The 72089-nt window shown below is 35.2% G+C and overlaps 2 protein-coding genes across 10 annotated transcripts in view; one reads left to right on the top strand and one right to left on the bottom strand.

Annotated features, from left to right (window-relative positions):
* The window catches only part of LOC149789580 (uncharacterized), a 14901-nt gene extending 11189 nt beyond the window's left edge, over positions 1-3712 (bottom strand). For 2 of the 3 annotated variants that reach the window (XM_089973326.1, XM_089973328.1), the window contains exon 1: positions 3588-3712. The gene's annotated coding sequence lies outside the window, so the exon portion shown is untranslated. Of the gene's footprint in view, positions 1-2874; positions 2895-3587 lie in introns of those variants that run through there. The other variant, XM_089973327.1, reaches the window with a different exon arrangement.
* Positions 3713-11733: 8021 nt separating this feature from the next.
* LOC149789579 (uncharacterized) lies at positions 11734-70897 on the top strand. Of its 7 annotated transcripts, XM_089971596.1 has the most exons (11): positions 11734-11872; positions 26512-26600; positions 36592-36678; positions 41763-41814; positions 45375-45686; positions 51289-51630; positions 53404-53754; positions 54604-54729; positions 55218-55236; positions 56376-56522; positions 66987-70897. In XM_089971596.1, exons 7-11 carry the CDS (start codon positions 53457-53459, stop codon positions 67027-67029), a joined length of 633 nt encoding a protein of 210 aa, XP_089827722.1. In that variant the 5' UTR covers positions 11734-11872; positions 26512-26600; positions 36592-36678; positions 41763-41814; positions 45375-45686; positions 51289-51630; positions 53404-53456; the 3' UTR covers positions 67030-70897. The 7 variants fall into 7 exon arrangements, with proteins under 7 accessions (XP_089827722.1, XP_089827721.1, XP_089827725.1 ...); XM_089971595.1 differs by lacking the exon at positions 26512-26600 and having other exon boundaries at positions 11740-11872; XM_089971599.1 differs by lacking the exons at positions 11734-11872; positions 26512-26600 and adding an exon at positions 49721-49806 and having other exon boundaries at positions 36464-36678; positions 45375-45682.
* The last annotated feature ends 1192 nt before the right edge of the window (positions 70898-72089 follow it).

Raw genomic sequence — 72089 nt, 5'->3', positions numbered from 1 at the left:
CTAATAAGCATAATATCCCAACTGAACCACGTTGAATTTCTCGGGTATTATTATAAGCTCACACTGCGCTGTTATGCAATCAACATAAAATTCTGCAATCAGAAGTTAACTTTACTTATGAAACATCGGTGCTTAAAACATCATCGAGACTCAACACCTTCCTGACTGGCCATTGTTAATAAGGGTAGATGCAGACATCAACGTATAAATGTTGCTCCTCGGTTGATGTTTGGGGATAGATTCATGAAAAAGTGACGAAGACAGTTACCTTTTTCACAGTAAATCTCTTCGTTTATTGCATGAACAGCCACTGACACAGAGCAGACTCCAATGCTTTGTAGACGAATTGGCGCAATAAAAAATTATACTCTCAAATAATTTCCAAGTTTCTGATTCGACTGATAAAGGTATTTGTATAATGCAAAGTTTAGGTGTTCATAAAGACCCTTAGACTTTTCTTTATAAATTGAAGTTAAAAGGTTAGTCTCTAATTGGGAAAATAAACAACCGTTTTATTCAGCGCCAGATACGGTCAAGTATTGGTGGTGGTGTTGGGTGTCCAAAATTTCAAATGCGACTAGACTAGGGCACTAAAGCAAAAGTCTATTGACTCGAATGTGCATAATACCCAATAAACGTGTACAAGGTTGAAACAATGGTCAAATTTATGTAGAACAGTATATTTATGTAAACTGTAGCTAGACAATTTCTTGTTATGTGCGCTATAAAATGGACAGGATAGGAAGATAAAAGTGAAATTTAGAACCTCATTTTTCTGCGGTACATGCGTTCGTCTTTATGTTTCCCTAGCTTGGCCACTGATAAATATAACAAGAAATGTTAACACTGTTGAGTTTATACAGATACAGATTTGAAATTGACATCTGCCGTGGTCGTGTTTCTCTGTCGGTTTGTTTTAGCGTGTCTTCTCGCGGAGAGAATACAATAGAATCAGTGACAGGTGCGATAAAACCCACGACAGCTTCAGTGAATCCATTACGGACTTCTACTAGATAGAGTTGGTTTGCACTAAAGTCGTGGCAAATCCACCACACTGAGTGGACATCCACTACCCATAGTGGGCACTTAATTCACTGCTTCTATTTCCACGTCCACCGGAATGAATGGGCGATGCTTGTACATTAACGCATACGTACAATGTCATGTCCAGACAAAAAGTGAAATGAATAATAATTATCTGAAAGCCGATAATGATGACATACAATAATTGCTAGTTGTTAAATACATGAAAAGTTTCTATTAGGATAGCTTAGCGTGACCAATATTCGGGATCATTGATAAGCATATCTGTTCATTTATTTGGATTTTTATTTTAAAACTGGCATTGTCGTTTTATAATTCATTTGGAACTGTGAAAATATTGCCTCCAAATCATAAAGGTGTATACATTTACAATAATTACCAAACGCTACCATTTTGCTTGCCAACGCAGTATTCGATTGGTCCCTCTAAACACCGCGTTAAGTCATATAAACATGCGATCTATCACCATTTAAGGAATTCATTGATCGTTGGAAGATGTTAAACAGATAATCAAGAGATACTCTTGGGAGTCTGTTTAATTCCTTCATAGAATTAATTATAATAAGAAGTCATGTTTGTCTACATCGGTGTCTTTGTATATGAAGGTGTCGAGTGTAATCATACATCCCAAAAGTTATTTTGGATTCAGAAGAGCGCTTTGCTGTATCGTAGGTGTACATATACAAATTTACAGTTATAATTTAGTGTATATACGTTGTACTTCTAAATAGAATACAGTTGATTTGGGCACATAACTGAGTCTTAAATTTAGCTTTCTAATGAATAAGTTTTTGGGCCCATCATTAGACCTACTTTCATCAATTATCGAAAATAATCGCATCGCCGAGTGGTTGAAAGCGCTAGCGTAAGAGAGATAATCGATATGTGCCTGTATATATGCGTAGAACGGATGTCGACTCTCCTTCCCACCTGTTAGATTATTTGCTTCGAGCTCTCTCTAATAATAATAATAATAACAGCCCTGTTACAATGTGCGTCTATTACTTGGAAATCGATACAAAATATAAACTGTTATATTTATCGAATTTGTTATTTGCAAGTTCGATTGTAAGTGTAAATTTCGGTCATAGCAGAATTAGAAATTAGCAATGCACATCACTGTAGGCTAATGCATAAACTATATAAAATAATTTAGCATCTCGTGCAACCGTAGGTAATAAATTCATAGTCAATGATTTATACCTTTCTCAATTGTCACGCGTCATCTGATCGTCTGAGAATCAAATCGCTTTAGTAGAAGGAAAAAGATTGTCATAACTCGTCTTTTCTGCATAAGCTTTACTAGCTTTGTCTTCTATTTTTCCTCAACACGTTTATGTGTGATTGTCTCTGTAGCAGTTTTTAATATTATGCTTAATTACATATGTATATACTGTATAATTTATTCAATATACTCTGCGGTAGATAAACATGTTGCATGTATTAATTAAGCTCAAAATTATCGAATGGAAAGTGTAGCCAATGTCCTATTAAACACTTAATAGCTAACCGAATGGGTGACAGCTCCTGTGGTCAGTGGTTAGAACATCCGTCACGGATGCGGGAGAACGTGGATTAGAACCTCGGCCGAGTCATACCAAAGACTTATAAAACTGTTACAATTAGCTGCCTCGCTGGCGCTCAGCGTTAAGAAGTTAGAATTAGGACTTATCGGCCTAGTGTCAAGATAATGTAGCTGGGTGGTACGTCATACTAAGTGTATGTGGCATGATGCCCTAGTGCTAGACATCGCAATAAACTGCAGACATCGTAGCGATATGAATGAAAATTGTTCAAAACATGTCAAAAATCCAAATCTCATACACATACTTTCACTTACCTGCTGGTCCTAAGCTGCCAATCTAGCAACAACGAATAGAATAATTGTTGATAAGATGCATTGTATTACCTACTACTGATATTTGTATGTCATTTCGTGTTATGTATACCTCAAGGTAATATATACTCATGAACTATTAAAGGCCGTTTCAGCGGTCTTGTTCGAGGCCAGCCCAGATTTGTTTATTATAGTATTAGATACTTTGCTGACATAAGTTTTGAAATATTAAATAGCAAATAAACAGAACTTAGAAATATTTATGTCCAGTACAGTGAATTGTTCTAAATTTAAATACAGATCAGAGCACTTGATCCACAATATCATTCGCTCAAAAACATACGAAGGAAATGAGCATAGAAGTTTGAGATATTTCGCCATTCCTCAAACGTTTGGTCGGTCTAAGGCTCTAGGAATCACGCGAGAGTCTAGTGGAATGACAACTGCATGCTGGATACACACACGGAAAGTCATCCAGGTCAAACAAACAAGATACATGAATCTAATACCTATTTTATGAGAGGACTAAACCATACTATATATTGCAATACATGCTGAAAAGTAGGCTTGTGAAGTAGCACACACCTCGTGGCAGCAGTAAATGTCTGTCTCAACGGAAGAATTAAATGTTACATTTTGAAAGTTAAAAGAAATTCGCAGATATTGTTTTTGCATTGAGATCTAAAGATATAAAAAATTGCAATACCTTATAAAACAGTATGGACGCTGTGAATGGGATGCTTTGCTAACAACTGGCTACCAACTGCACACTAGCACCTTCAATTCAGCTTAAGATGGACTTTACTCTGTCGCGCCCATCTTTAATCAAACATGACTGATAACATGACGCAGATAAAGGATGTCTTTATGACTCAAGTCAGATGTTTACTACTGTAGGTATCCATATAACGCAGGATTGAATTGGCAGAATTAAAATAGACATCATGTGTGCAGTGTCCCTTGGACACTTTTTAAACGTAATAAAGTATGTACCACCCATATTGCATTGTAACGTACGTGGATATCTACATCCGTCAATTGTTATATGCATCCAAGCGTATTTCTATGAACACATTCATACATACCTGTATACATTCTTACATGCATACATACATACATACATTCATACATACATACATACCACCCATATTGCATTGTAACGTACGTGGATATCTACATCCGTCAATTGTTATATGCATCCAAGCGTATTTCTATGAACACATTCATACATACCTGTATACATTCTTACATACATACATACATACATACATATGCATAAATACATGCTACAATGCATTTTGCTTGAGCTTTATTTTTCATACTTTTTTATCCTCGCATGACAGTGATATAGCGACATTTTGAAAATGATGGATAACTAGTCCGTTCATAAGTGTTTATTAAAACCGAAATTAAATGACAATTGTTATGTATATTTAATTTGCTTTGTTTCTGAGTTTTATTTTATATTATTTCATTACATCCAATTGTAACATGTATGTTGGATTTGATCTTGTCTAAAACTGAGTTCATTTCTGCTTGACCCAAATTGACCTTTTTGTTTTATTGATTGTAAACAACCAATACATAACTAAATTATTCTCTATATGTATGTATGGGTTTAAAATCCGTATTATTATTAAATGAAGAAGTAAATTGGTTTATTTTCGTCTATGTTTTGGAATTTCCTAATTCTTATTATGTCCCATGAAATTCCTTTAGCTGGTCATTTAGGAATTAACGAGACTTATCTCAAGATGTTGAGTCACTTCAATTGGCCAAAAATTAAAAGTGATGCTTGTAAATACTTCAGATCTTGTCACACTTATAAATGGTAGAAAAGCTCAACCTTAAAATACCTAAGGCTAATCTGTAACCTATTCCAGCATATGACGAACCATCTAGCAGAATAATGGTAGATTGTGTCGGTCCCTTATATAAGACCAAGTCAGGTAACCAATACTTGTTGACCGTAATGTGTGCGTCAACAAGATTCCCAGAGGCAATTCCTTTGATGAATATTAAAACTGAAGCAATAATAAAAGCTTTGATAACGATGTTATGCTCAGTTCGGCCTTCCCAAATCTGTCCGATGTCATCAAGGGTAAAATTTTATGTCTGGAATTTTCAAGCAATCTAGTCTTAAATTAGAATTTGAGCAATTCAAGTCCAAAGTGAAATTAGTGTTTGACAGAGCTGCAATGGAGAGAAATTTTCAGACTGAAGTTCTGTCTTACTTGCTCATTCTCCCAAATTTTCTTCAGATTAGGTATGATGGTCCTTACAAATTCAAGAAGAAAATAAATGAGTTAAATTACAGTAATAGTACTTATGGGATGTAAAAACATTAAAGGGGTACCCGTATGTGGATAGAGATAACCAGGTTAACCATGCCATTAATTCAGTTGAACCTGTCTCACACTCTGAGGATTTAAGCGATGGAATGCAATCGGACTGTATTGATTTTATAGTGACAAATCTTCGAAATTCAGAAATTGTAAACAATCCGGATCAGAAACGCTCACATGTGCATCAAGAAGAAAATAATGAAGTTAAACAGTTATTTCTTGAATATGAGCACTTATTTCCAGATGTTCATACAAGTACAAGTAAAATGTACCATGAAGTTAAATTTGTAAATTCTACAGCTTTGAAATAACACCAGTTCAAGATGAACCCTCTTAAACAAGAATGGTTATTTGCTGAAGAAAGATTTCAAAGGGTCGATTAAAAGTGACTGGAGTTCACCATGTATACTTGTTCCGAAACCAGATAATACTTTCGCATGTGCACTGATTATAGAAAGGTGAACAGTATGACTAAAGCAAATTCATTTACATCACCAAGAATCGATGACTGCAGTGATAAAATTGGAAATGCAAAGTATGTCACCAAATGTGACCTTCTGAAATGATTTTGTCAAATTCCACTGACGAAATGGGCAAAGGAAATTTCGGCATCCGTGACTCCAGATGGGCTTTATCCATATAAAGCGATGAAGTTTGGAATGAAATGTTCGCCTAGTAGATTTCAACGTTTAATGAACATGATTACCTCTTGTCAATATAAATGTGATGCTTACATCGATGATGTCATCATCTTCAACGACACCTGGAAGGATCTTTTAGTGACAATTCGGAAATTCTTTGACGGACTCACTGATGGACATTTGACACTTAATATATCCAAAAATGAGTTTTGCCGTGCTTGAGTAACAATTCTAGGACATAACGTCTGATATGGACAAGTTAAACCTTTATATGCTAATGTCAAAGCTCTCTCTGAATTCCCTTTGCTTATCAGTAAAAATCAACTGATTCGATGTTTGGGCATGGCTGGATAGTATCGGACATTTTGTTCCAATTTTTTCCAGAATTGCTGAAAACCTGACAAATCTATTAAGCAAGAAAACCATGTTTCATATGTTTGAAAAATGTCAGGAGGCTTTTGATAAGTTAAAGGCCATAATTAAAAGTGCACCAGTTCTTACAGCTCCAAATTTCATTCAGTTATTTAAACTGTTTGTTGATGAAAGTGATGTTAGGGTTGGATCAGTATTGATTCAAGAAGACACAAATGGTGTAGATCATCCAGTGTGCTATTTCGCTAAGAAGTTTCATAAGCACCAGAGAAGTCATTTCACAATCGAGAACGAACGTTTGGCTTTGATACTGACAGAACAACACTTTGAAGTCTATATTATTTTAACTCCTCCGATTATTGTGTTTAGTGGTCCTAACCCTTTTACTTCATCGGCAAGATGAGCAACAAATATCAGATATTATTAAGGTGGAATTTTGTTTTGCAGGGATATAATATTGATATTAGGTATATCAGGAAAAAGACGATTTAATAGCAGATGCTCTTTCTCGCGTATATAAATATATTTGTTCATGTCTACTTTGTGTCATGCATAAAATTTGACTATATGTATTTCTTTACCTCACGTATATTTGACTTATAGTGAAAAGAAAACTTTATTGCATAAGTCTTTCTTTATGAGGGTAAATGTATGATATTTATTTTGCTTTGTTTGTTAGTCTTTTCTTAATTTAATTTAATTACATGTTATTGTAATGTAACATTTTATGTTGGACATAACCTTGTCTTAAATTGAATTCATTTCTGCTTGACCCAAATTGACTATTATATTTTTATTCATTGTAAACATCTAATAGATAGCTAAATTATTATCTGCATGTATGGGTATAAAATCAATATTATTATTAATAGAAGAAGTTAATTTGTTTATTTGGGTCTAGGTTTTGCTATGTAAATTATACATAATCCAGATTATTGTTTTGTAAATATCAGAATCAATCTAGAATGCTATTTTCTATTAGGTAAAGTTGTTTTCTTTAGAAAATGCTAATTATGACCTGATGTCAAGTAGAAAACTATATATAGTGTAACTGAGAGGATTTTATCCGTTGCTTTAAGATCTAGCACATTGAAATTGGATGTTATGTTGTGTCTAGTTGGGCAGTGTTTTAGTTCCTAAAAGTATTGATTTCAAGTTTGGCTGTAAATACAAACGTGTTCTGATACAATTCTTGAATAGGGACATTCACGGGAATTTATAATGTATTCAAACGTGGGGTTATATTTCTTTGATTCAACAACAGACTGTTGCCATCAGCACGCTAGGAGCTATAACAGACACATTATCGCCGTCAGTTTTTCGATTTATTCTTGACTTGTACTGAGATGTATTCAGGACTTAAATTATTAGGACTTGAGTTTGTAATTCTTGGTTAATTTGGGATACATCTCGCATTAACGTAAGTTCCTTTATATTTTTACTTTATATTATAGGAAAATACATTATTTGTTAAATTTTACAAAGCTCGTTGTCTTTCACTCTCTTGTGTTACTTGTTTTCGGAACATAGACTCGTAATAGCATCAACGCACAACATCAACTGTCTTACTTTTAACGATAATGCTATCAGAAAAAGGAAATCGGTATTCGTCAAAATCCTGGCAGGCAAACATTAGAGGCATCAAAGATCAGATTTTTCAATTCATGGTTTTGATCCTATTATTTTAGAACACGTTCTCAGGATTTCTTTTAACATCAGTTCAAAATTTAGGATATTCCTTTGTAGCAGAATTGTATAAATCCTTTCATTTATTAAATACATTTACTCGGGTTTGCGTCGTTTGTGTACAACGATAGCAGAGGGTGATTTATATATATTGTTAAATATTTCGAAATAGTGAGTTCGGTTCATCCAATGCCGCAGGTGTGAGTGCTTACAATGGGAAAAACCGAATGCTTCAAGCACACAGACAATGTATGACGACTTCTTATGTGTTTACATGCCTCACCGTAAGATTAAATCTTTATATTACGAACGTCTTGTAAGTGAGCGGTATACTTTAAGTACTTGCACATCTTCAGCTGTAGAGGTAGGTGAATTATTAATTTCTTTTATATAACTTATTATTGTTGTACTACCACGTTTATTTTTGTATGTTTGTTATGTAGCTTCGGTTTACGCAGTATAATGCTAATATTTTCTATTCTTGTTTGTGACTGAGTTCGGGATTTATATTGGCAATATAAAGCTGCATTTTTAAGAAACGTTTTGTACCGTAGGATTCTTGTCCGGCACGGTTAGGTTTACTTCTGAACCTGTTTGTTCTTTTGCAATTGTGCCGATAATGTAATCTGTATAACTTATCGCATATAACGTCATTACGTTTTACCGTATATGCCCATGTCATGTATAGTACACGGTGTTAGATGTATTTTCAGCTGACCCGAGTGACCGGAGCCATCTGATTTATCTTCGTTATCGGAGTCGACGTGGTGCCAGCTGAGCAGCTTACCATAGAAGTCGACCATAGCAGCTGTGAAGCTGAACCATAGCATCAGTATGACTGAATAAACAGTGTCGCTGGTCGAGTAGCAGGTGATCGGGCGTTGCTGACTGGTGGGTGCTGACTGCTTGTTTGATCAACATGGAATACTAACGTCGTTATTGGCCAGTGTGACTGATAGCCGAGTGTGCTGGTGACGGAGTGCGTAATTCCATACGTGTAGTCTCCTAGCCGTGGGCTAATTTTGGGGGTTTGTAAAACCCAGTGTGTTTTTGGGAAGGTAAAACTAAATTGTATATCTTTCCTTTTTGTTTACAGAGTTTCACTATTTGAATGAATACATTTTACAATATGAATAAAATACTACATTTGATTTACTATTTGAGTAAAACACATTAATCTTTTTGCTGTGAAATTACTTTGATCATTCACCCCTTGTCCTTGTACTGTGTAAGGTTGTTTATTTTGTTTGCATGTTCATTATTAAGTCTGTGCGTTTTATGTTAATTGATCCAATATTTGGATCATATACAAACACATATTAATCATAATTATTTGCTAATTCACGTCGTTCATTATTAAACATTGTATTTGTATCACCATCAATAGTGTTCTGTTATAAATCCGAAATCCGACCCGGTTATCTTTTTACATCCTCTATTAACTACCTAAGCTGATTTAAACAACACAGAATGCCTGTGTAACCGTTTAGAGAAGCATTTACACAGAACCCTTCAATCATAGCGAAATGTATGCTGTTTCAAAGGGGTATTTTTACAGAAATGGAAAATAAAAGATTGTCATAGTGTTTCCATCTATATGTACACACACAAGGGACATCTCCATAACCCATTATCATAAGAGAAAATATTTAATGTTTAATGCTAGGCGAGGTATCGACAACAAAACAACAGACCGCTCGTGGTTAAACAACCATACTTGAAACGAATCACGCAGTTTTTCCACACCAGCAACAATAGGTATTGGCCTATTCATCTCTATACGTCAACACGTGCTATACCATGTACATATCTAGCAGGAAGTTTGGGGAAATCGAGTGTGTGAATAAGGGTTTATCAACATGTCTTAAATCCTGTATCAAAACGACAGTTTATCAACACTAGGTAAATCTTGTGTCAGAATAATAGTTTAGCAGTACTAGGTAAACCATTTGCCAGAAGTCTTCAAATAAATGACACAGTGAGCTCTAGTTAATATTTTGAAAATTCGTGTGATATAAGAAGATTCATAGAAAACCTTATATATATATATATATATATATATATATATATATATATATATATATATATATATATATATATATATATATATGCCAGAAGTCTTCAAATAAATGACATATATATCATTAAGGTAAATGCAATAAACTGACAACGAACAGTGCAAAACTAGTATCTACGTTGGCTGAACGCTTTGACTCTTAATGAGTCTTTTTCAAAGGCAAATACAAATATAGGCATGACAAACAAATAAAACAGAAAAACCGTTGTGTTTTGCAAAACTTTACATGGCTATGACTTGTTGCGCAACAGGTCATAGTCAAGTAAAGTTTTGCAAGTGCAACGGTGCATTATGATAATACTTCGTAGAATGCAGTTTGTTTATTTACTGTCTATAAAGTCGGGTCTAAATGCAATCTGCATCAACTTAGATCTGTCGTTGCATCATGAGCGGCAGATATTTGTCTATTTTGTTTGCAAGGAGTAATCCTTAGAACAAACAAGAAAGAAGTTGATCTGCTTGTACATTATACGACGGCATGTTGTAGTCTATGTTACTAACGGTGGGAATTAACTCATAACTGAGTGTATGCGGTATGAGGTTTTAAAACATTCTGTTCCATTTCATTTTTATTTCATTTTCTTTTATTTATCAAACATATAAAAATAATTTTAAAATAATGAAGACGTATTTGCTTCATTATGTAGTTCGTTATGTCATAAGCCTGATAGAAAATTTTGCTTTGGGGCTCAAACTTTCATTGTAAATATCTAATTCAAGCACTTTATGATGTTTGTGTATCACTCCATGCCAGACCAAAACCTTATCTGCAGTTAACAATTTAATGTCGTGCCTTCTCCCCTTATCGTTGTATAATCTTCAGTTGCTGAACCACACAGCAAATATCACGCAAAGAGATTTGCGTAAACTGTACCATTAGTCCGCGGACAGCTTCTGCCACGATACATTTCCTGTTATAAACCTCCAGTTCCTGAATCACCCGGTACATAACTCACAGAACGCGATATCTAAATTCGTGTAATATATGTTTTATTTTATTTTAATTTTGTTTTGTTTTAATAGTTAGTATCATGTTTGAAAACGTATCATCGTATGAATCCAAGTTACGGTAAAAGTAGTTCCCTGCACATTATTTATAGAAATAAATGCAGTTGAGCCTGATCACATAGTTGCATCTCAGACCATTAGAAATCCTCGTTTACCAACAACAACAATTGCAATTATCATGGTCTCTGCTATATCTACTTAAAATTCAAAGTTGAGACTTATATCTCATCCATAGCCAATGCATGAATGCATAAAGCATTCTATGATACTGTATGCATGATGATTTCATTTGTATCACAACATGCGCATGAAGGCTGGAGTTTATATCTAAGTCAGTTATATACTATAGGATTAAATGATCATGGTTGGGTATTTATCGATGTGTAAATTTTACATAATCACTCACAAAGTAAATAAAGTCGGAATGACTTTATGTTAACTTTGTGAGTGATTAGGTAAAATTTACACATTGATAAATATCCAGCCATGATCATTTAGTCTTTATAATTCCAATTTCGTCCTTTCTTTCGTGAAATCAGCTTATTCCATCAACAATACATTCCAGTAGCGAGTACTTTCTTTTCATTAGCCGCATCAAGTAGCCGCATGATATCATATACATTACATCTTAGACAATGGCTACAGATGGTTTCAACACATTTAGTTCATTTACAACATTCTTGTTCAATTTTAGTCAGTCCCATCTGCTGCGTCAGCTGACCATGACCTTACATAATAGCTGATACGGAATGAACAAGTGTGCAATATTAAATTTCCAATCAAACCTTAAATCATAATGGATTTTATCAATGAACAACATGGAAATATGAACAGGATGATGGTATCCCTTACTAACATAAAGGTAAGAATTAAATAAATTGTGTACAGAAATAACATGGTATATCAATTTTTACTTATGAAGACCCGTTCAGTGATCTAATGTCAAATGAAATGTGACTAATGTCATACTTTACATCTTAGGCAATGTCTACCCGTTGTGTCAGCACACTTCATTTCATATAAAAAAGTCTTTTTTAATTTTAGTATGTCCTATGCAGGAATAACATTTTATATCTTTTTCATCAGCTTTAATACTTAACAAGGCCCTTTCAGTAATCAAATGTGAAATTAAATGTGCAGTTGTTAAATCTAGAGTTGCCCTCAAAATCGGCCATGTTTTTTGTTTGGTTGCAAAGTTGAGTGCTGGAACGAATAAATGACTACATATCCAAAGTAAAGTAGCAAAACAATCGCCTTTATGGATTATTATATACATTTTTCCAAGGTGTTTAGTCACAGTGGTGGAGATGGTAGTTTTAAAAACATTTTTGTCTCAGTCTCTGAATTATGGTCTCATAAATATTTGTTTTTATTTATCTGTAAGTGGTCATATTCACGATGTCACAAACACCCACACACATTTAAAATTTAAAACAAAACACTATTGAAAATGCCAATACCCCAGTTTCTAATTCATTTAGTACACTGAATATAGATTTATTTCAGTAGCTTTTAGTCCTCCTCAGGTAAATTCTTTATCTTGGTTTATGTCCCTCAGCGGCCTCAATATTGACTGGCCCAGTTTCCGCGCTATTATTGTCGTTGTTGTGTATGGTTAGGGTGACTGAGGTCATGGGGAGCTTTGTGAGGGAATTTATCAATCTCAGTTGTTCTGTTTCATTTTCAGCGTTTGTAACATCCATCGCATTTTCCTCAAATCCATCTTCATCTGTTTCAATCGCTTATATTATTTCTTTTAACTCCTTGTCATCTAATTTTAAAAAAAACTGCAGTGAACAACCACCGTAATCGGTCAGTTAGCGATATCACAAAAATGTTATCATGAAAATGATTTTCATGCATTCCCATATATTTACGGCGACTGTGATAAATTCATTTTCTTTGGTATGAGAGCAATCGCACATCCTGATTCAAACACTTAAAGTTGGCACCTAACTTTATCTTGAGTTTCCATTCACCGGTTCCCAGGGAAACTAGACTACAATTAACATGAACATATATGTATTCTGTTTTACTTTGTACACACATATTAACATGGTGACCCATAATGAGCCTTGGTCAAGTTGTCTTTCCTGCTCTATATTGACCAGTCATCATAATTCTAATGTTATACACTTTATCTGTCACACCCCGCAGTACTTTGTTGTACATCTCAAAGGATTTTTCGTCCATTCGAAGAATTTACCCAGAAATTTCTGGAGCTAAATATATAACACAAGGGAACTAACTCTGGCGGATAGAAATCTGATCTCTTGATGACTGTACATTTTGTCGCTCATAACGTGCAGAATCGTAGAGAATACATTCGAGACTCTTCCACCATGCACGTTTTAAAATCCCTTTTGTCAAAGTCTCTTCCATTGCTTCGTTTCGTGTCCTTTTTAGCAACTGTTTGGAGGGAGGACAACTAATTAGTAAACTTAATTAGGAGTAGAGAAGGAAGCAATCATGATTTTTCTCTCACCTTTCTGCTATATATTCATGTGCCTTGGCGGCACACGCACATTTTAAATGTCGATTGAAGTAATTTTCTTTCACAGTGAATAGTGGTTTCCTAAGAAAGTCAATGAATTTGCAATGGCTATTACAAACTAAAAATATAACAGGAATACACAGATAATGGACGATTCCTCCCCTATGGTCATAATATAAATTAACGTGCGGACAGGATTCATTTTCTGGCAAAACTTGGAAGATGAAAAGGAGTAGAATATGAAAAATATGATTATATTATACTGCCAGTATTACCAAACTTAGACTAATAATCTATCAATGCGAATTCAAAAGGGCGAATAAGTAAGTAGGTAAACAAGTAATTAAACTTTATTTCTGCATGCATTCTGCATACATACACGAAAGTGTACACACATATATATATATATATATATATATATATATATATATATATATATATATATATATATATATATATATATATATATATATATATATATATATATATATATATATATATATATATATATAGGTGTACACTTTATATGCAAATGTTACTTTACATTTACTTGGCTCGTTTGACTGGCATGAATATAAAACACAGGATCTGTGTCTGTTCTCAACATCGCTGACTCATGCATCTTAGTTCTTGCGTTTGCGTTTGCAATTTCTTTTGTTTGTTTGAATAGACGTGCAAGCGAATGAGACATAGTTCCAGTTTTTACGGGTTGCTTTTCAGCAGACTCTGCCATCACCTCTAATAGCACTTTGTTGGCAGGTTTCACCATCTTACAGACTTAGCATGATTGTTATATTGCTTCTCATATGCATGTCCAGAAGCGTATAACTATTGTATAGGCCGTCACTCAAGTCGGTTGTGTGAACACCATACGAGCAGCAGGGAGGGCGAACAGACCAAGTTTTTGTCTCCGAATAAAGGCTTCTACGGAAGAATTCTTTCTAGAAGGCTCACTTTATCAAATAAAAGGCTTCTACGGGACGTTATTTTTTATCCGGCCACATCGGAGACATCACATATTTGGTCAAGACCTATTCGATATCGTGTTCGTGGATAATGCAAATTTATCGTTATAAATCCACGTGGAGTTAGCTGAGCACGACTAAATAAATTTTTTACTTTAACTATATCCATGTCACCGTTGCACCAGGTTTGGTGGATATTTCTTAGCGTGTGCGTGTCCGCGCCGTTAAAAACAGCTAAAATGTTGCAATTATCTCTAATTACCTTCGGAATTTGTGTGTATCTCTGAGTTACATAGATAACATCAGTATTTTTATGTCCACCACGTGAAAATATTCTTGCAGGATTTGATTGTTTGTCTAACATTACGTCGTCGTATACAACTAAATTATTAATACCTCCGTCAAGATCATCAACGAATGGTGCATCATTGATATCGGTAATAAATTCAATTACATTTTCACTATTTTCATTTAATAATGACGCGTTTTCGTTAAAATCTTTTAATACCTCATAACATCGCTGATCATCAACAGATGGTGCAACTAAATATAATTTATCCCATTTTAACCATCTCATTATCAAATTCAACAACAACTGCGTTTTACCAGACCCAGATGGACCTATTATTATCATTCTGATGGAATTTGGCAACGCCGCGTGATGTTTTACTGGTTCACTTTTTTTGTAGCGGAAAAATCAATTACATTCATGATATAATTAAAATCACGGATATATATTGTGCAAAATGTCGCTCGCATACGCCAACGACAGAATAAACTAGCGTAACAACACGCAATAGTAGATCTGCCAAGACACGTAAGTGCGCAGTGTGGCACAATTTTTTTTGATTTATTTCATCAGGTAAACAAGCAAAACCGATCAAAATAAAATCTATTAAAAAAAAGAAACACGGCGGTGACATTGCAACACAGTTAGTAAAATTACCTGGAGTACCCTGGGCAAAGTATTCTGGAGAAAAAAATCTTCCCGGATATAATTATTGTGGCCCAGGAACTCGACTTGATCTTAGACTTAACGATCATGACAGACCAAAATTAAATGAAGATCCCGTAAATGCTATCGATAATGCATGTCTCACTCATGATATTGCCTATCGAAGCAACGATCTACAACAAAGACACCTCGCGGATGTAAAATTAATTCACACTTTAAATTCCATCCCTAATAAATCTATCAGAGAAAAATTAGCTAGTTGGTTAATTAATACTGCGATGAAAAGTAAATTAGCGCTAGGTGCTGATTAATTAATAATATGGAATCGATTTATTATTCTCCGGTTGGATTTTGGAGAGGTAAATCAGCAATTAGCAAACTTGCCAAAGCAGCTCGTGTAAAAATTCCCGTAGCAGCGTTATGGTTATCTAAACAGGCTGTTTGGCAAATTTATCTTCCTCCGCCTAAACGACTCGAACACGCACACTTTGACGTTAGTGTACGTAATGAAGGTCATCAGGCCGATATTACGTTTTTGCCTCATGATACTGTTAATGGTAGTAAGTATAAATATGTATTAACGATAGCTGATATCGTAAGTAGATACAAAGAAGCAGAACCGCTAATAACTAAAACAGCTACTGAGGTCGCAGATGCATTCAATAAAATTTATCAGCGAGGTGGTCTTCGGTGGCCAAATTTACTTCAAGTTGACACTGGCAGAGAATGTTTAGGTGCGGTATCATTTTTAATGAAACAAAATAACGTCAAAATACGGCGCTGACACACTGGAATTCATCGTGATCAGGAAATCGTTGAGAGATTCAATAAAACACTTGCTGAGCGATTATTTGGATATCAATATGCGAGAGAATTTATTACCGATTAAAGATCTCACGAATGGGTCGAGAGATTACCATATGTAATTAACGCGATAAATAACGAACCAACAAGAACAATAGCGATGAAACCAGCAATTGCAATTACAAAAACAATTATACCAATAAAAAGACGGGATTTTTCAACACAACCCGTGCTAGGTAGTATTGTTGTGAAATATTTATATAAGCCAGGTGAAGCTGAAGGTGGCAGAAAAAGAGCGACGGATCCCGTCTGGATTGTTACATCACATAAAATATCTACCGTGACAAGGTCATCAGGAAGACCGGCAATTTATATTCCTGATTCACTTGCTCCTCAGCGTGGATTTACTCGTGAAGAACTACAAGTGATTCCTAAAGATACTCAGTTGCCACCTAAATCACTTAAGTAACGCGTCTGTTACATTCTAAACACGCCAACGTGACGTTTTCTCGTTTATGACCGAGATTATTATTTGTTCTGTCTACGGTAAACTGTCTCGAATAATGTTTCTGATATTTCCATGACATTATACAATTACAAATCACACAGTGATTATTTTGTTGCTTCTTTAATGACATCATAAAATCAACATCTAGGTCGAATTCACGATTATTTTTTAATCACCTTGCTTATAGCTAGATAATTTTTTCTTAATTACATCTTCGCAGGTTTCATCATTAATTATCAGCTCATCTAGGACTATCCGCGATAATTGAGATATTTTTCTAACCCTAGATACGGCTAAATAAACTAAATTTGACCACTCGATGCGATCATCAACAATCCAAACAACTATATCTGAAATAGTTAATCCTTGTGATGAGTGAATTGTCATTGCGTATCATAGCTTCCACGGAGATTTATTTGCGTTTAGTGCTTCCTTGACGAGATGAATATCAACAGCGACAATATCTTTTAATACTAAAAAAAGATTTCCTTGCCCTGGCACATCAACGTTAATATTTTGTTGTCGCGTATCAACTGGTCGATACCATAACGGTACCGGTAATAATGGAAATTTATCTTGTTGTAGTTGAAATAATTCTCGTGAAGTGCATCACGGACTATTTTTCTACTAGCAGCTATCAAATCATTTGGTCTCCATAAATTTAAGAAATTTTTCATTGATGTTTCTGGAATTATTTAGCGCATAATCGTGCACTGAATTTTATTCGGTTGTAATCGAATTAATTTTTTAAATTCAGTTAATTTTGCATCAAGAGATCTATAATCAGTGTCAACTTCTTCATAATAATCAACACAATTCTTTAACCAATTATGAAGAGATTCACCATCAATTGGCTTGGTTCGCCATGATCACCGCACATTATTATAGCAGTAATTTGCAACAATAACCAATCGAGAAATAATTTTAACGTTTCTAACGGGACGGTACAAATTTCATCAAATATAGTAACCTTATTAATGTATTTTTCTCTCATCCTTGAAGATGTCCATGTTCCATCGCTGTATTTGAAGTAACTATGATAAGTACACGAATTAACCCCGCGTTGTGTCATTTCTTTCGCTAATCTATGTGTCGGCGTCAACATAATTAAGTCAGAATTTTTAAAGAATTCAATTACTGGAGTTGTTTTACCTGAACTATCTAGCCTGTTCACGTAGACGCACTTATGTCGTGATATTAGATCATGCACGCACGGCGACAAAGAAATTTCTGATATTTCACCACGATGATATTTATCACTATCCGCGACGTCGGCGCTTTCACAATAATCAAGAATATTTTCGTTTTTTACCCTCCACGTGCCCCATGAGCCGTCGCTGGATAAATTTTCCAACATCGATGAGTATTTTTTATCAGTACAAAATGAATCAGTACCTACTCTAACTGCGTCATTGGGGAATTTATTTATCATCGAAAGTAAATTTATACTTACATATGCGAGCATTGATGACCTTAAATGAGTATATTGGGGAGATTCTCCGTCAACGTAACTGACAACGGTACCTAACTTTGTTCCGTCATTAACATAAGTATTCTCTCGATTACAAAATACATTTTTTTCTGTTGTATCAGCGATTATAAAATCCAATCCAGCGTCGTCCATGATTGATCGAGAATGATGTCGTTGATTTTCATATGACCCGCCCTCGGTAAATTTACCAATTATTTTTCTACCTAAATCTTTTGCTGTTTTTTCGTCGCGATCCGTTGGCAACCAAACATTCGTTTGTTTTTTATTCGATATAATTGCTTCACTGACTATCAACGATGTTAACATCCTGAATCTAGCGTATATCGCAACAACGCCGTGTGAACTCAACGTCGCTCCGAAAAATGTCTGCCACACCGAACGTAGCAGATTTTATGTAAATTTTCACTAAATTCAAATGATACAACACGAGCGAATCCAGTCATGGGAAAATCTGGCAGCGGACCATTAAGTGATACTCGTGTCATTTCGCCGGTGGGATGTCCAAATTGAGCAAAATATTTAGCGCACTCGCCATATTCTAGAAAACTTCCAGGATAACACGCTACCATGTCAAATGATATCATGTCGGCGTACTCATATTTAGTGTTCCATGATCCGCCGTGTCCGTATTCGACGCAACTCATCTGTATGTCTTTGAGAAATCCACTTCGCGTTGGTTTCCAAAGGTTTTTTCCCTAGCAGCGTGAGCAGCAAAAAATGGAACAGTAAAACAACTAACTAATAATGGTTCAGAATTTACTGAATATTTTTCTGCTAGTTCACTCATTTCCTTATGTAATGATTTATTCCTGTATAATTCACCGTTAGGCCGCACAAATTGATCATATTTTTCATGCTGCGAAATAACTATAGTGATACTGGATCTGATTTACTTATTTTATAAATAAAATCAAACATGTTTACGGAATTTTCTTCTGAATAAAATTTAAAAGCGATGTTGTGGAAATATACCCGGTAGTTACCGCAGATGTCCACGCGTGTGAATTATGATCAACTATAATAATTGATGCTTCTCGAGATTTATACGCTGACTCGTATAAAATTTCTCCCGATAACGACTTTACTGTTATTGGGAATTTTAATTTCCCTGACAACATAGCAACTTATTGATGCATCATTAACAACTTATTTTGCCCACGTAGTTATTTTCGCTAACCGTGAATCGGTCAAACCAGATCCACGTTTTGTATTTTTTAGATGTTCTATTACTCGTTCAGCTATACAATTTATTCCCGAAGATAATTTCATCAAGGCCAGATTTTTAACATCTGGTTCATTATTTAGCCGATAAACTCCATAAACGACCTCAGTGACAGGATAAGATCTAGCATAGTGTGGTTTATCTATAACTGTTAATAATGCAGGCCGACTACTTGATGATAAAATAACATTCTTCTTCCCGCCAATTATAGGATAACGTTTATCGCGGATAATCCAGACTTCTTTTCGGTCATTTGTGCGATAAATTTTATTGCAAAGATAAATTTCTCATCTCGGTGATTAGCTCTAATATAATCGATTATATTTTTTGCTCTTACGTCGGTCATGGTATTATCGATTTCGTTTGTTTTCCAAGTTGACCACGTGTGAATTGCTCCATTTTTAAAAAACTCTTCTTTGGCTTTATCAGCGTCAGATATTACGTGCTCAACCTCATCGAGGTCAAATAAAATCATGTTATATTTTAGACAAATATCTTAATAATAATGAATCATTGCAAATGGTTAATGGTCTTTGTTGACTTGTTGCGAAAAATCATGTTAAAGTGAATTCTGCGGCGAGCATATGCAGGCTATTCGTTGAGGTTGCACTGGACCAATCAGATGTATTAAATGTAACGTTGGGACACGAGGAAAAACTCAAATATGCGCAAATTGTGTTGGACAACGCTACAGGGAACTTAAAAGACCTTATGACATAAAAAGCCACGACGATGACAAAATCATCAAGTGTGAGGAGGATTATCTAGATAGGTTTCCAAGCAAATCTTGATTTAGACAAATAATAATTACTATATGAATCCAACATTCAAGAAGCATCCAATCGTTGATAACTAAGAGGCCTCATGCAACGGTGTTGTCAGACATTGCAAATAAAAAAACCAGTCGGTGGCATTATCAGTTATGGTTATCTTCATTTTACGGCAGGAAGAAAAACTTTTTTCAATCACCGTTTTATATACGAATGTTTTAACGGACCAATAAAAGACGGTCTTGTAATTGACCACGTTGATGGAAATAAACCAAATAACTCAGTACAAAACCTTCAAGCTGTTACACCTAGTGAAAACTCTACACGGGGAAATACTGGTTGTAACTTAAACAAATGTGCCAGGGCGGTTAAATCAGTAAATATGGAGACTAGTGAGGAGATGATATTTCAGTTAACGAGTTCTGCTGCGAAATATTTTGGTATTAACCCAGGTTCTGTAAAATAATTAATTTAACATTTTGTTATAAATTTGGTGAATTGATCGAATTTTCCTATATTCCTCTGATATTAGATGACTAAATTCATTAAAATTTATATTAGAAATACAATATTTACTATAATGAATGAGGAAAATATCAATAATGTAATTGATGCTATCGAGAAATTGAAAAATACAAAAATAAAAATATCAGATGATCTAGATATTGAAAAGATCATCGCTGACTTTGATACATTAGCACAAAACAAACACGAGGGTAGATACGTTCTACCAGCTGAATATAAATATATAAAGAAAATTCAGTCAGCGATATATCAGTCGCTGGCATCCGTTGATGAGGCACAAATTAAAGATTTTGCTTTGTTATCAAAGGCTGTCGAGAAAATCAGATCAGAACTAAATGAAGAATATGAAGCAAAAAATGTGATCAATACTCGCGTGAGACAATTAAGAAAAATAGTAAATGATGAAATAAATATATATTTGTAGTTTACTGAATTTATTTGTTTTTTACTGAATTTATTTGTTTTTTTACTGATTTTATTTGTTTTTTTAACTGAATTTATTTGTTCTTTTTTACTGTTTTTTTAATTTAATTTTTTTGTTTTTTATTGAAATTTCAGGTAAATATCCTATAAAAAATTACAAAATTGTACAAATTTATAATTTTGAGTACCAAATACCCCATCAGAATTAAAAAATCGAGCAAATTGCTTAATTTCGAGTACCAAATGCCCCATCAGAATTACAAAATCTAACGAATTTATAATTTTGAGTACCAAATGCCCCATTAAAATTAATAAAATTCAGCAAAATAAATTATTCTGTAAAATAAAAAAATAAATAATTCAATAAAATGAATATTATGTAAAAATAAATTATTCTGTAAAATTGTACAAATTACTTGATTTTAAGTACCAAATACCCCATCAAAATTACAAAATCTAACAAATTTATAATTCTGAGTACCAATTACCCCATCAGAATTATAAAATTGTAGAAATTACTTAATTTTGAGTACCAAATACCCCATCAAAATTGTGAAAAAATGATATTTTTGTTAATATTTATTGTTTTGTTTATCTATTTTTTTTTGTTCTTTTTTTACGCGGAGAGATTTCAAGATCCAAAGGATTTTAAGATTGTATCAGCAAATTAATACTCAACGTTTCGCCTCTCAAATCAAGTAAATTTCCAGATTGATCAGTTTATTTGAAATTTATTCCCGATAACAAACTATTATGCCACCGCAGATAAATTGGATTGATTGGCTCTTGTATCATTAAAAAGCCAGGTGGTTCTTTTGGTGAAAAAGAGTAAAAAACAAATCCCTGTTATTTTTTCTGCTAATTTGCTACCTGGGTATCCAATAGCACCTAACGCAACACCCTTTGCTATTAATGGTGCAGCAGCCACCGCTTTTGCCATTAATGCTGGTATTAGCTCAGCGAGAAGTGGAAAGATCCCACCTACTTTAATCATATCCTTAATTGCGCTCGCAGAAAGATCAACATGAACTCCAGTATTTGCTGATTTGGTTTTAGTAAACTTTTTATATTGAGTTTTAGTCAGCGACAATTTATTTGGACCACCGTGGGCAATTTGAACACTTTTTAATGTTAATTTTGCTCCACACATTTTTGTTGTACTTGATTGGAGTGTTTTCACCTGACCTTGAGTCAGAGTCACACTAACTTGATTGGACTAGATACTCTGGCTTTAAAATGCATATCAACGACAGATTGTTTTAGTAAATCAAGATGTTCCAGTGAAAAATAATAGATCGGATTTAAATTTGTAAAACCTAATTGTGATATCTGTAAGTCAGTATCAACATTTTGATCTCGTCCCATAAAACTTAATAATCGATAATATCCACGCGCCACAGAATTACCATCAAAATCTAGCGATATCTCCTCGGATGGCTCCTGTTGTCCATTTATTCGCAACGATATTTCGCTGGCACTAAAATTATCAAATATCATATGATTATTTTGTTGATTATATCTATCATTTCTTTGGAATACAACAAAGATATGTCTAGGTGCAGAAACACCTGGCTGTGATGCCATGTGCCAAGTAAAATTACCATTAATGGTACTAGTGGCACTATCAGTGGTTGTTGTCAGCCACGACATTACTGATTTACCACCTTGATTCATAAAATCATGTAATTTACTTTCTTCGTATAATGATGGAATCACTGATGGCATCCACAGGGTAAATTTAGATAATACTACTTTACCATTATTAGCAGCATCAGCAGCACCAAAAACACCCTCTCGCCAGCTAGCATCGCTGCTATCATCTTTTCGATAAAAAACAATTGTGTGTTTGGCTCCAATTTTTTAAATTAAAATTTCTACAAAATCCAAAAATATGAGATAATGGAATTGCACATGAAAATCTTCTTCGAGTACCTTTTAGCATACTTTAACGTGCAGAAAATCCTAGATTATAATTAGTATTAGCATTGATGATCATGTCCTCGATAGCAGCGTTAACAGGAGGATCAGCTGGATTTGTTGGTTGTCTTATAATAAATGGATCCTGATCAGCGTAATTAGTATTATACTTGATAAACATCATACTTGGACCAGCTGATCTAGCAAAATCATCTGAATACCTAGCTAGACCTATAATTGTAGTAGCAAGATCAAGATTATCGTTAATTAATTCAATTTCTTTACCATTTATCACGTATGCAGCGATCTTAAATAACGCCATAATGCCGTTGTTGACAAATCCAACCTTATAATTTACTCCATATTCGGTATTATCAGTTTTTATAATTTCACCTACAACCTCGAAAAACGCCTAACATGGCAAAAAATATCTACTTGTATCATAAACCTGAACCTCAACTCGATTATCGCTATTTGGTGCTACCGCGTCGTACGAGTAATAATGATAATCCCTCAATGACTCATCTTTGCTTATTTGTTCGTCAATGTTAAAAGCATCATTGGATGTTTGTGCAAACATTTTATTATAAAGATTATCTTCTAAAATGAAGACCACTTCTCGATATCGTGCTAGTATTTATTGTTTGATCGGTTCCTTGAATTATTTTTGATTTGCTGCATCATTTATTACCTTACTAACGTCGCTAGGCATCACACGCGTGCTTGGCAATTTGACCGGTTGTTTTTTTCTACGAATTAAATTTAATATTCTATCTTTGACGGCGCAATAGGATTTGCTAGCAATATCACCAGCAGCAGATATTGTTTTATCACGAATAAAATTCATCGCTCTCATCGATAATAGCTTAGCGATAGGTCCAGCTTTGGGAGCTATTCGCGTGATAAATCCACTAAGGACATCACCAAGTCCGTCTCCGTAGGTGACCTTGTACATGGGTAACCGCGCGTTTACTACGCGAACTTGCGTATGTTTACGATGATGTTTATGAACTATCATTTTATTTAATTAACTATTTATTCAACAACTTGTCGCTGTGGTCGTCAATGATTTCATCGATGAGATTTCTATAAATATGAACATCCATGATGCCGCCGCGAAATAATCTTTGACAAATATCAGTTGCCTCGTTGATTTTTTTTCTGACGAATTATTGCCAGCTCGTTTTCCTCCAATAAGAACCTCTAGCCGAGACAGGTCATTAACGACGCTATCTGGGCAGATAGAATTATAACCACTACCGGTAGTACCTAAAGATTTTAGTAAATCATAAGGTTCTTCTTCTGGTGCATCATGAGATACTTCTTGGAGATTGTTGTCGTTGTTCTATAAGGTTCTTCTTCTGGTGCATCATGAGATACCTCTTGGAGATTGTTGTCGTTGTTCTTGTGATATTCTATCATTTACAAGTTTTTTAAATTCATTATAATTAATGGATATTTTTTAGAAGCAAAATACACAACAGGAACCCAATTTTGAGGTCCTAATTCTGCACCTGGTTTTAGATATTTAATTCTATATTAATTTATCTCTATTTTCAAAAATATCAAGAGCATCATCGGTAAAAAACAAATGAGATGGTGTTTTTTCTTTCGATATTGAAGAAGATTGTCGAGGAATTTGTTGTAAAGGTTGACTGGGTTGTTGTAAAGGTTGAGGTTGTGTTCGTTGTTGTTGCATTTGTGCAATAAGTCTATCTATTGCCTTACTAAATGAAATAAATCTAGGGTCGGCTACTCTGGCCTGATTAGTTTCATAATATATTTTATATATCCACTTGTTCCATGTTTCACGATCTACGATCTACAGGCTTATCGGCGTATTCAGGTTTTAAAACATATTTTCGTTGATCATATGTTATCACCGCAATTGATGCTAGATCGTCAACCATTTTAGCTGCTCTTGTACCTTCAATACTACCTTGGGTAAATTTTTCAATCGCAGTAACCCTAGCACTAGCTTGTTCTGTATCATCATCAATTATGTATGTGGTATCTTCAAATTCTTCTTCAATTTCAGATTCAGCTTGAGGTTTAAATTTAGGTTTAAATTTAGATTTAAGTTTAGATTTAAGTTTAGGTTTAGGTACAGGTACAGGTACAGGTTGAGGTTGAGTTTGTTCCGCAATTTGTTTTAACACTGGAAGAATACCTCTCGTTCTCACATCAGGATCTTCAACATCTCCTAGTAGACTAATTTCAGTGCTTTTAGTTATTGGTTTAAATAACAACTCAGTTGACTCAGCAAATCCTTGTTTCGCGTCTTCAACTGCACGTATTTTTTGTTTGACGGATTCTCTCACGGGAAGATATTTCTTTATTGCTTCTAGTCGTTCTCATGCTAATCTAGTAGTATATGATTCTCCGACATCCATTATTATTAATATATTAATAATTTTAATTAATCATCATAAAAAAATTACAGATCGGTCTTGACCAGATATTTTAAATTAATTTTATTATGAGGACGAGCAGGGAGTGGCGATACCTATGTGATGTCTCCGATGTGGCCGGATAAAAAATAACGTCCCGTAGAAGCTTTTTATTTGATAAATGGAGCCTTCTAGAAAGAATTCTTCCGTAGGAGCCTTTATTCGGAGAAAAAAACTTGGTCTGTTCGCCCTCCCTGCTGCTCCGTATGTGTCCACGGACGACCTGCACGAGCATCTTCCGAGTTTCGTCTGACGAAATGTCGGCGGCACACCAGGTCCAACAAAGTGGCGAGGCCATGTGCGTCTACTCCACGAAATATCATCAACATATTGCAGTTGCTAATGGTCAGTATATGCACGCGGATGTATTGGTAACTGCCTAATGTGATTTTGTGTGACCCTAGAAAAATATTTCCACGGGTTGTCTTTCCGATCAAGCATTTCATCGTCGTGTACGAAAATATTATTGTTTTTGGTCAATGTCGTCAATGTAGGAATGTCATGAGGTGGACGACGAAGACATCTTATACGATGCAAGTGGTTTATTGAAGTCCTTGAGTATGTCATCACAAGGCTGATCGTTCGCAGATGTATCACTTACGTACAGCCGATCCCATGTTAATCAAGACATAATCATATCAAGCAAAAGTTGGATTTCCTCGGACGTTAATGAGGGAGTGAACCGCTGTGAACTAACGATGTATACGTTCACGAAGCCTTCTTAGGCTATCGGTAGAGCTGAATGCTTCAGGATTAGAATAATGACAGTACATGTATGTATCTGTTCATATATCGTCTGATTGGATTACCCTCAGTGTTAAATTTGTTCATACTTCAATAATATACTAGGTTCTATGTACAGCTTCTTTTATGACAATAATATATACATTTTGTATTTTATAGAAATTATAGAAGAAGTCTTGAATTTCAGCCAGCTTTCTAGTTTTTAGTATATAATGTTCGGTTAATATTTTAGGTGGAGTCCATGATGTACTACCTTCTGTATGAAACCTTCTTTTTCAATGAAGGACATAATTGGGAAGAAGACTGATAATATACATACGAGTAAGGGCAAAGGTACTTCTCTTTATAGACCGATTATGATAAGAACCGTGGGGACCCTCACCGTAACAATTACACTGAGTATCCGACAGGTCATGAATCATAAAAAATGGGTAGAGAGCGGGATTGGAAATGATTTTCCCGGGTGTTAAGGATCAAACCCTTACGTTATTATGACCACCAGCTCTATAACAAGAAATATGTATACATTTCTAAACTTATCATTTGATGGAAGAACAAATAACTGACACGAGTTGTAATCGAAGTTGATGACACTGTTGTCACTCAATTTAGATCAACAACATCCTGTTCTGGTAATGCGCGAAAATCTTAAAACCTTGCGATATTCAAATCGTAATACAATTTTGTCAAGCACGCCAGTAGCTATTGCGTATCAAATAATATATAATTGAAGAGGACAGTCAATCATAATCGGAATAATATAACACATTTATGAACATTTTAGAAGCACGTATGAACATACTACGAACAAATGATAGGCCACTCATGCCTATCATAGGAGAAAACTTCATCATCTCAAACCTGATTGGCATAAATGTGTTTCCTCTCTGGGTTAACCCCTTTGTGGTGACAACAAGGAAGTGCTCATGCTTAATACCACGTAGAGGCATGAAAATAAACTATATAACCTATTTTAACTTTACCCCACATTCAGTGTTTCCTTATATATCCATATTTTTAAGTTTGATTGTTGTCAAATTCATGGATCCCGATTCTTGAAGTAACTAACTTTTTGAATGAAGAAGACGTAATATTAAGTATGCAGAGTGGGAACTATGTAACACCACGGCTATGACACGGGTCTGTAAATGTCAAGTATGAACTTCGCAACACCACAGCTTTAACTTTGTTACGGAAATGAAATTCAGATAAATCTCAAAATATTCAAAGATATTTCTTTGAAGTACAAAACGGAATTTCTTTGAAGTATTAAAAGGCAATTGAAAAAATACAGGATCTTGACGTTTTGCTCTTCTGTTTACAGCGCGTCTGCGGCCCTTAATAAATTAGCGCATGTTCATTATTGCCGCTCTGCTGCTTGGATAACTACAATGAAATTTGACATCTATCTCAAGATCTAGTTGATCTAAAATTAAAAATAACCAAATTCTTGAAAATACCTTTTGGACAGTTGCGCATCTATCCCTTCAAGGAACATGTTTTCTATACGGTAGTTTTCAAATTTTAATATGCCTTGGAATCAAATAATATTATTAATAAATTTAAAGATTAATTATTAACATTGTAACTAAACATTAGAGTGTCAATACTGACACATTGCTTTTAATTATAAATGACAATTTCTAATTTTAAAGAGCATAAAATGAATAGAAATAAATTATTTTTCGCACACATTCCATAAGTCTAAATATTCAAATTTACAAATTTAATCGCGTAAAAGAAGTTTACAGCCAAAACACGATTCCAGTTATACCGTATCTCTACTTATTTTTCGGTCTTGCATCTGATTAACCTAAATTGTACCCGTCCAGAGTTCATATTTCTGATCCAATTTTAATCCAAGCTGAAATATAATCTAATATCATCAAGAACAAGATTTATTCATGTGATCGTCCATCTGGGCTTGTTGCGAAGCAACGAACCACAACTAAGAACCGATTGTGATAACGTTTGAAATAACGGTTTATGTCAGCGACATTTGAAATGATACTGAAAGTGAATGTGTTTGCTAATGAGGTGATATTACATCTAACTGAATCTTCTTAGTGCAAGCCTTGAAGATATATTTGTGATCGTATTTCTAACTGCAAATTAGGCAATATTAATGTATTAAGTTTTAATACGTCTTGCACCCGATTGGCTGAACTAGTTACCTCACAAGATCTGAATACTACTTTAGCACATCGAAGTTATATGCAGCTTGGTAAATGGGTTTATGTCATAATGATCTTCGATAACTTCACTTATAAGAAAGACTGTACATGTTGAATATGCCGATGTGTGTAGATCAAATGTTTGCCAATATTTTTGAACACATGTTTATTAAGATATATCACTTTGGTAAACTAAATATGATATAAAACTTTGGAGGAAAGTTTGCTTAGGTTAGGTTCTTATATTACTACAGACCGATACGAATGCTTAGCAAAACGGCCAACTTTTACAGCGTTGCTGAAGTTTTTAGATCTCATGAACAAAATTATAAAGCGGGACCACTGTATGAGGATTTTGATGAATGTCAATTGCAAATACATTAGTACCTCACTATGGTACCTCAGAACTAGATGGTTGTTTTGAAGAATCTGGTATAGTTATGGATCTTTAATATTAATAAATGTATCCATCGGTAAAAGGCATATCAACATAACATCGTCTCTTTTGTACTCATGGATCTCATTACATAGTTTCATTGCATGGAACAGTAGTAATACATCGGTCTCTCGCTTTAAGGCACCCAAGCACACCACGATACCTATATAAGGAAGGTATAGCATTGCATAAAATACCATAATATAATATAACAACTAAGTATAATGTACCCCGGTGTATGGCGACCTCATCTATAGCATTATACACATTTACGGTTGCCTTAAACTGCAGTATAATAAGGGTCTACTAAAATGATTCAATGATTTATTAGGGTAGTGCATTTCAAATAATGGTAATACAAATCATTTTGATAAAGGTCATACATTCCCTCACTATTACATTGTATATATATATATATATATATATATATATATATATATATATATATATATATATATATATATATATATATATATATATATATATATATGTATGTATATATATTGTAATATTCAGTGATTGCTGGAGGCTGTGGCGATAACGTGAAGGAGTGAAGTCGATTAACCTTTTCCGCCACGAAATGCACACTATCTGGGACGTAAATAAGGTCTTGCGGTACGTCAAGAAGAGTCTTTTGTGGGCTGGACCACTTGAAGTAGTCGCGCCCTGAAAATGTCTCTGTAGTGACTTTTAGTCAACACTATTGGTCAAAAATAATGCACGCTTTAGTGTCCTTTTCTGCAAAAAATACTACATCAAATACAAAATGATAACTTCAGTCATTGTCAGCATGTAAGATTTTATTCCCATCATGACATTTTCAAATATTACTATGTTGGTTAGAACTAGATATTGGTTTTCATTTACCAAACCAATGTTTGCATTTCAGACACAATCTCACTTAAAAACAAGTCCGATCTCTTGCTTTGTCACTTTATCTCACTACGTGAGTATTTGCTGTTAATATATGTCTCTCACTTTATCTGTTAAATTTTAATCTCTTTAACATCTCGTGTAAATGTAAGCGTCTGTCTTTTGATTTCTTCAATTTTAATGTAGTTTCAAAAACTTCACAATGAAGCCATTACAAACTATTTCTTATGGTGACATATTTGTTAGACAGGTCAAGTACCATAATGTTAAAACATTGTGCAATCGTTCCTACAAAGACATGGTAGGTGAATCTCTAAATACCTGGATTTTGACGAACAATTTTATTTTCATCATGTTAAATGCATATTATTGCAAAGGTTTATATTATATTAGTTTTAACAGTCAGTGAAAGCTTTGTCATATTTTAAAATATCTTTGCATGAAATTGATTTGTATGCTTTATACACAAACGTGTTGCGTCCGTATTACCGAAGGACACGTTTCTATCAACATGATTATCTATCATATCACTTTATGGCTAACACTTATTGAATATTATATTACAGTTATTTAGTTTTGAAACCCAACTTCCTCCCACGCGTTTGCATTTTGTCCCAAGTAGAATACAAACAAATAAATAAAGGATTTTGTTCCATATTATTTTGAAATGTAGTTCAAGTATCTGCTTTAATCTTTCATAAGAAGTGCAATGTTTAATGTAGCTAATGTTATTTCTGGTAATGTAGACTGTATATTCTAGAGGTGCGTAGTATTAACAGTTTACTGGTTTATGGAGGAATTTTGTTCCAGTGGTACTTATCACGGTACCTTTTCACTGTACCGGTACTTCGGATGTTTCCATCACTAAAGGCATGTACGGAAATTTCTGAGTAATACTGGTACGACATTAGTAATATTAACAACCTGTTTTAATTATTTATGACACAATAATTTAAACAAATGCATTATTTACAACACGGTTGTTTCTGCCATACATTAATGGTGAACATAACAAATATAATTATATTTATCGTCCTTTAATCACATGCTTGACACGTGTCACGTATGCCAACGCGGTTGCATAATGGAGTGAAAGATATTTAGAACAAAGCCAATTTTGGAAACATTTAGGATTATAAAAGAAGAAAAAAATCTGCATGTCATAATGTAACCATTTACTAGCGTATTTTTGAATGTGTTAAAAATATGTGTTCTTTTGTAGAACATCGAATCTTCCTACAATTTTCTGGAGCTCATTTCTTTGCTGTGATAACTTTATGTACTTTCTTTTGTCCACCAACTATTTTCTAGTTTCTCGTGGAAGTATGTCTTATGCTGACTGGCCCTTTCCGATAAAAATTTATTTCGCATGTTCGAATCCCAGTCAAAGTTTCCCTGTGTATTATTTCAGTAGTGTAGGTTTCAGTGTCAACAATTCCTATTGTTATCACTAAGCTCTCAATGTCACCATAATGTTTGTTACTGTACCAGATGTGATGCAAGCTTAACAATCCCACTTCAGTTACCGCCCTTAGACTACAACTTAAACAACAATTAACATACACATATATAACACATTCTTTAAAATACTGATCGTTTATCGTTTGAGAGATGGGAATGATTTTCTTTAGAGCTGAAATATATTTTATTTTTTATCGCATGATATTTATATTTGTCCGATAATATCAAAAATATAATATAGTGTCTTTCTCCTATAATCAGAACACTATAATTGTGTGCAGCTATTGACAAACATAACTTAAAAATAAGTGTTAGGCCCATTTTTCAAGAACAATGGATTGTTGATCTCTAATATATCATAGCGGTATACCATGGCACGTATCGCAGTGTGTGCAGAAATGCATCGGTACAAAAAATTGTTATCGTAATAAAATGCTGAAATACAATTTCGTTTACCGTTTCCCACAAAAGTGCACGTGTAATGTTTAATTAGCCTATGCTGTATTTGTTTGATGATCATCAGATAACTAGAGAGCGTTAGATGTAGACATGAAAATATTGTTGTCATTATTGAATATTACCTATGTGATAAATAAAATATTACACGAAAGTTTTGAAATAATCTGTTGTAGGTACGTGAACTGGTGTATTTTGTGTACATATACTGCAGGTAGTGGATACTTTTCACTTCCTTAAAGTCGCCATTCCTTATCAGAGCTCGATTCGAAGACTTGACACCACTCAGCAACAATCAGTTAAAGGTCACCCTGTTGTTAAATCAAAAGCTGTAGCTAGCTACTTATTGCAGGTGGCAAAAGCACCCTTGGAGAAATATCAAGCACGAGATGAGTGGCGACAAAATTGCAGTCGGAAGTCAGATGAACTAGATCAAAATACTCCAGAGGTATTTGCAACAACATAACTTGAAACGGTGCTATTCAGCATCACATCAGGGAAAGCAACAGGATATGACAACATCCTGTCTGAGGTCTTGAAGCATATTAGTCAGTAGGCAAAGGAAGGGCTAGCCGCTCTTTACACCCGGGTTGTTAGGGAATAGTGCATGCCGATTTTGTGGTGACAGGAAAAGATTATTGCAATCCCCAAGCCTGGCAAAGATCCCCACAGTGCGGCGATGTATCGACCGATCTCCTTGCTTTCAGTCTGTTTTAAGGTCCTGGAGCGCCTGATTCTCCACAGAATTGGTCCCGACCTGGAGAATATCATAACTGTTTAGAAGGCAGGCTTGAGGCATGGCCTTTGCACTTGCGATCAAGTCCTTGCCCTGACTACGTTTTTTGGAAACAGTTTTCAGAGGAACTTTAAAACTGGAGTTGTTTTAATTTATGTCACAGCATATGACACGGTCTGGCATGTAGGGCTGTTGTTGAATATTTCTATAGTAGCTTAATAGATGAGTCTATCGAAATGTTTCTGCGTGACATGCGCTTCAGAGTGCACACCAGAGAGAGAGAGAGAGAGAGAGAGAGAGAGAGAGAGGGAGAGAGAGAGAGAGAGAGAGCGAGAGCGAGGGAGAGAGAGATGTGTAGCTCGTGGAGGCGTCAGACTACCCGACTCCATCGGTTTCTTCGCCAAGTTAGTTCATGTCTATAAAAATGACATAAATGTAACACAGTTGAGCAAGTTCCTACATGGAGATAATATTACTCTTGGGACCCAAAGCTGCACATTTATGGAGCTTGAGGGGGTACTGAACAAGGACATGGAGGAAATGAAATGGCGTATAGAGCCAAGCTCATCAGTCTCCAACGTCTTCCACCTCAACATCGCAAAAGTGAACTGTAAGCTTTGCATCCACCTTAATAGGCAGCAAATAAAACATGACCCGACACCAGCCTACGTTGGTGTGACTCGGGACAGATCACTGACATTCTGCTACAACCTGAAGAGAACTGCAGCAAACCTTAGGACTCGAAAAACCCTACTCCGCAAACTGGCTGACTCAATCTTAGACGCTAGTGCTCAGACACTGATGACATCAGCAAAGGCTCTATGTTATTCGACAGCTGAGTATTACTCTCCTGTCTGAGCTCGATCATCCCACACCAAGTTAATTGATGTCCAGCTTAAAACAACAATGAGCATAATCTCTGGAACGATGGGTCCTACTCCTTTACCATGGTTTCCCGTACGCAGGAACTTTCCTCCACCACACCGGCATTGCCACGAAGCAACCACACAAGTGTTGACTAAGGTTTATGCCAGTGAGAAATATCCACTGTACATGGACATCACCTCACATCCAGCACATTCGGGACCCTCAATCTGGTGCGGTTCTTAGGCGGAGGATATGACAGCTATTTGGGCATATAGTGCCACGTGGTGTTCAACAGATGTTGTAAACCTCTACCTCATAGCTGCGCCATCTGTCCGCCCTCCTGTTTCAGCCTTTCATTTTACCTGTGGAAAACGCTGAACCGTTTTCGGACAGGACAGTGTCGCTGTGCAGTCAATCTTGTCTAATGGGGCCATGCCATTGACTCTTCCTCTTGCTATGGAGCTCTACAGACCATGTCACAGATTGTGAGCAACTTTCCACTGACAAAGTTATTCAGTGGACTTCAGGCACTGCACTTTGCTCATGATCACCCAATTAAATGGCTGAGAACGCACAAAAACAATAATAATATAAAAATCAGAGCAATAAAAATAAAATTATCTCGTCAAAGCTTTTTACGAAACTAAACACTAAAACATTAACTTTGACATTAAATTAACAACAAATTATAATTAGCTAAGTTAGAAGCAAAATAAAACAATGTTACATCCAGATTAAATTGCACGCTAAGAAAGTAAATTACCAAAGACAATTTCCGGTCTAATATTATAAGTAGAAAATACAATTACTCAGCTTAAAAGTTAGACAAATCAAAATTCATTTATAAAGTGAAATACAATTATTATATTTACTTAGGTTATGTAACAAGGCGTACATTTACGTAACTTAAGAAAGTGTACACTTACGTAGGTTAGGTAACACAGTATACATTTGCGTAACTACATAACAGAGTATATCTGGTACCCAGGGTACATTTCACCAGCGTGTGCAAGCTATGAATAACGTACAGCAGACGTAAGTTGCGAAAACGAAAATGCGTAAGCAGATTTTCCCGTTTCACTAACGTTCCTTAAACTACGCAGTAACATGCATAAGTTTGCGCAACGGAAACCTGTCAGCTTTTATTATCTTTGGACTAAATCAAGTTCATGTTTCCATACGAAGCCTTCGATTGTAACGTGTGTTCAGGGATAGCAGATATGTCTTCGATACGTCGGGTGACCTAACTTTATTACGAAGGTATCGCTTTAAAAGAAAGATTGTTTTGCATCTGATAGATTTGGTGAGAGATTGTTTTGAAAGACTAACGCTGAGATCTCATCCGATATCCTCAGAAATTCAGGTTTGTAAAGCCGCAATATGGACTCATCAATTCAAATTCAGATATTCCTCTCAGAAATATCCTGCTAAAATAATATTTACTTGCCCAATGAGAATCTGTTTACTAGCAGAGGACTACAAGGGTTAAGGGGTGGGGTGGGGTGCGAATCGAACATGTTTGTTTGTGTGACTTTTTCTATTTACCAGATCTTACGACTTGATAATGTTCACCCCAATCTTCTACATTTTGCATGGAATTGCAGTGCAGTGGTATGGCTGCTCTCATTTTGCATTCGTTACTGCGTAACTGCTTTTTTGTGAGTACGTTACGCCAGTTTAAGTGCAACGATCGTCAATTACCTACCTTACACAATAAAATATAGAGTTACGTAACTTACCTCAACGTGAAAGTGTACAGTTACATAGCTTAAACAGCAAAAATGTATAGCTACGTAGTTTAGTAACTTACGTAAACAATTATACAGTTGCGTAGTTTACGTAACAAAGTGTTCAGGTACGGAGCTTATTTACCAAGTTCTAGTTACGTAGTGTATGTAAGAAATTGAAAAGTTTTTAATTTTCGTAACAGAGTGTATATATACGTAGCTTAAATAACAAAGTGTACATTTCCGCAAATTTCATAACAAAGTTTGTTCGGTTGCCTCCTGATTTTCACCTAATAACATTGCCTTACGCCAAGAAATCATAAACAATTAATCAGTAGGAAATAAAATACGGAAATCAAATTAAAGGTAACTGTCGCAATAACAACTAAATTACTTAGATTGAAGGTAATTAAATTAATATTAGAAAACCCAAATCCCTCTATCAGCGGATGAGTACATACCAAAATATTTCGTACTCTAAGTTTATATTACCTCACCAGCAGACCAGTTCTCTAGCAATTAAATAATGAATGCTCCCTTTACGACAGGCTGAACTAAAACATGATTCAGACCCTTTTATCCATTCAAAACTTCCTTGTTGTTGACTGAGTTACACCTAACGTTTATTTTGGGTAAAACGTTTGTGTGGACCAGACACACATATTAGATCTACAGACAATACATGAATATTAATTATATAGTAATATTCATGGATTGTTTGTAGATCTAATATGCGTGTCTGGTCCACACAAACACTTTACCCAAAATAAACGTTAGGTGTAACTCAGTCAACAACAAGGAAGTTATATATATATATATATATATATATGATACAAATAGCATCATCATTCAAGTGTTAAAAATTACAAATTCGTACTCTACGGAGTTTTACTCCGTGGATCCCTATGTTAAAGGCATACATCGACTTGCATGTAAGGTCTGATCCCTATACCATCACGGCCATTACAAGTTAGTATTATCAAACATTCTCTTGTAAACTCATGGACAGCAGTTTTTTTTTGTTTGGTGTATATCTGTTGGTGAGTTGCAATGACTATACCACCGATACCTTAGCATTATATTTGGTGATGTGTACTGGGCATGATATTATAGGGACCAGTACTTATAGGCAAGGTGATATGTGCCGTTTATCCGCTGACTCCGCTCCGCTTCGAATCTCCAAGGAGTACAAATTTATGATTCTCTGACATGTATGAAAATACTATTTGTGTCATATTCATAGAAATTATGTTAGTATTTGCAAGCATCCTTTTGTAGAAAATATAGGGATAACACATTCGTTTCTGTTTTGTCCGCATTTGAATTTCTATTTCTCGCTGTCACCAATCTTAAAGTTCAGTCACATAAATCTCCTTGTAGAAAGACCGAGCTTTGAAATAATTAATGGTCCCTTTAGGATATGCTTGACTAAATAACGACTCGTAACCCTTCATCGGTTCAAAACTTCCTTGTCGTTGACTGAATTATATATAATGTGAATTTGGGAGAAATATTTGTTTACACCGGAAAACCCATAGTAGTAATGATTATTTTAACTGGCGTTTGTTTTCATTTTCTACAGTAGAGATCAAAACGAGAGATCAATACAAGCTTCTGTGGAATTTATCGTGGATAAACATGCAACAAGTAACTGACTACTGTCCACATGGTAAGTACTGACTGTACATGTATTTGTTATTCGGATGATTCATTCAATTGTTTTAGTTCATATTCTCCCTCTTTATCACTGAAATAAATAATCCTTAACATTTTTACTTGTTATAGACATATTGCATATTGTAGTCACTTTTTGCACAATACTATGCTTCCTGCAGAGTATATTCAGTGTGGGTGGGATTCATGCCCATAGCCTGCGAGATTTAATCTTGAAGACAAATCTATTTATGTATATTTATCGGTCCATTACATGCGTATGGCGATCAGTTGAAGCAATCCTGATAATGAAGAGCGAGGATGTACATTGGTTTTTATTTTGCGAATGATTTTGATAAAGAGTTATTCACTTCCGAATATTATGTTTATTTTAGACATCTAATGGACGAGGGAGCGGATATAACATAATGAGTGATATAGGTACTGATATATGTATACTATAACCCAATATAGAAATCCGCAAATATTTATAAGATCAGAGCAATCAAAATTACAGAATATGGAGGATTTTCGTCATAAAATGCGACAACTGTACTGGAAATTCCCAGCAAATTGTTTCTCATGAAGCAAGGCGAATCTCCTCAGCTTATCTCTAAAAGTAATTTGTCTTTCTTCTGGTGGTATTTTAACCTTGTTATACAGTACTTAGAGGCCTTGACAAATACATTTACTATCTGTTCCAGCCTGTCCTCAGGACAGGACGGCTTGTCCAAGCAACATATCAATTGACACATCAATGCCCGCCAAACCTAAAAGGACATGTCCAGCATTACACCAGTTGCGAGCTGGCAATGTCTAAGGTAGACAAATCTCACAATATTAGGTTGAACCTTTTTCTATGCGTCAGAAGACTTGGTTAGGTGAGTTGTGTGCAGGCACTGCTTTTAAATATTTTCAAACATGCTGAATGGATCTATCTGACAACTGTTGCTTCTCCTGTTCGTCATTTGTATAGTGTAATTACCACCTGGTACATTTTACACGATTGCGACAAAATGAAGAGAGGAAGAAGAGCAAGAGATATATCTTGCCTTGCTTTCATCGTTTGTGGTAGGTTAAGTCATCCTGAAGCATTAACTGGTCAACAGCTAACTGTTTGACTTGGCCTCGTATCGACCAGAAAGCCTTTGCCTCATCTCGGATGGATTCATTTATGACTTCCTAGACCTCACGCTTGTAAATATGGACCGACGAAGAGGAAGGAAATGGGTTTTGTTTGAGTTAGGCGTAATCGTTGTGAAAGCATTACCCAAACAAATGTTATACTATCCGCGAATGATTGAATATAGCCTAGTCTCTGATGTATTCTAGGATGACATTTTCCCTACTCTCCACTTCATGTACGGAGAGTCTCGGTTAGGTCTTGTCTATTACTGATGTTGTTACAGAGCTTAACAATACGCCCTGATAAAAAATTATGATCAAAGTATCACAGTGGGCAAAATTGGTTTGACTATCGCATCTAAGACGGTAAAGTTTATAAACAACGGCGTTAACCGGATAGGCATGTGTATCTTGGATCAATCAATATCGATAAGAACGCTAGGATGAGTTGCCCACAAAATAGTCACAAAGTGCACCTTTTTGCGGTTGTTTGATTTTCATATGGTCGGTCGTTTCTTCTACTCTTTACTCATCCATATCATGATTAAGAAACTTTATCAGAGTCTACTAGTCAGTGGCGAGAGAGATTGTAAAATAGTTGCAGAGCGAGTCAGTGGATAATGCACACTAATGATCAGACAGCCACCCTACAGAGAAATGCCGCCAACATATCCAAATTGCCACCATTGTCCAGAGGGTATTTTTCTTCTAGCTTTCATGTCGGATAGACGAACAAGGCGCTGATATCCTTAAAGTCAAATATGACATCACATGGATGACAGTCGAGCAGGATTCCCGTAGCTTTTAGGTAAAACTGTCGAAGGTGTGATAGCAGGCAAGATCAAAGTCTTTGTTGAGTTCGATGTGCCCATTCGTTCAATCCAGGAAGTGCGTTTAGGTAAAACTGTCGATGGTGGGATAGCAGGCAAGATCAAAGTCTTTGTTGAGTTCGATGTGCCCATTCATTCAATCCAGGAAGTGCAGGTCACGCTCTAGATCTACAGTTCGAATTTTGGCTGCTGAAAATCAGCCGACTATGGGTTGCGCGGGTCTGTGGTAGGTGTGCAGTATACTAGTTCCTTGAGCATGTATCGTATTTATTGTTTTAACTGTGTGGTTGGTATCTCTAAATAATCGTCTTTGTATATAGATTTATATATAATGCGTATATTTATAAATGCTCTCCTTACCCAAAACCAACGCTCGGGCTGCATATTTTTAAGCATATTTGCCTTGTTGTAAACATGCAGCTTCGTATCTTTCTAAGTCATATGATATTTGACATTGTCTTGTCATGCATGACAACATATATCCTCAGTTCATGTGGTAAAGTGTTTATACTGAACCAATGATCTTTGGGACCTCTGAGTCGGATGCTTTTGGCTTTCTTTTAAAGTCGATGCTCCCACAGAAGCGACAAAGACTGTCATGCAATTTGCAAAATTTTAAAATTTGCTCGTTTACGCTTGATTACAGTAAAGTTCTTTTCAACAGGTAACTTCGTTTCTCCAATCAAAAATACGTTTGTTTCTAGCCGCCTGTTTCTAAACTGAAATAGTATTTAAAATAATGTGATGTGTACGCAAATGCTTAACGTGCAAATGTATTCGATTCAACACAAAGTTGATGTATTCAAGAAATGTTAGAAAAATTAGCTTAAAAGGGGGCAGTGATACAACAAATATACAAAAAAGAATTGCACAATGTTGTTAAAATTGGAGATTCTGCTAAAGCGTGACAATACACTAGAATCAACTGAATCAGGACAAAATGCAATTCTCCTCAGGGACATTGCAGATTAGTAGATGTCAAAACTTCCAAGCAAATATTTTCTATACGTAAACCTAGAAAGAATATAAATAATTGATCAAATGAACCAGGTTAAATAGGTTGTCAAGGGAAAGAATAACAGTTATATGAACAGGTAATATATCAAAGCACTATTACTGTTGCTGTTAAAATTATCACCTGATTTAGATGCATGATGCGTCATAAATGATCTTCAAATACGTACTTCAGTTACAAAGGCAATATATATAATAACTTCAATTAACCCACCTTCGTCTGTTATACACATTCATTATTTAACTTGCATTATGTGAAATTCTATCACATGTGTGCAATAAAAGAACCATTTTCCCACAAAATTATATATCCTTATGAGTCAATGCTCATTATAAGTATCAATCCATATCAACGCAGGATGAGTATTACGGTCAGAATTGTATGGTTCAAATGATCATACACATGTACGTTGAGCCTTTAGCACCCGAGGGGTGCAGTCTACGACGCTGATTTGCAACAACAATAGGTTACAAAAGTGTATGTGGCTCTGGGAAAGACTACTATATGGTTAATATCGTTGACGCTGCTTTACTGTTCTTCTTCAAAAGCTTCTACTTCAGGTTAACCAATAATATCTTGAGACATCATTGATGTTAATATTACTCTTCGCTTCTGAATATCAGTTTTTGTAATATTGATGGTATCCCACGGTGACTTCGCTTACATAATACAGCATAGATCAAACAGCATTATGAAAATGATAATCGATGAATCCACGTTCATTCGCGTCGTGGCTTATCTTTAGAAGACACATACATTTGACTAATGCCTGATCGAAACCAATGTCAATGTTATACCACATCATTCTGTAAGAAGGACAATGCATCCCTCTGGTCGCAGTGCAACACATCAAAGTTGTCTCCATTCAATGGGCGATTGATATGTTAGTTCCCTTGTTCTGTGTCGAATTAATCTTCCTAGGTGGACGTGTATGTTCAAAATGATATTTCATCCTTTGAATTATGTCGTTTGCATACCAGAGGTCTGTACCCACATGGTACGATTGAAAGGTCGCACATGTTTGTTATACAAGAGTTGATTCGCATTCTCTAAGGGTCGACTGACAATTTGGTGATCTGTTGAAGATACAATCTTGTGAAGGTCGACCGTATTGACACGAACGTCTTTGAGCTTGACTTTACTTTGAAACGTCACTGTTCACAATGTGACTGAAAAGATAGTTCAGTGCCACGTCTTTTGCTTCACATTTTGTGCGAAGCTGTCTATTTGCATCTCTGTATTTATAGCCATTTGTTAGGTTCATCACTTGCCAACCGCACCAGGAAGAAGAAACTTCTTAAGCGCTTCGTAAATGACTAATATCAGACCTTCTCATATAAATTCGACCTGTTTAATGCTTTTTTCTTTATTGTCGATCAAATGAAAACATTGAATTGGAACACAAAGAGTTATGTCGAGGGAAATAGTTCTTATAAATGTCTCTGAATGCAACATTGATAATTCAATTGGACGACTTGAGAACAAATGCGACACCGTTTCTTTTAATGAAATTGTATGCATCTTTGGAATTACTGCACAATTTGGACACACTTTTAATAAATCGTTGGACTTGTCTGTTGCTGATATGTACTCACAAATGCCCGTTTACATTTAGAATATCCAAGAAAACAAGGTTTCAATCTAAACAGCCATGATATCTATATCCACAATGTACAGGTTTACTCAATTTAACTTCCATTCTCGTGGAAGATTGACGGACACACACAAACACACACAAAGAGGAGGGAAACATACATTCACGCGAATACATACACATACACTAAAACACAGACTTGAATCAGGGTCCTTGGTAAACGTGATAGTATTTAACTCTCTTTCAAGCTTAGTGTATATTTTTAACGTTTTACATTAGTCTTGTATGAACTGATTTCTATCTGATGAATTCGGCGTTACTGTCTGCCTGTGTTTTCTCTGTATTTGGAGACAGCAGACGATGCCTGGTGAAAAGTCTCTAGGAAGTCGATCTGCACAAGTGACTGATACAGCATGCTCCATATTCTAAGCGCAGTAACATAATGTTTTGTTTTGTTTTGTAGATAAATCCCATGTATACTGAATCATTTTCTATTGCAACAACACTTCAGTGGCATGTACACTCTTTATTTGTAGGTCAACATGACTCAGAAGCTGCTACATTGCTTGCACTTTCTAATTAGCCTAGGTACGTATAATATAAAATTAGATAATAACGCTTTCAGTCGATATAATTATTTTATCTATTTTGGAATAATTTCTTTAAGTAGAATATTTAATATAGCGTTGACGATATTTTAGTTGAATTGTCTCATCTGAATGCAATGCATCAAAGGTTTGGTACCGCACATTAGTTTAAAAAAATGAAACTTTAATCGATCTATTCTAACACGTCAACATTTGTACGATCCGGCTTATTTAAATAAGTATGACATAACTGTATATCGGAAATCCTTTAAAATATGTTTTATGGAGTTTTATTTTTGAGCATATATTTATTATTGTGTAGAGAAACAAATTTTTCCGTTCGAACCGAAAAGGATCGTACATTGGCCACGACGTCCAGTGGAAATAAAATTATATACATTCGTATTAGCTGCTGTGGCAATCAGAAAGAAATTATTGGGACCAATAAGCAGCTCCCAGGCTTGCAAACAATTAAACTTAGCATTTGCTATTATGTGTGCTATCTTCACCATCTTTTTATGGAAATCTACACAATTTGTGTGCAGGTATATGGCAATAGCTATCGATAACAGCCTGTCTTTGTTCATACAATTTCTTGTTATGTTTTCCATTTTCAGGCATAGAGGACACACAGAAATGTTATTGAAACTGTTATATGCTAACTATTAATGGGTCTCGAGTCATTGTTAGTAAGCAAAATTACTTAGTTCTATGATTCTGGCGTGCATTTTAGAATGATTAGGGTTAACACGCTTATTTGCCCTTTGGATCTTGGAAGGTTATATAAGTGATCTTGTTGACACGTTTGTTGGGAAACTTACCTTCATTCTGGTTCTCTTATTGTATCTTAGTTTTTTATATACGGTAGTGAGAATTATTTATTCATATCTTAACAACTGAAGTAGAATCAGTCTTTTAGTTGTATACATTTATTTGGGGGAATTTATTTCAAGAATGTATCAGAAGTATTAAGTGATCATTGAATTTAGGTTACGATTTCTATTTTGGTATTATTGTTAATTCATCTAGAGACATTATTGATTATATCATTATGATACATCAAGAGGGTTTGCATATATAAAAACATTCAAGGGTCAAGGAACATCGGATTAGAATCCATTTAGAACATCGCTGGAATTCATTTGGAACACACCATGGTTTTGTGATTTAATTCAACATACTGTAGGTTCTAATACAAATATATTACTAGTTACATTTTATACAGCTTGTAGGTTTTAGCTTTGTTTTCTATTGCTTCGTTTAAGACAATTGTGTCGTAACACGTGAATCTTTATCCGATAAGAATAAACTCACTAAAGCATAAGAACACCAGCACGTTCTTATCCTTTAATACACACAATGTAATAATGAATTCAAATCGTCTGTTCAGATATAAAATGGCTAATTTGAATCAGAATATATTAGAGAGCATTGCGTCACATGGCATAGGTCTGACTGTCTGTAAAATTTAGATTAAATACTTTAACATCCAATATATTAACCAAACCTTAAGCCAATACAAATTGTAAATGAAATTTTAATTTTTCATACCTCTTCATTCGAAGGTTCCTTCCGTAAGGGTAACTGGGTTTTCCAACGCAAACATAATAATTGGTTTGGTTGTGCAGAACCCGCTGAAAGATATTTTGCTTCACAGACGCTTTAAGAATCCATTCGTCAATGATATTGGTGTATGAATTTTCAAGACACAATCAATTCCTGGTTTGGCTGGCCTAATCCCCTGTAATATATTTTGTCTGACTTGCTTTTTGTTCCTCATGCAGTCGTTCTTAAAGGTTATCGGTGTATGTATGTCTCAAGATATAAGCAATATCTGGCTTGATAGGACAGGACCCGCTGTGAGATATGTTTTTATTACAGACTTTCTGTTTTGTTCAGGAAGCCATCCATGCAGGTTAATGGTATGTGTCAGAAACGCCCAACCCAATCAATACCTAGTTTGGTTGGACGAAGCCCTCTGTCAGTTATTTGCCTTTCAGGATGTTTGTTTAGGAAGCTGTCTGTAAATTGGACAGCTTCCTGATAAAACTCAGTTTATGTTGATAATGTTGTTGGACTTGACTCCATCAGAGGTTTTGGTTATGCTGAAATCAACGGCCAGTAATCTTAAGGTAATCTGTTGTCTCACTGCAAGCACTTTACTCCTGCAACATTGAGTGAACCGAACTCATTCTTTTTAAAATAACTAAAGACTCAAGTAGTCCAACTGCTGTTAACGATATAAACGGTAACGAAACCGGGCACATTTTGGTTCAGGTATAATGCATAAATATTATGTACACGCTATTCCGTGGCAAAGGACATTTGCCGCAAACTTCATAGTTCCGTTCACACAGAATGAGTAGGGATAGCAAAGACTGAGAGTGAGCACTATCAACACACGAAAATCAATTCAGCTTGCAATAAGTCTGCCAGTCTTATGAGTTCAGCCAAGACATCCTTTTCAGGCAAAGTGTTGGTTCTTTTTGAAGCACTTCTTTATAATCAGCTTAGCAGATTCAAATGCGATTTTCTATGGAACACATAAAGCCAAATTAAATAAACTAAACTTACCTGTATCTTGTGAAAAGTGTGGTCTGTTACACTAATTGTATGAAGAACTGTCTTGTCACAAGACACAACACATGCAATTAGCCTGTATTAAGATATAATCAAAATAATTGGTAATAATGTCTGTTATGTTCTCTGTAAGTTGATAGAGATATGTTTGGAATTTGCACACATTATAGCTCTATTTAAATCGTGTAGTCGTGTGTCCTCAAAATAAGTGAAACGGAATTGGCATATTCCACATGCTATAGTTGCTTGGAAGAATCCACTTGCTTTTTCAAGTAAATGTCATAACTATGTTTCTTTCTTAAAATATCTTGTTGACAATCTACATATCTCTTAAGTTTTAATTCTACTTCGATTTCAAATCATCAGTTTGCTTTGAAAAAGGAAACTGGAAAATTCTTTGTTGCACTGAACGTTCATGCATGTATACTAATCTCGAAGGATATACAATGCTATTTTCAAACGTATAACGTTTACAGACGACCATGATCGTGTAGGCGATATAAGTTAGTTTAACGCACAGCGATCGCCTTCTCATCCCCCCCCCCCAAAGGAAGCAAACGATAAAACTACAACTTTTGTGTCCACACCTATTAGAAAAAAATAAAACAAACAACGAAACAATCACATTACGAATAAATTTCATTATGTTGAAAAGATCTGCTTATAATTTGTCTCATATGCCAAACTAATTTCAAATATCTTCATTTCTGTCTAATTGTTATCAACATTCTGTTTTGTTCGTGGCATGTCTAAAATTCAGAAACACTCTGCGATTTCTATATGACATAAATTGATTAAATATGGGAAAACACATTCTCCAGGGTACTCACTGAAACAGCTTTGCTTATCTATGTAAACTTAAATTGTTCCATTCGCACTTTATGTGTTGCTCTGTCTGATGGTTGCAATTAGAAACAGTAGTAAATTATAAGAAGATATATATGAATAATTTGTGATACTCTAAATCTCTCTTGATTTCAGCGCTGGCATCGAATGTGATTTTGGATTTTAATAAAATTGCAACTTTTGATGCTCTTGGTATGGTCTGTAATGTGAAAGGCCGAGAGAAGGAAAGTTTAATTAAGATATACCATGGTGGGCTGGAGAAGGTTACCTTGTCAGATGGCTGTATTATAAAATCGAATGACACTAGACTAAACATTAGATGTACAGAGACAGAAGATGACATACTGCTTAGTGTAAATCTGACATATTACGATTCATCGGACCTAGGGACCTGGAATTGCAGTGATGGAAAATCTTATGATACGGTTACTTTCCCGTCTTTTGTAAGTAAGTAAAGATCCATAATATATTTAATTTAAATGAATGATTGTATCATACTATACATTAGTACCATAATGTTGTCCATTATATAGTGAGACTGTGCGCAACGGAGATACTACAAATAAACTGTATTTAAATTAGGATGATACTAGTAATTATCACTTTCGTTTCTGGTCCAATTATGCACTAGAGGTCACCCATTTAGTACGCACGCAAAAATCTGGCAAAGCTTGACCCCTTCCCTCTGTAAACACGCATACTTTTTTACACCCCCTCCTGCGTACGTACGATTGACGCACCACCAAATTCTATAAAACGGCCTATATTTAATCCACGCATAAACCATAAAGGATTAATAATATTAACGTGTTGAATAAAACAGATAGTCCACCGACGTTGAATGTCTGGATGCATGAAAGAAATAAGCTGCCTAATATTAAACAGTTTGTCTAGTGTCCGCTAAAATTCAAACGCAGAACATTTTACGTATTAGACAAATTATTATCTAGGTTTCACCCTACCAACCCCCTGTTTCCTATGGGTACGTACGTTATCAGTAGACCCCCATACGCAAGTGTATGCATTTGGGTTACCTCCTCCCCACTCCATGCGTAGGGACTAAATGGACGGCCCCATACCTTTTGTCATTAATCTTAACTATAATGTTCAGTTGGGATTTAAAACTAACACCGATCGAGTTACAAAAGGCAGTTATTAATTCCGACCATGTATGTTTATCATTTATTGTGGATTGATGTCATTGTTGTGATGAACTCTCCGAGAAGGTGGGACATCCAATTATTGGTGCTGAACCCTGTTCAGCTCTAATACTATATGATGAATGCTGCTTGAGATATGTCAAATCTTTCATTACAAAGTATTAGACCGTTCTTGGACAAGTCTGCCATTTTAAATCATATTAAACATATACTTTTTCAATGTGAAATGTCATATTTGTATGCTAAAAAGATTCTGCCACGCTCATAATGTGAAATGAATACCTTTAAATGAATGAACCACAATAAACATTGGTCATTTGTACTATCTTGGACATTAATATGTTGAGACAATCAAACTTTTTATATATGCTTCCCTTGAACCTGGACTGTAGTATACATTATTGGTGTCTTACACATTAATAGGTTAAGCACAAATTTTCAACAATCAAAAGATAATTAAGGACACAAATGCATCTTGTTAAGAACGCAATAGTTTTCAGACTCGTGATATGGATTGTTAAAGTGGTTAACATGCATGAAAAAATGGCCATATCAATAGATTATATTTCTTTCTTATAGAAAATAGGATGAAAAATAAAGTGTGGTCAAACCTAAAACTTATAATGGCACATGTCAGCTCACGATTGTTATGGATATTTTATTAATATTGCGTGCTTAACTTTTTTCCAGATGACTTACGTTGCTAACCTCTGTTCACAATTGACCTTTGGCTATGATAAACAATGTATTTCCATTCCATCTGAGTTCAAATCCAGTCTTGCTTACAGTTAGACTAAATTTGTTTTTTTACATTAGATTCCTTTACATTATTGGTCAATTGAAAGTGTATATAAAAATGGAACTAATAAACAAATAATTTATTTATGTCTAAGATCAGTCTCTAGAATCCAATTGTGACTGGATATTTAATGTTGTGATCATATACAATTCGAGATGAATTTTTAATTTCAAGTATTCATTGGTATTACTAAAGGACTCGTTTACGTTTGGACTCGTACACTTGGACAATACATTCCGGATTGCATCATTGTGTTATATCAGGACATTCAAGACTATTATAACTCACTCGAAAATTATATGTTTGGTCTCTTAATGGGACATTGTGATTTACTTCACAATATCGTGTCTCCTAAAAGTTCACCTTAGTATTGTACAGAAATAAAATACTTACCGATTTTACTTACATTGCTTTCATCTCCTTCTTTTGTTACAAACAACTTAAACATGATATTGATCATCATCAGGATAGGTATATTGGTCATTGACAAGAAGGGCTTAATTAAATAGCTTGTTGTCTGTCCATTAGTAAACATTTGCTACTGATGCCCATTATAAATTACGTTGAACGTAACCATTAAACATTTTACACACATTCCCTAATAGTCCACATTGTTCTAATTCAAAATAATGCCACCTACATCCAATATGTCCGCATCAGTGGCCATCTTTAAAATCGTTTGAATGTTACTCCTCAGGAATGGGTTATCATATCAACAGTAAAAGACGTCGTATGATCTCCAGTTGAGTCTACAAAGAATTACGTCGATCTGATATCTAATATTTCCACTATGGCAGCTAAATCAAATAAACAGCCACAGCAGCTATTTTAAATTATTGTTGTCGCTTTTCTTCCAATATCAGCACGGTGGTTTATCTAAAAGATTTCTTATGGCACCATCTTATGTCCAATAAGGCTGCCACAACACCCGTATTAACACTACTCTTGAATGGGATGTCATCTTGTCATGGTGTTTTTACCACAAGACTTAAAATGAATTTCGGTTTCCCTGGAAATGACTTCGATTTGCTATACAACATACATGCCACAGTGGCAGATTTGAAAAGCTTGCTATCACTTAAGTATATTTGAACTGAAGAGATTTCAACGCTCTGTAGTCAAAGAGATTAGATGGTTATTTTTTTATAATTATTTTCTGTCAGCAGCGTGTCAGTTCCTTATCATATCCTTAGTAATTGAGCAATATTCATTATTTGTACAGCTTATATATGTTATGTGTGTTTCAATTTTGTTTACGATTGTATATTATCAGAGACATTTTTATAAACATTATTATATAACTCAGTGAGTGTGGGTTGCATTTAAATATGTTGACATGGCCTATTAGCCTACGAAAGTTTTAGAAGTGATCTTGTTAACAAGAGTTCAGATCATCTGAAAGTCTGCTCCATCTATTTGTTCACTGGATTGCTCATAAAACATTTGAAACTACCCATGCATTAATATGTAGAATCGTCTTTTCTAAAATTTGTATGTGCCATATGCTGAAACCATCTCATCTTCTATGTGAACATTTCATCGATTAAATCTTCTATCGATAGCCGTTATAAATCTTAGACGATTCAAACATAATCGCTGTTTTAAGAATTTAAACATGTTTTCTCATGAATCTATCAAATATGAAATCTGTTCTAAATTAACTGTGTTAATCTTAATCTGGATTAGTTTTGTGAGTATTTTGCTCTGGTTAAGATATGGCTTTGCACAACCGGAGAAATTGATGATTGAACAGTATTATGCATTTTGAATATTTAAAATTGAATTTGCATTGCTATATACAGGACCGACATAAATTGTCTGATAAATCATTGTGATATCCCAACTTTTGGTTTTGCTATGTCCCTCTCACAAATGAAACACATATGTTGAATTAAATCATATTTCGGTTTCCGCTGTGAATACCTTGTAGTTTACACTGTATCTTTTGAACGCAAATACAAAATCGATGGCGAAATGTATCTTGGCTTATTTGCTCAAGTATATTATACACACTTTGTGTCCATCATTAGCATTTTACCAGACACTTCGTTTTGATTTGCCGCGAAGTGATTCTGGTATACTACCCGAACCCCACCTCGATTATTGGTTCTTGGGGCTCAGCCGGCAATTTGTCATGGGTACACAGTATGATATTCATATACTGTATAGTTTTGTAATCAAACTAAAAATATCGTTTATAAATTTTACAAATAAGCCATCATAGTTCATTATGTTGGTACAGTTGACTATCCTGTAAAAATGTTTGAAAAATTAAAATAATTGTTTAGCATTTTATTGGAAACACTTTTTTCTTTGTTCATGTCCGTTTATTTTTATGTCAGCAATTGTGTTAAACATTTTATTCCAATGTTGCCTTCCATCGTTTCCATTTTGAAAAAATATCTTCCATCTTTAAAAATATCAAGGTATGTATATTGTATATGATGGGTTATCTAAATGATTAGTGTTTGTATTTAAGACAAGCTCGAGAGTATAACATACATCCGCCACCTTTATTTTAGGCGTTTATGCAAGCAATTTCGGTCTGAACGCAATCAACTAAATGTATTACCTGATCTCTGTCTGATGATTTCATTCGGATCTATGTGTACGTATTGCATATTCACTCCTGTAAAACATCAATCACATAAATTTGGCTTGTTTAATTTCGAATAAGCGTTAATTGACGTTGTCTCTCTCACATGTGTTACTATATTTAGAAACTTTGTCCTCTGGTTAAATACTGGTTTACTGAACGTCTTTTTCCTCATCGTATGGTCCCTTGGTAACTCTGATAGTTAAGTCCAATTAGGCTATCACAGAGAGAAAAATTTCGAGTTTATTTACAGAAGATCTTTAGTTACAGTTCAGTTTCATTAAACTGTTCATACTATTATTATTGCAAAATTAGACTAACATCAATTTACAATAAATCACTCTAAGGATTTAGTTATAAGATTGTGTTTCGTTTACTGATTCATTTGTCTAGGACATTGAATCAACGTTATGAATAAATAAATGCAGAACTTCTAGTATACCCGTGTTAGTTGGGGAAGCTATTTTAACACTTAATATCCATTTCTATATCTTACAAGTTTCTGAAAGAGTTGAATATAGTGCTCTATGCTAAGTCGAGTTTATCATAACGTTCATATTGCTTGACATTGACTAATATATGTCTTGTAAATCTTTAGTCATTCCTGCATGTTTCTAAAATTGAATTTACCAAATTGACTCTATGAAGTATAAGTTGTCTTCACAGTAACTGGTTCTCTTATGTCTTTTTCTTCTACTTATTGGTAGAAGGATACAAATGATCTAGGGTGGCCTAGTAGTTAGAGGGGCAACCTCGGATGCTGGAGATCGCGGGTTCTAGTCTGCATCATAAATTACTCGATAGATGATGTAGTTGTTGCCTTATAAATAATTGCCATAAATATACAGTAAGGTATAAGTGTGTGTGTGTGTGCTTCGGATTTTTAATGTAGTTTTAAACAATTTTCATTCGTATCGCTACTATGTCTCCAGTGTGGCAGTTTATAGTGATGTCTAACACTGGGGCATCATGCCGCAGACATGTTGCATCATGTCACACCCAGTCAGATTATCCAGACACCAGTCCTAACACTAACCTCTTGATGCTGAGCGCCTAGCGAGAGGGCTTTTAATACCATTTTTATAAGTCGTATGACTCGCCCAGGCTTAGAACCCACGACCTCCGGCACTAACCACTAGACCACCGGAGCGCTAACTAGAAAGGGAAACGTACCTAGATAAATATAAAAAAATCATATCTGAAACAACGATATATCCACTGACAAATACATGAAAACGCCATAGTAAAGAAATTACCTTTAGATTTTATTTAGCCCCGGTGTTACGTACTTTTAATGGAGGGATTGTCCAGCAAAGCTTTTTGACGTCAGGATTAAGACAGTAACTACAGTTAAAGGATCTTATTTGATATTTATAAACTCTAAGTATAATGTACAAACTCATATATCTCATTACTTGTGGTTCATTATCAATTGTGTATCTATATTCTAGTGTATCTATAGTCTAAATATAACGTTTTGTGTTCAATTTACAGTGTACGCACGTGTACAGAAATCCGGACCCAGTGGAGCGACACTCATCTGCATAGTTCATGAAGAATGTAACATTTCATTGTCCTTAGCAGATGTGCGAATTTTTTCGCCAAGAACGTACTTAAAGACTATCGATGGAAATATACGTTTAATGCTTATGCATTCTCGACTAATGGATATATTAGACAATGAATGAAGAAGAAGAATTGTTATTAATGACTATACTACCTTTCCTTACCTGAATTTCACTCTTCTGGATGTGGCTCTTACAGATGCGGGAATCTACTATTTAACAGATGATATATTTGAAAGGGAGACTGTTGCATTCATTATCAAAATAGCTGGTTGAGTATTATTTTTTTGTAAAATTTGTTGAGCAGTAGTCGATTTTTTTAGAACTCATGTCCAACGGCTATCGTTTCTAAGTTTCTTATGTCTCAAGGATACTCACACGAAGATGACAATACTCCAAGAAACATAACAGGGAACACGAACTGTGTTCTTTATATTAAGCTTGTTCCAATTGTCATTGTCTCTTTACACGCAGCTTATTCAGGCAAAGAAAAGTTTCTTTTAATGACATTCTACTTTGTAAATATCAAACTACATTTAACGTATCGATTAACTAACCAAGAGTAATATTTAAGAATATTTTCAACCACTGCATGTAAATAATTTTCATGTTTCAGTGTTTGTTATGCCATGAATATTTTAGCCCAGGTTTTCATACCGGGATCTAAGTGTGACAAGTTATTTTCTGTTCTCTTGAGTATCGTTTGTCTTTTCTGCTACATTTGGACACAACAACATTTCAATTTGATTGTGCATTATTGAAAACAGTCCTTTTTGTTTTGCTGCGAGGAGCAAATTAATTTTCAAACTCCTTGCCTGGAAAAAGCATTAGAAATTTGTTGCCACAATATTATGCAAACTAGTAGCCATCAACATAATTATTTGGCATATTACATTTTAAATTTGTCTCTAACCCTTCTGCCATGATTTTGAGGGATATCTTTTACTGTTAAGTATAAAAACTTAGTCTCTTTTACAGATCTATTATACAGGTTTTGGAGTTAGTATTTACAGTTAGGAAAAGATTAAAGTTTCTCCAGATCGGGAAATGGGCACTCTTGTCCATCCTATTCACGAATTATAATATTTACTGATTGTAAAACAAAGTTGTGGATCAGACTAAGAGCGGTACCAAATTATTTTGATATATTCGCATTATGCAACAGGTAACAGAGCCCATGATTAACTTTCAGGTTTAATTTCACTAAGCGTATGTGTATATTCTGTAACAAATATACGGTATGCGGTATTTGTACTTACCCCTCGGATTCTACGATCGATATATTTTAGTGATACTTTTTATGTGGAGTCGGTTTGAGGAAAATATATCTTAAACTGGGTAATTGTTAAAGTCTGAAGTACAGTCGTCATACTGACCCTTACATGAATAATTTTATACCGGCAATTATTAATCTCTTAATTGGCCCATGCTAAAATCCTTAATGTACAGATATGCGCTGTTCTCATCTAAATTGTTGAGTAATGAAATATAAGAATTATTATGTTTATTGGTTATTTGGGACTTGATTCTTTGCGTTGAATAAAATACCGATCAACAGTTTAGAAATGCGTACTGAAAAATCACACCAATTTCAAGTACGAAAATCATACAAGTTTGAAATAAGAGATTTGTGGCTGCGTGGTCCTTAGCGTAAAATGGGGAATTTTGTTTGTGGAATCAGCGTGTTTAAAAACGTTTCATTAAAAGTGTATGAATGTCTTTAAGTATTCCACATTGAAAACGAAGATCTCCCGATAAAAATCGTACATTATGTACAGCAATGAGTTGTTTGATTTGCTTTTATCTTCCCTTTAAAAGGTTTGTTTTCACTCTATCTTGATGTGACCCAAGGGACGATTGAAGATACTCTTTACCCAAGCACTACTTCATTTAGATCCCTGGTTGTTTGCAATATATTGATACTCTAACCCTTGAATACCAGAGATTTAATCCAGTGCGGACATTATTGTCGCATACTCAGGTATTACACGGCAAACTCACTCTCATTGAAAGAACAATACAGATATAAATATATTTATTGCAGACTATCCGGAACAGCCAGTAATTTCATTACACGAGGCAGAATCAAATGTCGGCATGTACGAACTGCTTTGTGCTTCTGAATCTAAGAGCCAGCCCATGTTGGCAAGAAAACAGCTTTCATTTATTTGGAGATTAAATGAACACAATTTGACTGAAGTGCAACCATGTTTTAGATTGGGTGGACCGGTACTGATGCTATGTCCGGATTCTTGCAAACAAAGGATAAATGGCAATATTTCTATAACCTGCACCGCTGTAGAAGACGGTTTAGAATCAAACGAAAGTAATCCTTTGATCATACCGATATCTCGTGTCATCACAGCTGCGTCTCCAAAACGCTTAACTAATCCAGGTAACCACGTTGTAATTCCATGCAAATTTTTAAATACACTGCAGTAAATACATTCAAATTATCATACGAAGTACGTGGCAGAAAAATCTAAACACTATGCACTCCAAGCGATACAATTTATTCACCACGATACAACGTGTAACAGCCAATATTTCTGCAAAGTGACGAAATAGTACATGAATGTTACAAATTGTTGTGTAACAAAAGATAATGAATTAGATTTTAGGAAAGATTTATAATATTTTTCTACTCGATAACCTCTAAATTGAAATTTCACCTGAAGCTTCGTACCGCTAATTGACTGTATGCCTCGATTATCTCTGCTACGACACTCTCAATGCCTATCCTGCACAACAAATTGCATGACAATTTTAATGCTTCACGAAATATCTAGCGCTCATAAACACAGACAAAATCTTAAGATGGATTGTATTCATTGTCCCTTTCTTGAGTGAAACTCAAGAAGCTTTATTGTTCAAACTAAACTTTTTATGGCGGATGTTTTCTCCGACCATTCTCGCCAGTAGTTCTGGGGAATATCCGCTCTCAATCGTTGGTGTCTATAAGTTATGCTTTCTGTTCTAACATCGTTTGAAATCACACACTGTTTGGTAAAGCAATCCTCTACTTGGATTGATGAGGTTCTGAAACTATACATAAACTTGTCCCCTGCCCACAGGGAACACAAGGAGACAAAAGCAAGGCAAACTCATACAAATTATTCTCATGAACAATATGGATAACAAATAGCATTACATATACCTTATGCTACGGAAATATAATTTCGGTCTGTTACGAAATACTTCTTTATGAAACATTAATGGTGCCTCTTCAAAAAATTATTTACAGATCACCAGATAGACTCGATGGCAGGAACATTAGTTGGAGCTTGTCTAGGTTCTTTTATAACTGGGATAATTATTGCTGTGCTGTCTGTGCTATTCGTCACAAAAAGAGGCGCATTTTGCATAAAAGGTATGTATCAAGAATTTACGGAGCACTATATAAACTTTAGTGTGTATATTTTAGATTATATGCTTTTTCCTAAAAAAAGAGTAATGCAATTTTAGTTCGCGAACCATGTGACTGGTTAGATAATACATTACATTTTTGAAAATGCAGACCATATGCCATCCAATACTAATTTGTAAAAGTGTGTAATGAGTTTCATAATCATTGTCTCAATGTATTTCTACCGAGATGATTCTTTTTGGATACATTTTCATATATCTTCCTCTTACAATTAATATTCGGAAAGATCCACATAAGTTTCTTATGCGAGGTGCACGTTCTGTTAAGTGTTCAATTGCTAATATAATGTCTTGCAAAAGATGGAGTGATGGTGGGATGGAGGGTAGGAGGGTGGGAAATAAGAAACATTCTTAGCAAAGTTTCGTTGCAAACTATTTGTACATTCAATCGTTGTCTCTGATAATTTTACTCCATTGTACTCTGTTTTTCAGAACATAGAGAAAGAGAGAGGTATGTTGACATTTGTTTTCATTCCCACCATAAACGTATTAGGAAAATACACATTTTGTCTTTTAATCATCTATGTCATTCGACAATAAGGTAAAATAACAAATATTATGTACTAGTGCAGATGAAAAGTTCAAAGCGTAGATTAATTTCTTCTGTAATGTGCTGGAGTTGAGATCTGTTTGAGATATTGAATCATGTAATCAAAAGATTTTGCTTCAAAGAGGCATTACGATATTCTTCACATTAAATTAGTCTGCTTCATATTGTATATTCTGACAAAAATATTTGTTGGTGAGTAATAACTTTCAAGTCATCTTCTACGATACTTTCGAATCGTCCGACTGGACAATCAGGAGCCCACTGTCCTATATCTGCCATGAAACACAGTATTTGTTTACGCCTTTCAAAGGCAACCGGGGCGTTTGTAGCTAAAGATGTCGCGGTCGATCGAAGCCCTGTTTATTTGACAGAAATGTATATGCTACCAGTGGGCGACACGTCGTTCCATAAATGATTTTTAATCAACATAAATTTCGTGTCTGCTACACCGGGTAGTCTTGCATGATCTGCGTTTCGAATGATCAAAAAGAACACATGCTAATTAAAGTTCACTTTTAGTTGAAACTAACACGATGCTTAGACAGAGAGGTTGTTTTAATGAATTACTTACAACGCATAAAAGAATAATCGATCGGAAAAGAAGAATGAATATCCAAGCATGCACGAAGTCAGTGTAATAAATATCCCCACTTATTCCATTTGACCAGAAACTCGTTTTTAATGTAAGTGTTCAAGCAATTCCGTCGTTTTCATAATATGACAAAGCCATTATGAAGTATAAAGAAAACTATTCAATGGAAGGTTTTCGATGAAATAATACGATTAAGCAGGAACGGTCTTTATACGATGGACACATTTAACGGCAAGCATGGTATATTTCGGAAAGCAATTAGATTAATATTTCTCGAAAGGTTCTCGAGACTTATGGAAATAGAAATTTGTGAAAGGAATAATTTCTATAGGATATATAATAAACATATGCAGTGAATCATCTTTAATACACGGAAAAACTCTGTAAGATTTTGAGTTTTACAATGTCCAGAAAGTTTTATAAATATGTAATTTCGCATATTGAACAGGACTAATGACGTCCCTGTGTATGTCAACTCTATCATGACGGACACACACGAGTCGGTCACAGTGGGCGAAATCAGACAGTACGAGTCCTTGGACCAGAGTACGATCGAACATAGTCCAAATCAGTATGACGCTATATACTTAAAAGGGTAGGTTTGTTTTTATTAGATTTCATTATATATTTCACAATGAGATATTGAAATATATGGGCTTTAGGAAAATTGATTTCGATACCGTGGAACGCCTTGTAATGCCATTTAGAAAACCAATACTTGCTTTATCTATATCATATCCGTATTATGACCTAATTCATTATTCTTATCCTTCATTGTTTGTTTTCTTCTTATTTTCTTGTACGCTTCCTCGCTTCCTGTCTCTTTATTTCTCTCTCCATCATGTTGATACATTATGTGAATTTCAGACAAGAAGTTTCTAATATTAACTTACTCAAAAATAGTTTTCTACAAGAATCAAAAAATTGCAATTGACTAGACATATACAACAGTTTTCTTTTCGATAATCATGACTGTCCATACCTCTTGAACTCAAAGTCAAATGCAAACGCTAATAGATCAAACTTTAGAACTTAATAGAAAAATAGAACAGGAACATTGTGGCATTAACCATTCTGACTCCCATAACACTAAAACCATATTTGTCAACAATGGAGGCATTTTGATAGAAGAGAGTTGGTTGCAAATCGGAATGACAATCGAAGTTTGCAGCTTCTGTCATCAAACAGGTAATAAGCTTACCAAAGCTACGAAGCTTGCGATGAATGTAGACATAAACAAAATAAATAAACTAATCCAGTCGGGTAAACTCGTACCCAAGGCAAGCTTTGGAGATGATACGCTTTGAAGTCTGTCAGATCAGACTGCTCTGAGATGATTATCTCGGAACACCAACAACGTTAATTTGTATTTATCCGCGAAGAAATAGTTTAATTTCTTATAAAAGAAATAGCCATCAGTTTGACAACATTGATAATGAGAACACTATATATCATGATGATACCATTGGTAAAAGTAACTATAAAAGCGTATGTGACATCTGGAACTTCTTGCATCGATGATATAACAGTTAACTGCCTTGGTGCCAAGTGGAAATAAAATCCATCCAAATCGATTATTTTGACCGTCACAAATATAAAATAAAAGCTAAGATTTGCAAGAGGAAAAATTAGGACATATTTCACAGGTGACGTGGAAACATTTTGATATTGTGACTGATAAATTGCCTAATTATTCTCATTTTACTATATTATTAGTGCATAATGTACCAGGAAACCGTCCCATATACATCTTGTATTTGCTTATTTTATACCTCACCTGCGACTTTTTTATTTTTCGAGCGAATCTGGATGTAGTAGTTTCTTTCTCTTAGTTTTCTAACATTTGTCTGAAAGAAGATTTTTTTCTACTTTAACCATGTTTGTTCAAGATAACGTTTTCCCCTACTTAGCTGTTTCCATGATTATTTACTAAGTATATTCAAGCTACTGATCACCCTAAATTGTGAGTTCCCATACAGTAGGAAAGTATTATGGGGACTACACTGGTGTCAGATGATCCAGTCAGGAGATAAAGGGTGTTAACAGTATGGGTACTATCTCAAATTCTGGCTATAATAGGCTCATTGGGGACTCATAGCTAAAAAGTCTAGGTCTAACATATGATTGGGAGTCTTGGGGAATTAAACGTCCATGCTAATATGTTCAAAGGAGAATCTCAGGACAAGGGGATTGGTTATAAGGGAAAATGTAATACTGACAAGTGCAAACACGTAATAACCTACACAATATTTGACTGACTAGCACTCACACATACTAACTAATGTATCATTTGGAGTTCGTAATATCTACACGTGCTAAATAACAAATGGGTAGGAGTGCGTACTCACTATAGACGATACCATACCCAATATTCTATCAACACGAAGAAATGTAACGAGAGAAAAGCATAGGAATGCGTGCACAATATACACAAACATGCTATCAACCTTGTAAAGGGCGGGAGTGCTTACACACTATCCACATGCATTTGATTATATTCAGAGAACATAACAAACGTGCACACAATCTAAACACCTGTGATCGTAATAGTACATGTGTCACACACAAATGTAGGAGGGTTTAGAGGAGATGTAAATTTTAATCTGGAACAATAGAAACAGACAAAGATATACACTCATCAAAACAGTATTTTGGCAATAGTTCAATAGTATATGTATATTTCTGAAAGAACAGCAGAGTGGCGCTAAAAAGGGCCGTTGGAGTTGGTAACCAAAAATGTTTAACACATAATAAAACATTTCGTGTTTCTTCGTTGCAAGCATCGGTTCATATTCTAATATTATTTCCACAGATTCTTCCGACTAAGACAATTACATTTTCCCTTCATGATAGTTTATTGCATCGATCGGGATGTACAGCTCAATTAGTATATTCGAATGACAACCCAGTAATCAATTCTCATCTATCTACATAGTTCCCGTATCTTATTCGATATTTAATCTAACCTTCTGAAACTGAATTATACTCTAAACCTTCTGACTCTACTCCCGACCAGCTGCCACCGCCAGCACCTAACAAATTATTTCGACCCAAACGCATACACTCTAATCCTGCAACCTTTGTAAACAGACTCGGAGAGCTCAAGGTAAACCTTAGAGGGAGACGATGCAGTAGGAGATACATTGAGGAGGAAATTAAAAAAATCTAGACTCCTCGACAGAGGAACTTTCCTGAAATATAAAACTAAGAAAACCAACAAATGTGTCGCGTTAGTTCTAACTTTCCACTCCGACAATCCAAACCTAAACAGAGATCATACGCAAGCGTAGACTCCATATTGAGTCGCCAGAACATCTCAAGGATATGTTTCAAGTAGTTCCTATGATTTCATAGACTTAATAATCTCAAGGTCCATCCGGAACTCGCAAGGGTAGGTCAAACAAGACCAAAGATTCAGCAAGATACCATTGCAAAGACAACTGTCGTCTAATTTGCAAACACATGCAATCAAAAATTCGACGAAAGGAACAGATTACACATGCAATCAACAATTCGACGAAAGGAACATATTACACATGCAATGAAAAGTTAGGATGTCCAACCAGTAATACACCCTTACGTCTGACATGCACGATCTTTGCCACTCAATATGCTGGCGAAACCACTAATTTCAGAAAGCGAATGAATAATCACAAAAGCCACATTCACAACAAAGTCAACACTAAGCACAAAATTCGAATGGACATTCAGTTTAGACGATCGATATGTTAATAACTGAATCTAACCTTAGGTGGACAGATATAAAGGAACGATACTGGATATTACCAGCTAAAAGTCAAGGGGAATTTTGGCCTAAATGAGTTAATATATCTTTCTCGTCGCAGCCTTCTCACATTTAGAGAGTCAGTCCTCACTTTTGCAGCAGACGCACAGCTTACTGTAATATCTACCCAAGTAATTACATTTGGTATGGTGTTATTGACTTTATAATAATAATAATAATAATAATAATAATAATAATAATAATTATTATTATTATTATTATAATTATCCAATTACAGAAGCATTAGCTCACTCCCTCTGTTAAGCAAAGTGTTTTCATCAATGTTAAAAAATATGATAAACGATAAGGTGGACGAAAACGAATTACTGGGCGAAGAGTAAGCCAGATATAGATCGGATTATTTTTCAGCAGTATTTGAAAAACAATATAGGGGTAGATTCTATGGAGTATTTATATAGAATGAAAAAGTTTTTGATTTGATAGAGATGTTTACGGTACCGAAAGCTATTTAGTGACAATATTAGCGGAAAAATGTTAATTATCATTTAGGTAATTCATAATGATGTACAAACGTGTTAAGTCCAGCAATATTATTACCGATGTGCTTAAATGATCTTTGGACCCTTTTTAGATGAAAGAAACAGGGAAGTGTCGATAGAAACCTTATAACTATTTTTATTGTTGTACACAGAGAATTTAATCGTCTTTTCTGACACTGCTCACCAGTTGCAAAAAATATTCTCAATAGGCTGCATATCTATGTCTAAAGTAGACATTAAAAGTGAATGTGGTGAAAACAAGAGTGATTGTATTTCGCAGAGGTGGTCATCATAGAAGTTACGAAAGTGGTACTATGGTCATACATAGGTAAAGATTGGATCATATAAAAAGCAGCTAGGAACCATATTTTCTTCAAGTACTACTGGTATATACGTCAGAAAACTCTATCTTGCACGGGTTGAAGGCTGTGCATATACTGAAGCAATGTCTTTCGAAACTGGGCAAATGAACCATAACTGGATTGCTTCGTCTGTTCGACTTATTGGCAATTGTGATGTATTAAAATAAACACTATTGCACATTATAATTATTATTATTATTCTTTCTAGTATCCCAACATACAGTAGCTTAACATCTTTCTTTCAGAACCTACTTACATAATTCTACCGAGATATAATTTCTGGCGTCGATGTCTCTGTTCACAAACTGGGTCAAACATACCGGTTTGCTATGTGATAGATAGACTAACCCGCTCGTATAGTATTTCAGCAAAACTTTGTATTGTTATATCACGTGTATTAAATTATCCATAGTGACTAGCGTTTTTTTTTTAGGAATCCAACATATTTCGTATATTTTGTGTTAATTGTTTGTTTTGTATATGTTAGTTGTTTTCTATCCCCCTGACTAAGAGCTTGCTGAGACCCTACCGTTTGGAAACCTTTATGAATGTACGCCGTTATCAATGTGTGTGGTCCGACATGTGCTAAAATGTGAAATCAACAGACGCCTTATCGTCACGATCACCAATAACGTACCTTGACAATAGCGTCGTGAATATTGAATTGTTTCATTCTCTGAACAGTGGATATCAATCATTACAAGTCTAGGAAACCTGTCACCTCTTTACCAAAGTACAATACCAACTGGATTAAAAATGGATTTTATTGATATAAATCAGAAGTTTTGAAACTGAAGCCACTGGTTATCCTTCCTGATGCTAGAACCCAGAAAAAAATAAAGAAGTGTCAATCCCTGGAAGGCTTACCTTCGAACAGGTAGAAAAAATACATTTTTAAACAAATGTATCTTTCATTGGAAGGGATATCTTGGAACACTTCGAACTGAACGAAGTACGATTATCGGTTGCTTACATTATGTTCAATTGCTTGTGGAGAAAGCTGGGTCATTGCCAAATACTTTATACTAGCTGGAATGAAGTGAATACGTTCAGATCATCGACGAAAAAGGAAAACTTATTAAAGAGGTCGAAATCATATATGAAGAACTGATCTTGGTGAATTACGTAGATGTCCAACACGGAATACCACCCGACCACTTTGGCAATGTTATCATGACAGATTAAGTAGCATCCGATATATGTTTGAAATGGTATTTGGTGTTTGAACTTTCAGGAGACCGTGTCGTTGCGTTTTTGACATGGATTAGTTGCGTTCACACTGATCGCCCAGGTGCACACCACCCTTTCATCGAAGACGAAAGTTTAAGAGCGTGGACCTCATGCACATCCAGAAGAGACTTTTTAAATATTATTTGTGATAGTTGTGGGATTAACAATTACGGTTACCAGAACAGGGCTAAGCATGGACCACATACCAAATGCAAAGTGAAAGGACTCGAAATGAACTACAATTTAAATCAAGTGGTAAATATGGACCTATAATCGAAGCTTTTAAGTCAGGTAAATATTAAGACTTTCATGTCACTACGGTCGACCCTCACATGATTGTCAGATTATTACGTTGTCAGTCGACCTTGAATAAATTGTATCACATCGTCTACGAGAAACGAATGCGACTTACGCACTACATCACGAGTGGTACTGGCACTGTTCTTCAACATAAAACGGAGAGATTTCTAAGACTTAACAATCAATATAACCAGAACATCCGCCAGTTAGATGCATCTGCACAGAAACAGTGTGCTGGACTCACCGACTATAAGTTCAATGAATTCGAATGTGACGGTACACATTGCAACCTGAGTGATGCTATACTATGCGACAAAAGTCACGAAGCACAACTGTACCACTCTAATATCGCTAACATGATGTCGGTGTATCAATCTATATCTGTTATGATTTCACCGACAAACAAATCTTGATGTCACAAGCTCAGTTAGAATCACAAATAGAAAATGAATCCAAGTTTTCTGTGGCTTTGCCTTGCTATTGCAAGTTTGATTACAGACGTTGAAAGGGAGATACCAGAATACTATTGATGTAACCAGACCCAAAACGTTAGCTAGAACATGATCTGTCAACTTATGAGAAGGAAAACAATTACATTGTTTCAGTTGCGGTGTGAAACTCCACGGATGGGAGTGGAGTGTGCGTTACTTTGAACAGGTGGTCTCAGTTGCTGTCACTACCTTCATTTGTTTGGTCCAATTTATCATCTTCATGATGACTTTAGAAGAGAGGATTTGTTTTACCCTCGGATAAAAGGTCATTTCACATTTGCTGTGTCATAATTCTGAACCAAACGTGTCAGAGCGCTAAAGAAGAATTTAGTCTTAGTGGTTATCCTTATGGTTATGGCCCTGTACGCATTCAAATCAAAGCAGCTGATTCACTAAGACGGAACAGTTTCTTTGAGTTTAGGACACCTTGACGTGTGTTTATTAGTGTTCTTTGACTTCGCTTTCCGGCAGATTTACCGCGGTAAATTTATGGCAGTGCAAGAAAATACATGATCACCGAATTGTTCTGTGCACGAAGAATTATCAGTAACGTGAAATAAGACGATCTGATCGGAAAGTGTGTGGACAATATTTTGTGCATTTTCACCATCAAAGGCATTTTTAGTATGCATTACAACACGATTTCTCTACAAACAATAAAAAAGTACACGTGGTTTAGTAATCACTACGCAGAATTATTTTCTTTTTCTCATGAACGCATTGTCTATCGATGTCAAAATGGTACTAATTTAGATTATCGTAAGTCCGGTGTTATTTTTCAGCGTTGTCAACATAGGCTGTGCCTGTGTAACAGTTTCTAGTAAATACCATAGGTTGTATATGAGCAAAACTTTGTATTGTTATATCACTGCCCTACCTTTCAGTTTTTCTTTCTTTATGACTGATTTAGCGGACCTTAATTACTTATATCTTTAAATGTTTATTTGTAACTATGGTATAAGCAGGTTTGTGATTTCTTGTTTTGAATAAAATATGTTACACGCTCTTTAATGTCTCTTTTTCGACCTGTTCTTTGATTTTTTTGTAAGGGCTAATAAACAAATACAAAGGAGTGCGCGATTTGGCATGCTTTGCTTGATCAGGACACTTGGAACTTAAGTTCATTATTTCAACAAACTAATAATGTTGCAACCTTTTTATCATGCGCTTGTATAATTCGATTTTATACAGGACAGGTTACTAAGACGAAAAGTAGTGGTTTATTTTGTTATTAATGTCTAAATATCCTGATGATAAAAATGCACAACTATTGAAATCCAAGATTTCGCATTGACCATTGACACCCATTGTACAATGGGAATCATACATGCTAGTCATTGATGTTATCATTGGAAGTTTGTTTACATTTTTATGTAGATTGATTGTTTGATGCTTACGTGTTTGTATCCTGTTGCAAATACAAACGTTGAAAAGGGCAGTTTTCATATGCCATCCTCACTAATGTGATCTCTACTGACATATTTACTCCGTAAAACGTTGACTTTTTCTATACCTGTCAGTCTTATCTATCTATGCTATACAGATTCCCTAGAAGTTTAATATAACATGTTTGAAATTTATGTTTATAAGAAATCATTAAGTGACATGTATGTATGTATGTATGTATGTATGTATGTATGTATGTATGTATGTATGTATGTATGTATGTATGTTATGTGTATGTATGTATGTATGTATGAAGGTCTGGACGTCCCATCCGTCCGTCTACGGGAGACGATGGTGTAGCTCCATGGTAAGTTGTTGTTTCTCATTCTTAATAGTTCTTTTTCAGCTTGCGTTATGTTTCTGTCTTCCTCGGCTTTTGAAAGACCTGTCTGACAGCTAGATGCCAAGTGGAACGGTCGTTAGCACAGCTCTCCCAGTCGTTGACATTGATGTTGGCCGTCTTAATGTCCTTCTTGCAAACATCTTTGTAGCGCAGACGTGGTCGTCCAGTCAGTCGTGCACCTTCTGCAGACTCCCCATATAACATGAATACGGCCTGGGTCCATTCTATTGCCATGGCCGACATGGAGAACATGCTGTTTATGTTGGCGCCTTCCAGATCCTCTGTGTTGGGTACTTTGTCCTGTCACTGGATGTGCAGAATGCGCAGCAGGCATATCAGGTGGAAGCTGTTGAGTTAGCAGGCCTAGTAGACACCCCGGTTGGTCTTCTCAGTGAGGTTGGGGTTGTTCCCGACCCTCTGGTTTAGTTTGGCCATCACTGCTGCTGACTTAGCAATCCTGCCGTTCACCTCAGAATCGATGGAGAGTGAACTAGAGATGGTTGACCTGAGGTATGTGAAGTCCTCAACAACTTCCAAGTTGTACGCATCGATGGTGACGGAAGGAGGGGAGTCTTTGTCTTTCGCCATGACGTTCATTTTCTTCAAACTGATGGTCAGTCCAGACTCCTTACAGGCGTGGGAGAGGCCGCTTACCAGCTGTTGCAGTCTTTCGTGTGTTATGTCAAGGCTGCATCGTAGGCGAAAAGCAGTTCACGGATGAGGACCTCTGTGACTTTAGTCTTAACGCGGAGACGGGCGATGTTGAACAACTTGCCCTGGTATGGATGTACACTCTCTCGCTGCAGTCCTTGAAGGCGTACTGGAGAGGCATGGAGAAGAAGTTGGCGAAATGCCTCGGCGTAAAGACACTTACTTGTTTGACCCCGCTGATGACTGGGAAAGCCTCCGATGTTGCGACATTGAAGAATACTGTGCTGTGCATGTTCTCGTGGAACGACGTGACAACAGCGATCAGTCGTGGGGGGTTGCCAATCTTCTTCAGGAGTCTAAAAAGTCCGCTACGACTGACCAGATCAAACGCCTTTCTCAGGTCTATGAAGGCAATATAGAGGGGCATCTGCTGCTCGCGACACTTCTCCTGCAACTGGCGTACTGAGAAAATCATGTCAACAGCTGACCTGTATGTATGTATGTATGTATGCATGCATGCATGCATGCATGCATGCATGTATGTATGTATGTATGTATGTATGTATGTATGTATGTATGTATGTATGCATGCATGCATGTATGTATGTATGTATGTATGTATGTATGTATGTCTGTTTGTCGGTCTGTCTGTCTCTCTGTCTGTCTGTATGTATGTATGGATGTATGGATGTATGTCATCTTGAAAGAGTGTTTCCGGATATATATATATATATATATATATATATATATATATATATATATATATATATATATATATATATATATATATATATATATATATATATATACATATATATATATAGGGAGAGATTAATACCTTAATGCTGCATTACATCGACTTCGTTAGGTCATGTATGCATTCAAATAAATCACTGAATTTGTGCAAACAGTATATTTGCAAATAATTGAATTTAGGACATGATAATGGAACAATACTACAAATTTGGCAACATACTGCACATGCGTGCTGTTATCTCCTGAGAGAGAAAGAAGAAAAAGAAGAAAGAAAGACATAAAGAAAGGAAAAGAGTTGAAACAGTTTATCACAAAATGTGTTGTGGAAATCACGTGGTTAATCCTTAGGAGTAGGTAAAAATGGACTTGAAGAAAACAAAACATTTTATCATCTTATGCAAAACAGTTTGTTCCGAAAACATCAAAATACATAATTGTGACATCGTTGACACTCAAAATGAACAATTCGAAACCTTATAGTCCAAGAAAACCGTAACTTAATGCAAATCTCCGTTTTCGCTCCACACATGATAGTATGTGTAGAGTATGTGTATGGCGTATGTGCCTTCTTTCAAGTCTTTTTCAGTTGTGATAGTATATTTATGTGTTTATTTGCATGCTTACCCTTGTCGTTGGTAAGTAAGTGTGGTTGACGGTCAGCCTAACGGTATATTGTTTAGTACATCTATATGTGCTGGTAAGAAAAATCTCCGTAATGCTCAGTAAGTGTATGTGTTGGCAAGAAAAATGGCTTATTGGTTACTGAATAGGTGTTGGTCAGTAAATGTAGATACAAAATTACCAGTCTCTTTAAATCCTTAGTGTCTGTTCGTTTTTAAACAAATGTAGGTCCAAAGGGAAATCGATTTTAATATCTAACATTAACTGTCACTTTTCTGCCAAACAGTCATACTCGCACTTAAAACAGAAAATATTTAGAGACACAAGAGGAAATATCATATTAATTTTAACATTACATTTTCCCTTGTCCCTTCAGTGCGATAATCTGTTTAATCTCTCCTTGCTAAAAGTAGTCATTTTGTTACCATTGTGTCATATGTCCAAGAATGCCAACTTAATGTTAATTTTATTTATTACAAACGATTTCTTTTTCGTCTTAGTGCCACACTATAATACTCAAGAATGTTTTTCTGCTACCTTAATATAACACTTATAATATCTATTTTCCGTTTCAGGTCTGGGCAAAAACACAAAGAAGACACCTATGAATTTGTCTAATCTGTATAAATATTAATGAATCGGTCTTAAAGCAATAACAACAAACAAAACATTTTTCTTGCAACTGGGTATAAATATATCCAATTACTATTACTTTGCAGGTCACCGTAGATAACCTTACGACTCGCCATACGCCTCACACTGGCTTATCTTTATATGAAGAATAACATTACGGCCACAATGATGTTACTTTGGAGATAAAACGACATTATAGCTGCATGTAACTTAATTTATACTGCATTTTCTTCGATAGTTTCTCTACAAGGTCTTTAGTTCAGAACATGAAGATTTTACCATTACATAATAGGACAAAGTCAGGAATGTAGAGTCATTAATTCTTTATTACAAAGATATAAATACCAGCACAAGAATGCACATGTGAATCACCATGCAGAGTCGAATCTTTTCGTACATCGATTTTTATGAATTTAAATCTAGTTATAGACGGTAGGATCGAGTCGCTGGTCTCGTGTACAAATGCGCAAATACGATAGACAAAGGTTGAAATGACCTAGGGAGCAAAACAGCTTTTTCAGCTTTCTAGTCGTGATACGTTCTGAACGACCTTCATCCGACATGAACGTGATATATCGCATTTCGTTTTCACCTAATGTAATTGTCCTTCTTTAATTATATTTTAAGTCAGGACATGTCAAGATCATAGTCGTAAGTTTCAATATTAAACAAAGATCAATATCTATCACTAACCAATTTTGTTTTTACCTGCAAGGGGCAGTAACTCATACAGCCGTATTAGATCACATATCCCTTGTTTTGGCTGTATATACACATCACAGTGTTCAATACAAAACGAAATCTACGACGTGTGTGTTACAAAGATGCTGTAGACCAAGTAGCGTGTCTTTACCAATATTCTAATATAAGTGTAAGTAAAGACAGTTTATGTTATGAAGTATTACTTCGAATTAGTTTGCACATACATTCAACATTAGGCTGACAATACCTCCGCAAACTGCGGTGATATACTTTATTCTCTTGTTTTGGTGTGTTTGTTTCAAGTGTTGATATCTCTCTATATAAATTAGCACTTGTTTGATTCCAGCGGTGCATAATTTATGTCATTTTCTTCATTTCTTGGTTCTGATAAGGACATGCCCTTGTTATTTCTTCATATTTTCACTTCATTGTATAAGGAAGTGAACAGTACGCAAGGTTTAATGATGTATTTATGCAGGCGCAACTCATTCGAATGGTAAAGAATTACAATGTATGTCTGTTCTTCAACTAACTGTATGAACCCCTTATAGTTGTAAAATGCATCAGGTGGTATATATCGCTCATAACGGATGCTTTAAAGTCTTTAGGAATGAGTTTGTTAGATGTTTGAAAGTTATTATCACATTTCACTGTACGATTATTCATATCGAATTACTTTAAATGTGTATTCATATTCTTTGAGTTCAAGTTAGTGGTACATTTGTGTACGTAGGTATGCTCCTCACTTCTTTAACCGTGCAACTGTGTAAAAGCTTCGTTCGAACTTGTTGTTGATGAACCATGACTTGAGTCTGATTTGTTGTTGTTTTCATTAGTAGTACTAGTAGTAGTATTGTAAAATACAGTTATTATTTACTGTCATTGCTATCTCTGATTTAAGTTATATAAGACACTTTAAATTAGCAGAGGAAGACACTTTAATAAACTTTTCCACCAAATGTGTCCCGAGCTAAACGTATAATCATTTGTTCCATTCTTTTTAATTTTATTTGGTTACATTGTCTCATCTATTGTGTAATCGTGACATTATTACTGTCATTACGTAGTTTTAATGCTATTCATTATATGCATATTGCATATGGGTCCCCGAGCGGTCGAGTAGTCTAAAGCGCTCGCCTTTACCGATCGCTGTCAAATCACCTCTTCTTTTTATACATGGGTTCGACTCTCCGGTTCGGCCATTTTGAGCATGTGAGAAAGTTGCCAGTAACTTCCTGTTGGTCTGTGGTTCCTATCCGGGCTTGCCATGGTTCTTTCTCCACCAGTTATACTAGTCGCCATGCATAGTCTATCTTGCACTGAGAAATGGCTTTAAACTCAACAACAACATATTGCATACAAAATGATGCTGAGTAATATTTCAATAACTTGTCTGACTACAGTGTCGATTATTTGCTTTTATTCAGTTTGATAATGGCTGGTTTATCTGCATGAAAACATCTAGTTATGTAGGCTTTTTCCATACTTGCATATATTTCAGTACTCGAACATATTAAAACATATATAATTTTAACTGATCTGTAACTATATTAAAGAAAGCTAAAATAAGGAAATTAAATAGTTATTAACTATCAGCTCGAATTTAAGCTTGCTTTCACTCAAACACGTCATGGCTTGTTATAAGGATGTTTATAGGTCACGTTACAGAAACTTGTTTCAGTATTTTCTGACATACGTTGTCTCTAAGTCTAAATGTTACACTATTTAATGCAAAATATTAGCTAGAATTACAATATCTGATCAGTAAAATATTTGCTTGCGGGTGTAAGTGGGAAAGAAAGATAGACGTTATTCGCAAGGTTTGCAACATACATTGTCACGGAGTCCAATTTATGTTTGGTAGTGTGGATGTAATGTGTCGTAATAATCATACTTCCTGTTTATTGACATTTTGGCTAGAAGCATATTAGTGCAGAAATTCATTCCTCTTGTTTCTCCACGAGGTCAGGCAGTAACTTTTGCCAATGGGAAGGAAACCATTTTTGTCACCTCAATAATCAGGTGAATACTTTTTTATCCATAAAACAATAGGTTTGATGGTCTCTCAAAAAATGCATATACCATGAGGATGTTCGACGGATTATATAGTGCAAATTTCATGCGTGGGATGGATATTCTCTATGGTTTATTGCTTTTTTTCTAGAAAAGGTATATTCGTATCTTTCCAATCCAAAGCAACATAAATGAATGTTCCTTGACAATCTTGAAACGGCTTGCTAGGCAGTTAATAACATGTTTCTTATTTCGTTACATTGGCTGCTTCGATGAGCTTAATGATAAAAGCAATATGTTTCTGTTAGTAGGTAATAAGTGTCATTTTGGCAACCTCGATCAGCTCTTTGTCTAAATCATTAGGTTTCTGAGAAATACCAACAGTCGTTTTTGAATGTTCCGAGCTCAATTCCCAAAGCATTACGTTTCTGTCAGTAAATAAGAAGAGTCATTTAGGTAACGAGAGAAAGATTGCCAGTATTTTCCCGTGGGTCGATGATTTTGTATGTGTTTTTCCTATGTTCTTCCTCGACCACAAATAGAGGCCACTATGTTGTGTGTCTATCAAGTGCTGATTCATGACGTGTGTACACACGCACACACACACAACTAAATAGGAAACTGTTCTATTATAGTCAGTACAACATGTTCAGCGTGGCTTTCCATAACGAGAAAAGACGATGTGCAAAACAATTTTGTTTCCTCAAGAGAAAAGCCAGGAATTTCGTTTTTCTTCTGAATAGTTCATAGCCGAAGACTATAACACGGTTGTTTGATTTTCTCTTCTTTTAACAGCCTACTACTCACGGCTGCTTTTATTCTATGACAAAAGTACAAAGAATATCAGCAAGAAAATATAAATTTATCCACATTCCACTTAGATGACCAAACTTCTTTCAATACAGTACATATAATGTATGCATGGTTATTCCTTTTAACGAGCATTTTATCCTAAATTATGACAGTCTGTTTGCACTGTTTGTAATGTTTATTTTGCCCCTAATTTTGCCTCTTTTTTTGGGACTGAATTAATGAAGTACTATACTCATCTGCAGGTGTATTGTAAATGTTAGTAACTTGTAGCATCTAATTCATTTTTACCCATTCAAACTTTGAAATAAATTTATGTATATTTGCATATCTCAGTCATTCTTATTCCAAATAACCTTTATGTCATCTTTGTCAAGTGTTGTTGAAACAAACTTTGTTTACTAATTGATGGTCTGCAAATTAAAATAATGTCAAATTAATGCCACAGAACCAACGAAACCAATATTCATCAGCATAACATATTTTGCAATTATTCATTAATTCAACGCTTACAGGATGAAAATAATTTGCTTTACGGTCACGTAAATATTACCCAAGTATTGTAATGTATCAGTTCGCTAATAGATCTAGATTTAGTTTCATGCATGAGTTTCTATATGTTATTCGTTTAAAACTACGTGATCAGTTTGTTTCCCCTCTCTCTCTCTCTCTCTCTCTCTCTCTCTGTGCACCGAACATGTTTGGTGTTGGGGGAGGGGTGCGGATCGCTCTGAACAAAGGAACGTTTATTCACGTGAAGAATCACATTACATCCTTTTTTAGGAAGGAATGATGAACTACCTCAATCAAGCTGATAAGTGTAGGTCCTAACGGTAAAAACGGATATACTGATATACGGAGAGTGTCACCATATTCCCGAAGCTTTTACAATGTGTAATAATGATGATGATGATGATGATGATGATGATGATGAGACTAGCGTTTGTATTCAAATGTCCATACGTTAAGCTATAAAATGGAATCTAACGTTTAATTCTCATAACAATTGTCCAAAATACTTCCATTTCATATGTCCACAATAAAAGCTGTAATATAGTTCTGGACACCCGTGACATAAGGACTTGAAGTTAGGAAATATAGTTGGCGGTTCAAGTTTCAATAGCAATGATAGTCCATAATTTGGATCTGATACAGTTAGAGACTTTTCTAGTATGTGAAAAGTGAGAATGAAATGTAACGGTTCGGCAAAAAACGAAGAATACAATCATGTAAAAGCGGATTTGATAATATAGCACAAAAACGAATTCTGACACATGCTGACAGTCACCTTTAATAAAGTGCAGATCACTGGCGCATACTAATGCATACGATGAACCTGAAACAGGTGGCATATGGTGCATTGTCATTAACCTTTAATTTTTTTCTTATTTTGGTGGTAAAAGGTAAAATTTCTAAACGATCGTTGTAAGAGTTTAGCGGTAAATATAGTAAAGGTATTCAATTGTCCACACATATGAAATATTTGCTTGGTTTAAACGTTCATTTTTATTCTCCAAATT

Source organism: Sinohyriopsis cumingii, chromosome 10 (genome assembly GCF_028554795.1).
Source record: "Sinohyriopsis cumingii isolate HCF-2022 chromosome 10, ASM2855479v2, whole genome shotgun sequence".
In the NCBI taxonomy this organism is placed as follows: domain Eukaryota; kingdom Metazoa; phylum Mollusca; class Bivalvia; order Unionida; family Unionidae; genus Sinohyriopsis; species Sinohyriopsis cumingii.
Note: the sequence above shows the minus strand (reverse complement) of the source record. Positions and strands in the feature narration are given on the sequence as shown.

Excerpts from the sequence above, each read along its gene's own strand:
- LOC149789579 (XM_089971596.1), top strand. The coding sequence starts at position 53,457 with ATGTACGAACTGCTTTGTGCTTCTGAATCTAAGAGCCAGCCCATGTTG. Across the intron at positions 53,755-54,603 it reads AAAACGCTTAACTAATCCAG|ATCACCAGATAGACTCGATG; the intron begins GTAACCACGTTG and ends AATTATTTACAG. Across the intron at positions 56,523-66,986 it reads GACGCTATATACTTAAAAGG|GTCTGGGCAAAAACACAAAG; the intron begins GTAGGTTTGTTT and ends TTTCCGTTTCAG.